Source organism: Tauraco erythrolophus, chromosome 13 (genome assembly GCF_009769465.1).
Source record: "Tauraco erythrolophus isolate bTauEry1 chromosome 13, bTauEry1.pri, whole genome shotgun sequence".
Taxonomy (NCBI): Eukaryota; Metazoa; Chordata; class Aves; order Musophagiformes; family Musophagidae; genus Tauraco; species Tauraco erythrolophus.
Window position 1 is genome coordinate 377,832 of NC_141477.1, and position 70,543 is coordinate 448,374.

The following is a 70,543-nucleotide window of genomic DNA, read 5'->3' on the forward strand; positions in this document are numbered from 1 at the left end:
TGCATTTGCTACATGTAGTAACTAGTTCCTCCTTCCATCCCCCTTGTGGAGCTATTGCTCTTCTTGATATATGAAGGGGTAGAGAGCCTGCGGTCCCAAACCAGCCCCTTTCCGATGTGCCCGTTGGAGCTGCTCCCCAGTGCTGACTCTGCCCCTGGGGAACCCATCACACCTTAGAGGCTCCCTCCAGCTTTCCCTTTTAAGTGGTGTAGCAGCAGCTGAGTCTTCACCAGCTTCCCAGAGAACCAAGTGGTTGGAGCCGACGGATCACTTGCTGTGTCAGCTGGAGCTGTGATGGCAGCGGCCTCCAGCCAAGTGAAGACTCAGGTTAACCCACCATGCCTCGCCTGCTGCTTCGGTCACACAGGTCACAGGTGATGGCATTTCTTGAGGAGTTTGACCATTACTCTTCCTTGGCCAAACTCATGTCAATCTACCAAGCAACCAACAGGACCACCTTCAACTGGACAGACAGCCGCATTGTTGAGTGGGAGAAATTTGCTGAGCTGGCTAAATACGAGCCGGAATCCCAGAAACCAACAGTGAAAGCGCTCCTGATCGTGGCGTACTCGGTCATTATCATCATGTCTCTCTTTGGGAACATGCTGGTGTGCCACGTGGTGCTGAAGAACAAGAGGATGCACTCAGCCACCAGCCTTTTCATCGTCAACCTGGCGGTGTCTGACATCATGATCACGCTGCTCAACACGCCTTTTACCCTGGTAAGTGTCCCGCTGTGCGGTCCCGTCAGCGGGGATGGAGCCTCTCATGGGAACGCTCTGCCTGGTGTCACACCCTCGTGGTGCCTGCTCTCCTAGGACTGAGGCAAGAACCCAGCACCACCGAGTCTAATAGGCAACTCTGCCAGGCAAATAACACACTGTTCAGCAACCTGCAGGCTCCCTTTGCTCCGTCAGACTCGGTATCTCCTGAAAGACTAAGATCTCCCCAAGTATGCCACCAAACCACAGCAAGAGCTTCTTGGGAATGCAGAATAAGTGCCTGGATGAATGTGTACTTTTACCGTACACCCAGGAGAGCACTAGAGAGTCACACTTAATGGGTCAAAACAATTTGAATTCCAGTCGTACTTGGGTGACTGGAAGAAAGCAGTCCAGCTTTTCAGAGCTGCCACTTGGGTGAAGTCTTCAGTGAAAGCTCTCCAGACCTGAAGGGGGGGTTTGTGTGACCGAAACTTGGTCCGCTTTTTCCAAATATAGTTGTCAGTATAATCACAAAGTTATTACCACTCTTCACAAGCAGTGTTTATTTGGATAGGCCAGGAGGGCTGTGACTGCACTGCTCCTTTGCCCTGTGGGGTTTGACCTTACAAACTCTTGTGTGAAGGTGTTTCAAAATCCAACGGAGCTAAGCTTCCTTGGGGTTTCAGGTGGAGCTGCCCAGCCAGCCATGCAAAAAGTGTGTGCTAGCTCAGGTGCAAACCGAAGGGTTTTGCCATGGATTTGTTTTCAGCTCCTTTGCTGACTGATGGCCTCTTGTTTTCCCCTCAGGTTCGGTTCGTGAACAGCACGTGGATCTTTGGGAAGGCCATGTGCCACGTCAGCCGCTTCGTGCAGTACTGCTCCCTCCACGTCTCCACGCTGACGCTGACAGCCATTGCCCTGGACCGGCACCAGGTCTGTCCGCTGTTCCCGCAGGGCTCTTCCCGAGCCCCTGCCAGTCTCGGTCGAGCCGTGGGCTCACGGTGGCTGCATCTCGGGAATTAAATCTGTATCCGGTGAGAAGGCTCTAGAGCTAAATTCGAAGCGGGAGGAAGGCTCAGCTTCACCGGTTCAGCTAGAACAGGAGACATTTCTTTATGTAATTCGTATAGAATAAGCAAACGTACCCATAAGTGAAGAGACTTGTGCAGATATCTTTTTTTTTTTTCCTACCTAATGTAACCCAGAGTTCAAGAAAATGGTCCTCACAGAACAAAATAGTTTATTTGAGAGCATTTCTGAGCAGACCGAAGAGGTCAAGGTCTCCTGTTTTCCAGGCCACTCTAATGAGCAGGACATTTTTCTAATCACGGCTGTCATTTTCTTAACAGCATTAGATCACGTCAGAAAATGCCCCTGCTGAGCGCGCCGGGGAAGGGGCTTTGCTTTCCGCCGCGGCCGGAGTCACAGTGCAGCCTGTGTTGCAGGTCATCCTGAACCCGCTGCGGCAGAGGATGTCGCTGACGAAGGGAGCGCTGAGCATCTCTGTCATCTGGCTGATGGCATCCTGCTTCTCCCTGCCCCACGCCATCTATCAAAAGCTTTTCCAGTACAACTACAGGTGAGTTCCTTCCCCTTCCCAGTGCACACTGGAGAGGTCTGGGAGCCTGCGGCGGCGGCTCAGCAGAAGGAGCTGCTGGAGGACTCTACCAGGGAGAAATACAGAACCAGCGCTTTGGGGCCGGGTTGCCTGTGCAGTCTTCTGCTCCTCTGTGGTACCAGCTGCTCCTGGCCCTCGTGTCCCCTCCAGCTGCGGCATTGCTGTCACCCCTCCTGGCTAGAGATGGTCCGCGGTGCTACAGAACTGGTGTTTCTGGTAGTGGGTCCCGCTGCTGGTGCCTGCGTTCCGCTGGAATGCCGGACTCGAGGCCAAGGTGATCATCGTGCAGTGAATGGTATTTTCAACCTGAGCGCGATGTCGCGGGGAGCAGCGTAAGGAGGCAGGAACGGGCAGCAGGAGAGGGATTTCTGTGGTAGATACTGGACTTCAGCATAAAGGACAAACCTCTTTCTTCCCACGGCGCAGCCACTTCCCCCCGCCAGCATGGCAGGGAGGGCGGTAACCGCCTGCACGGCCTTTTTATTACTGGTTTTATACAGGGGTTACACAAACAGGATCGTGATCTGGGGCTGCGTGGCTCTTCCCTACTTGTGCCCGCGATGGACTGAGCCGGGCGGCAGCTCCGTGGGGGACGTCGTATCTGCAACCGCTTGGGCTTTGTAAACAAAGTGCTGGGTTACTCCGTGCTCGTGTTGCTTCGCAGCTGTGTCCAGGGCATTACTGAACAAATTGCTTATGAATGAACGAACGCCGCTATCCGTTTCATGGCACCTGTCTCGTTTCATCCTTTGGCACAGCCGGAGGAAACCTGGCCTCGCGTTGGCACGAGGCAGCCCTGCGACAGAAGGACTTCCAGGACGGGCTATTCTCATCCCTGCTTTCCATTGAATAAAAACTGCAGTTGTGGCATTGCTGGTAGTAGCTGCCGAGGAGTCCCACCATGGAGCTGTTGGGCTTCTGGGGACAGGAGAACATGGGCTCCACCTCATCAAACCCCTCAGCGCCGACGGCTGCAGCCCACGTGCCATCCCGAGCTTGAGGCGTTCCCTAAACGGCCGATTCCCGGGGGGTGGTGGGGGACGACCGCCCCACTCCCACCCCATCGCTTCTGCTCTTCCCTGTGGCTTTGATCTCCAGCCGTGGCGGGTCTGACCCTGAGCTGCCATGTCGCCCTGGGCACCGTGCCTGCATCCTCTGCCAGATCTCCAGTTCCTTTGGCAGGTCCCCTTTGGCAGACAGGTGGGCACAGCTGCCCACAGGCAGGGTCTGGTCTCCCCAGTGCCAGCGGTGAGCCGGGTCCTGGGGAGGAAAAGGTCGGGAACGTGGTTAAGAAAAGGTGCTTTTTTTCCCTTCTGCGTCAGTTCCCTCTGGATCAGCATCTCCAGGGTTCTCCGCGGCCGTGCTCGGTGGAGCTCTGCTCCTGCGCCCTTCACCATCCCTCCGACAGCCGCGCCGGCCCCACTCGCAGACGTCCGTTTTTCGAGCGATCTTCTATTTGTGGCCCAAAAGCCACCTCCAGAGGTTGAACACAGGATATTAAAGATGCTAATCAATACTGCGATGAATAATGGAGCTTGATGGGGACTAGAGTCTGTGCTGCATACACGTGCGCAGTGGGCAGGGTTGGAGAGAGAAGGGCAAAATGGAGTAAGAGAAAGAAAAAGAGGAGGAAAAAAGGTAAGAAAAGGAGAAAAGATCCACCAGAAAGAAATGTGCGAGTGCTCCTTTCTCCTAATGTTTCATCACCTTCCTGTGGCCCGGGAAGATCAAGTCAGTCGCGCTTGGCCAGGCAACAGTGCGTGCAGCCCACGTGCACGAGGAGTGACACATCCCGGGCTGGACCCTGGGTGGGCACATGGAGGGAAACCTGGGCATAATGTGTCCTTCTCCCAGGTGCACAGAACTCGTGTGTGAGACTGGAGAAAAGCAGGAGTTCAGTGGGTCTCACCCACTGCCTTGTTCCTCCTGCACTGGGTTTTGGGGAAGAGGAGACCAGCACCGTCGTGCCCATGGGCACGGGAAAGGGGCTGATGTGCCCAGGTCAGTGCTGCTTTCACAGTAGCCCCTTTTGTAAGACCGGGCCATTAGGGGCGACTTCTGCCATGTAAGGGGACATGAGGGACTCGTTCAATTAAAATCAACTGCAGCTTCTGAAAGAAAACTCCAGTTTGTCTTTGTACGGATTTCCTTGATCAGACAGCACAGCCGTTTAAGGGAGAAGGAGGTAACGATCCGCAGTGGCCGGGCTCATCCTTGGTGAGACACACAGAGAACATCGTGAGACGACTCCGGGAAACAGAGGTTTGACTGAGCTTTGTTGTGTTGAGCTGAGCAATATCTGACCCTCCTCTGTCCGCACTACACATCCGAGGAGGTGGTTCTGGGTGGTGCAGAAGCCTCACTGCGTTTGCCAAACTAGCCCCATCCATTTGCACAGCAATGGCCATGCGCTAAATATGGATTTCTTTGTTTTCAAGGGAAGCCACTGTCCGGAGTTTGTGCCTCCCTGATTTTCCTGAGCCTGCAGAGCTGGTCTGGAAGTACCTGGACCTGTCCACCTTTCTCCTTCTTTACCTCCTGCCTCTGCTAATCATCACCGTCACCTACACGCGCCTGGCCAAGAAGCTGTGGCTCCGCAACGCCATTGGAGATGTCACCACCCAGCAGTATATCGCCCACCACAAGAACAAGAAGAAGAGCATCAAGATGCTGATGCTGGTGGTGGTGGTCTTTGCTGTCTGCTGGTTCCCTCTCAACTGCTACGTAGTGCTCATCTCCAGTCTGGGCATCAAGACGAAGAACTCCCTCTACTTCGCCCTGCACTGGTTCGCCATGAGCAGCACCTGCTACAACCCCTTCATCTACTGCTGGCTGAACGAGGGCTTCCGCTCGGAGCTCAAGTCCCTGCTCTGCATGTGCCAGAAGGTGCCTCGGACTCAGGACCACACGCTGCCGCCTGTGGTCACGTCCTGCCGCGAGGCATGGATGGAGCAGGCCAGGCACAGGAAGGGACCTGCCTCCCAGACTGTCTGCTCCACCATGACCATCCAGATGGCCAACACGGACCTGTGAGCCGAGGGGCTGAGGTGAGTTGGCGGATTCAGTGGACATCAAAGGGCATCTCCCCGCTTCTCCTCGGGAACTGACGTGGCTGCTCTGGTGTCACAGCAGCACCCCTGTTCCGGGTGCAGTGGGAGCGCAGCCCCTCGGCCACCTCTGTGCCAGCTGCAGCTGTCCCAGGAGCAGGTCTGCGTGCGGGGCACCCACAGCAGGGGGGGTTTGCTTTCGGGGCTGCCCATCCCGTTACTGGCAGAGGGAGTGGGACGCAGTTTCTGTCATTGCTGGTGCTGTCCTGAGTCGCTGCCCCGTCTCAGCGCTCGTCACCTGTGCCACGACACGGGGGCTTTGCAGAGCAACAGCCACGGAGCCGTTCTGACACGTGTTCGAAGGAAGGATCTGGACATCCAGGGTGACTGTCCATACGGGGTTCCACCAGATAATTTATGCCAAAGCCTCCCAGCAGAGGCAAGGGTTGGACCATAGCAGTTTCCTGGTCAGACGGTGCTGCTCCGTCCGCCCGGCTCTGTCCCACCCCGCCGCAGAGCCGGCTGCCGAAAACGAGCCCCGGCCGAGGGGAGCGGGAATGCGTGCTGGGCAGCGGCCTCGGACAGCACCCGGGAGGAGAAATTTAGTCCATTGAGAATTTCCTTTTGGTTTTAGTATAAATATATTAATTCAGGAAATAAACCTACGCTGGAACTAAACAAAAGGCCACAAAATATTTCGTCAGGGCTGTAGCATCCACTGACTGAAGAATGAAATCGTTCTGCGTAATTACTAATTGCTGTAAGAGAGTTTCGTTTAAACAACGGAATTGACTCAGACTGAGAGGGAAGGTTTTGTTTACAGTCCTGGGAAAAATACAGTTTAATTTAGCTACGCTTGGGAGGCAGGTGAAAAAAAGGATAGAGAACAAAGGAAAGATTTAGTACATGAGAGAGAGGGGGGAAAAATATCAAAAGACAGGGAAAAGAGACATCAAAGGCAGAGAGAAACCCAAATTGCTACATGATTTCGCAAGCAGCTGGAGCAGTGGCTGGGCACCGGGGAGCAGGAACTGGCAGGACCTCCTGGCCATCACACCATCCCTCTTAAAAACTGCACCAAGAGCAGCGGGGCTGAACTTCTCCCAGCTTCCCCGGCGGAGCGTGAGCAAGGGACTTCTCCCACTTGGAGAAGACAGACGAAAGACAGGAAAACATTTATTACTTACCCATCCAGACTTTGGGTTGAGACGTCCTAAGTTCTTTGCAGGAATAAAGCTGTGTGTGTTTTGAGCCCTGACAGTTCCTGGATGATCCTTCAAAACTCCGTGCTGGTGCCCGGTACGTGCTGCAGCGGTGGCAGAGGGGCTCTGGCACGGACCAGCCAGGGCAGTGACCCTGCGCTCCTCCGGCCTGAAATTCATAGGGAAGCACTGTGCTCGTACCAAAAAACCCCTGAACAAACTGCTTTGGATAAAAGTAGCTCCACCAAACGCCGGTGCACTTGGAATGGCCGTTGGCAGAAGCCGAGCTCTGCTGGGGAGCGCGGCAGGGCAGTGAGTGGCTCGCGCTGGCCGTGGTCGGGGCCAGGTCCGGTCCGTGGGGAAGGCTGCTGACGGCACCGACAGACAGCCTCTCCCTGAAAAGCATCCTGCTTCATGCCCTCCTGGGCTGGACCCCAAGGGAAAAGCCCCAAGTTGCTGGGAAGGGTGGCAGCATCTCTGGGCAGCCGTGGGCCATTGGAGTTTGTGGGCAAAAGCCAGTGGGAGCTGGTGGAGCCGCGAGAGGCTTTGGGTCCTACACCCTGGCTACCGCGCTGGTCCCAAGAGCCCCGGTGATGGTTTGCAGTAGCTTAAGGCAGTCCCACTGCCCGGGGTCAGGGATGCTCCTGGTCTGCCCTGGTGATCGCCTGGACTGAGCTTCTGCCCAGGGAGGAGGAGGGGGGGACCTGGGTCATTGGTGGGGACCAGGAGGTGCTCCAACCACCTTCCTGGGGGAGGACGAGAGAGACTGAAGAAAGGAAACTAAGGATTGCTTTTTATTCCCTATTTGTGCAGTGAGAAGGAACAGGAGAACGGAGGGGACATCCTTGCTTCCGGGCCACTTGGCCACATCCCTGCACCTCGGGCGTACGTTGCAACATCTGGATGAGGAGAAGACGGCTGAGCGTCACGAGCAGCAGCAGGCGTGGGTGAATGCACCATCCCTGAGGCACTGCACTTGGGAACTAACAGTGATTTGAACATGGAACTGAAGGCAGACTGCTGCTGGGTGCAGGACTGCCCTCGCACTGGACAGAGCCGCATCCGTTTTCAGTCGAAAAAAATCATTGTGAGTTCTTCAAAATGTTAAAGGCATCTCTAATTAACGAGTATCACCTCATTTAACTATTAAGTAAAGTTGTCATTTGCCCTTTTACTGTTCCTCAGTGCTCATCGACTTTGAGTGTTCTATGTATTCCACTTCATTAAAATATTATTTCTTTCCTGTGGAAAGGTGGATATCAGTATGGAGTTTTTGGTTTCCACTGTAGAAATGCAGCAGCCTGGTTCCACTCAAATACCTTCAAAAGTTTAGGAGATCTCTTCCCAAAGGTCGCAGAACCAACATCCTTCATCCTTTGGTTGCAGTGGCACAAGTTTTTAGCGTGAGCTGAGGAACTAAATGAGATTCCATTACAAGGTACAGTGGGCTATTGAGCTTCTCCGCCATGGTCTCGCAGGACCCCTCAGAAAACAGGGTTTAAACTCGCTGTTTGCCAGTAGGTAACAGGATTCATGGCAAGTAGTAAGTTACAAAAGGGTTCCCATCTGTTGGTGCTGTAGCAGCAGCCGCCACTGAACAGGGCAGCCGCAGAGCTTGGCTGTCTGATTCATCGGCGTGTTTGCTGTCCACAGTTATCCAGCTGATTCAGACAGATGCTCATGGAAAATACTGCTGGTGTCACCTGAAAACCATGCAGAGTTTAACAAAACCGCTCGCCTGACCTGTCGCCCTGGCTCAGCTTACTCCTTATTTGCTGTTTTATTGCCCCGGACAAAATTTTCCAGGGCTCTTTGAGTAACACTCGCAGAGCAAATGTTTTGCAAAGAGATGGAAAAGCACATCCTGCCCCCCCGCCCCCCAGCTCTCTGTAACAGCTCGGGGAGCTGTGGGTGACCCAGCACCCGAGGGGCAGCGCTGGCACAGACTGCCAGCCCCGTGCTTGGCACGTTGTTCTCAGTGTGCCTGTCTGGAGGCTCCGTATGACACTCACACCGTTTCTAAAGAGATATTTCTATGTTTTCTTCAGATGTACATACAATATCTTGGGCTTCTCTGAAATAACCATAGCAACGACACTGACACCGATATCCTCCATGGGAAATATTAAGCTGTGGCTCTTGCTGTGATTTGGGAATGAACTCTGCCTTGCTGTTGGCAAATTCTGGGGTGTGGGCCAAGCCGGGGATTAAATCCCATCCCCAGGGCTGTTCTGCAGTGCAAGACAGATAGACGGAAATTTTCAGTAGTTTCTTGAGCTGCTTGTCCAAGAATGCGGGTACAGACTGGCTGCTGGTTTCCCCAGAAACAGCCAAATTTCTGGGAAACAGCAAGCAAACCTTGGAGCTGTACCTGCCATACTCCCAGGAGAGCCGTGCTGGGGGACCCTGTCACGTCTAGTGGCTGTGGGTGAAGCAGGAGTCTCTTAACCTTGTGCTTAGTCCATCTTTTATATTTCTGAGGTTGTGGGTTTTTTTGTCCCCCTCCCTTCTTTTCTTTCTTTAATTGGCTTCATAATCTTTTTCTGGAGGAATCAAAGACCTCATTCCAATGAAGTGGGTGTCTCTCCATGCTCCCTTGATCTCCTGCTAATCCATGTAGTTAGTTCTTGCTGTGAGAAATAACCTGGCTGGTTCTCCTTCGACCTGTCAATCGCAGCATCTCTCCGTTGCTGAATTCTTCTCCCCTAAATGGGCACGATGTGAGAGCCGACTGCGCTGCGTCTCCGTAACGGCTCAGCCCTCCAGACTGGTAATTATCAGTGCCCGAAGGAGGCTCGGCGGCTCCACGCTTTGCCCGTTGCCTCGAGGCTCTCGTAGCGCTTGCGGGTGCCCCGGCTGACGCCGCAGCACCCTCTCAGCAGCGTCCAGGCAGATGATAAGATGCACAACGTGAGAAAAAAAGCTAAACTGAGCTGTGTTGCTCGACTTGGGCACGGCACAGCGACGAGGGGCAAGGGATGGCACCTCTGCGGGTGCAGAGCTCGCTGTGGTGGGCAGAGGCCTGACCTAGGCGAGCTCTGGAAAGGAGAATCCAACAAATTCTGCTTTTGCTGAAACAGCTCAAGGGCTGAGCCAACTCAGCAGGTAAATAGATACTTAAACACTCATTAATTTGTCTTCAGACACACCGCTGGCCTGTGGGAATGGCTTCCTGAGCGGCGCCGGGGGCAGCCCCGTGTCCAGGCGCAACAGCACCAGGGAGGGCTTCCAAACACGGGACCACTGCTCCTGCCGGGGGTTTTCCTCCCCGTTCCCAGCAGGGCTGTGCTGTGGGCTGCTGCTGCGCGTGTTGCTCACCGCCTGCCCCAGCCTGGGCGGCCCGCGGTGATGGGCAGGCAGCAGACACGGCACGGTCTGCTCCCCGCAGCCCCACGGCACGGGGTGGGAGAAGAGTCCCTGGGAAGCCCGTGCTGCCCGGAGAGCCCTCGTCCTGCCCTCGTGCCACGGACCGGGCCGTCACCCCGCACCACTGGGGGCTGCGCGCTGCGGTCCCCGACAGGCAGAGTCCCAGGAGGCAAAACCCCGAGGGTGGATTTGGAGGGCAGATATTAAAACACTGAGTTACCAGGAGTCTACTCCAGAGAAACCATTTGAGCTCACACAAATCAGTATGCAAAGATTCGAGAGACATGTCTGAGTGATTAACAACCCCGATTTATTAACGTTAGCTCATGCCAAATGCATCTAACTGCCTTCAGCACAGTTGCTGATGAAGACGATAACCGAGAACACAGTGCAGGGGATACCTGAATTCCAGAGACAAATCCCCTTATATAGCCCCATCACATAATGAACAAAGAAACCACAAAATGCCAACTAGATTAACAAAAAGCAAGCAGAAAAAAAAACCCACAATGAGTCAGAAAAATTAGCTCAGGAAGGAGAAACAGAATACAATTATCGTCAGTTAGCTCTTCAAGTGGAAAACAGTACGGAGGGGCTGCCCAAAGCACGCTGAAGGGAAAAACGGCAACGTCCTCAGCTAAATCCACACCAAGCCCTGGGAAGTGGTGATGTAGCTGGGTCAGTGTCAGAAACCACCCTCTTGCACTGGGATAGAGCTCAGCAGATGGGGGTCACTCCCGGACCAGGGAAAGAAGAGGGAGGAAAAAGCCCAAACCTCACCCAGGAAGCCCGGACACGAAGGGCGCACCCAGAATTAACACTTGGAAGATAACGAGCAGACACCCTCTGTCACGGGCAGCCAAGGAGAGTCTCCCTCAAGTCGGGGCAGATGCTCTACCCTCTCACCGGCTGCGGCGCGAACACGCCTGCCGCCCTCGAGCCATCGCCTCCCGCGCTGCAGCAGGGAGAAAAATGCCTCTGATCTCCGCAGCCTTTGGACGGAGCCCAAGCAGGAACACGGCGAGGGCCAGGGCAGGTTTATCGCACCAAGCGCACTGCAGCCAGCTCTCACATTAAAGATTCAAGGCTTTTCACAAAGCTGCCCTGTCCCACCCGTGCTCAGCAGTAATCCCAGCCAAATTCCAGCATATATTCCCAAACTGCTCCCCAATCTCGGTGTCCCAGTGCTCCCAGTGCACACACCTTTCCGACGGCTGCTCAGCTGGTCCCAATGAGCTTTCCATGTGCAGCAGCTGTGACAGGGACAACCCTTCCGTAGGGGGTTGCCAGACCTCTGGCCCTCTCCCCAGGCAGCAAAGCAAAAGCACCTCTTGCCTTGTGCCCCCCGCCCCAGTATTTTTTCTTTTGCTCTGGCAATAAGGGTTGCATTAATGGATTTGGCCCTTATAAGGAAGTTTCACTCTCCCGATGCTGGTGATAATGCCTCGTTCAGCAACGGTCAATCACATGAGGACACCACCCTCTGCAATGAGCCGTCAGTGAAGGGCAGCTGCCACTTATCAGAGGTGAGAGGGAAAAGGAATCGTAATAAAAAAAAACCCAAACAGGCTGAGTCCTGCAGAAACCATGTGTCTGATTCTACAACACAACGGTCTGTTCCTTGAAGAGACTTTTCCCTGACAGGGCTCCTAAAAATCTCCTTGGCAGACACAAACAGATGAATTGCTTTATACAATCAGATTGATGGACCATCTGATTTGTCTGCTGGAGACAAAGCCAATTGCTTTTATGGGACACCATAAGGAAAAAATACAGGGAGTGTTCCCATTAATGGAATTTCTGCTTATACCCTCTCCAAGTGCCATCTCTATCTAACATACCCGTACGCTCTCACTGTCTACGCAAGTCTCTCGTCCTCACTGCGTCCCGGCAGGTTGTTGAACCTCAGTGGTCTCTTGTCCCAAGGATTTCCCCTCTGCAGGGATCTTCGGTTGGTGTTTGTAGCTGAAAGTGGCAACAGCGATTTTCAAAACATCATTTTTCAGAGTTTGGTGCCGTTCTACCAGAACTGCAGCACTGCCCAGCCAGGTCTGCAGAAGTCCTTGCTGTGTCAAACCCTTGCTTGTGGCCACCTCGAGCACCACAACCGGAGTGATTCCCGGGCGGCCAGACTTCGGCTGCTGTCAGGAGATAGTTGATGACACATAATAAAAGTGATGGCAGGCAAGTTTTAGCGCAGCAGATTTTGTTCCTTTTTGTGAGACGGAGCTGATGTTTGCTCGCTGCCACAGCTTGTCTCAGCCAATTTCGAACGGGAATTAAGTGATCGGTTACTCAATGGCCTAAACCTTTTGCAGCTTCTTTCTCCTTCCACTGCTCATTTTGATCTTTTTCTGGTGATACATGTCCAACACTGCAGAATTCAGAATTGTAAGTTGTTCCTGCATCACCCAAAACTTCCACAATGAATTTACTACAAAGTTCAGTTAATGAGCAGTTGCAATAGAGTGGATGACTTTTTGCTATTTTGGGAGTTTTTATTTCCTTCTGAACTACGACACATTGCTCGGACCTTTCACATTGAGGTTAATAAACCAAGTCCCTCCTAAAGACTGGAAAGAATCAAGTTTTAGTTTTTACCATCACGGTATTTCTAGGACTCCCTTCACAGTACAGTGACTTTCCTGAATCTGTCTTTGCAGGTCAGTTATTTATCAGACTTTCTTCATTTTCTACCCTGTTCTTGAATTAAACGCACCAGTGACTTGCTTACGAATGGTGAACAATGCCAACAGTTCCCTGCATGGAGCTGGCAATGGCTACAGCTCCAGATGAATACCTTGACGCAATATCCCCTCTTTATGTTCACATTTCTATAGCAGGCTATAGGGTTTTTTCCCTTTATTAAATTTGAAGGTTAATTTTAAGAAACCTAAAGCTAAAGCTGACTTGAACACAAGGCTACCCTGTGTCCTATTTAAAAGAATTGTATTCAGTTGCATTACCTTACCTTCTGCACAGTGGAACAGACGTATGCTGCTGTCCTTCACAGCTTGCCAGGCATAACATAGAAATATTCATCCTCTAGGAGAACAGTAATGATTAACATAGCTAATAAAGACCATGGATATTCGGCAATATATTCAAACATCTCAGCTACAAATGGGAACACGCTGAAAATCAACCTTAAGCTTGTTTGATCCCCGGCATTCAAATGCCGCAGGCACCACCGTGGTCCTTCCAGCAGCTTCTACCGACCCACTGGTGCCTGTGAGAAAAACTTCTGGTGAGAAGGTGGAAGATTTCATCTTTAAACTGTACATTGCAAATAAAAAGTTTAGTGGCCTACATTTCTGGTGAACTCTGGGGTGCCCATTCTAATTTAAGGGTAGATTTTTGACTAATTTCTGATATGATTCACGGTGCGGATGGAGAAATGGAGGGATAGAACAGCAGTGCAGGTGCCAAACCCTGCGGGCGACAGCAAAGGGAGGCTGGTGGCCTCAGGAAGAAGGACTGGCTGTGTTTTGTGCTCTTCTTTTCCTCCAAACTCAAACATTATGAAATCCAGCCGGCACACGTGTTCCTGCCACAGGAAAGGTTATTTATCGCTGCATCCGCTGGGTCTCACCCGAGAACGACGGCAGAGGTTGCTCGAGAAGAGGGCAGACACCTCGGCTCTGGAACAGGCGTCAAAGGCAACGGCTCTCGGCTGGAGAGCAGCGCCCGCGGCACCGCGCGTCAGCCGTCGGGAGCGAGTGCGACGGCCAAGTGACAACGTGAGCCTCCGGCACCCACAACTCCCCCCATGCCGGCTTCTGCTCCCCCCCTTGCAGCCCCCCCAGCCCGGGCTTCCCACACGGATTTGCCTCTCCCGCAGCCAGCCCCTCGGCCTCTCCCCCGGCTCAGCGTGCCCAGCCGTCACCGCTGCTCCCCCGAGCTGGTGCCAGACCAGTATCAGCCTCAGCGGAGCAGCCTGAATCCATTTACCTTTTCTTTGTCAAATTTTTTGTTTTGCCTTTGCGCTTGTTGGGAAGGAAGGAGAGACTGGGGGTGAAGGTGGGAGGAACTGCAGTATTTTACGATTCGTTACTTTAAGCATTGCTGATATATCCTCTGCTCCCCCTCCCTATACAAAGTGGAGGATATGACCCTTTCCTCTGCTACATTTCATCCATATTTATATATACCTGTGTACACACTCAGTGGATGCCAGGCTGCCATCCTCCCTTTCAAACACCGTCTGTGGCAGGAGCACGTCTCCGTCGGTGCCCGAGGTAAGAGGGTGCACACTTTGGGGGACCCTCTCGGACATGACCAGGGTGAGACCTCGGTGAGGACACGAGAGCAGCTCTCAACCCGCCCTGCTCCCCGTGAAGATCCGCTAACGCACGGTCCTCACTGCGTGCCCCAGGTCCTGCGGCACCCGCCGAGCAGAATCGGGGCTGGTGCAGGGTCAGAGCCCACCGGCTCGGGGTCACGTCTGACTCCTCCGGCATTTGGAGGTGGCCGGGGCGTTTGCCCCGTGTGCTCCTTGCTCCTACCTGTTTTAAATTAACTGTAGGAGGTAAGAAATTACGAAGATTGGCCTTATTGTTACTGCATTTGATTGGAGTATTTGTTTGTAATCAAATAATTTCTTAAAACCAGCTCCAGAAGGATGTGAGGGGGAGTTTGAAGAGGTATTGAGTGGGTTGCAAAACCACTTTATTTTGTTAAAACTCTGTTCCCCAATGGGGCTGCACTGGAATCCAAAATCAGCCCATTATCCAGTCTATTGGCGCCCGTTAACATCGTAATTGCCACGCAGAAATAGGCTGGGCAGCCTCAAAAGGCCTCATTTACCACCAGGACTGAGGGAAGGAATACAGGAATTTCACTGGGATAATAATGGATTTTTGATGGATTGTAATAGTTATTGGCATCAGGCTGTGCCTGAAGACAAAGACTGTTTGTTTTTTATCCATAAGGCTTTATGATTGGAGCTGCAATGTTTTGCCTTAAAAATTAACTTCTGCTGCCAATAAAAAGAATTGGACTTCCATTTTGAATCTTTTTTTTTTTTTTTTTTTTGGTGGTGGCTCTTGTTGCTCCCAGTTTGGTTCCAGTCAAGAGGGTTTGCTCCCATCAGTGTTCTCCTAATCCCCCAAACACCCTGTCCGGCTCCCCAGCCCTCCATCCCTGCAGCCCGGGCAGTGCAATCTTTGGGGGGGGGGGGGTCCTCTTCTTCAAATTTGGAGGGAATCTAAGCTGGGGGCAGCTTTGCCAGCCCAGCGAAGCCGCAGGGTGATGTTTGCACTCACTGCGTGGGTGATGCGAAGCATCAAGGTGGCCCTGGCTCTGCCCCCTGCCACGGGGGTCTGTGTGGCTGGAGACGACCTCCCATGCTGGGCACCGGGCTGAGAGCAGGGACCAGCAGCAGGTGTGGGCATGGGGAGCACCAGCAGCACCTTCCTCTCCACAGTGTCCCACCCTCGGGTCCGAGCACAGCTGGTCACAGGCTTTTGAAGGGAACCTCTGGAGGAACGCAGCCTCCTCGCTGGTGAGCCTCCAGGTCCAGGTGCGGCTCGGTGCCAGCTGCCTGCCTAAATTCTGCCAAATTATTCATGCCCGGTAAGTAGATGTTAACGACTTGGCTTAAGTTACCTTCGGCTGACACAAGAATTTGACGGGACAGCTTCCCACCCACCTGAAACGCGCTCGGAACGTTTGCAAAAGATTCTTCTAACTTCACGTAACTAAACGCCATCGGGCACCCGCGTGCGCTGCGGCCGCGGCTCCGCCGGGCGGGACCTGCGCAGCGACGGCCCCTGCTCGCCACCGGTCTGGCTGCGGCGGCTGGCGGCTCTCCAGGCCCCCGCTCGGCGTCCGAACATCGCAGCTTCCGACGGGGAAGGCGGGAAAACCAAGCGCAGAAGCAGGAAAGCCGCGTTCGCCGGGGGGTGACCACGGTCTCGTCTCTGCCCTTCGCTGGCTTTGCTTCTCAGCCAGACTCCCCCGAGGAGCGAACACGGGGTTTCAGAAAAAAGGTCTCACTGCGAAAGCCCTCCCTGTGTGCCCCCAGCATCTGCACACGAGGGGAACCTTGGAAAGCTCTAACTGATCACAGAGCACGCAGTCACTGTGAATTCAGGGCTCATTAATTAGCCTGGTCCTGCTGCAGACTGCCGAGCAGGATCCCACCTGGAGCATTTAATTAGTGGGAATGTCTCCTCCAGCCTGGCCAGACCTCTCCATCAGCTCCTCTTGGCAACTCGGTGCTCACTGGGCAGGAGGATGTGCCCTCAGACGATATGGGTCCCCTATGAGAAGGATGCAAAGACCCCACTTGACCTGTAGTAGCCCCTCGGCAGGTCTCAGATAAAGTCTGCTCAGGGTTCCCTGGTCTGCGCAAGGACTTGGAGTCATTGGTCTCTACCTCTGCAGTTACTTCATCGGGGGATACAACTGACGTATCTCAACACCCTACAGGTTTCACCCAAATTCTCTGGAGCAAAACCCCATGGGTCAGGACCACTGGCTGCAAGCTGTGGCTGCTGGGAAAGGCCAGACACAAGTCTGTGTTCCTGCTCCAGAGACCCGCTCCAGAGAACGCCCAGCACATGTAGAATCATGGAATCACAGAATGGCCACGTGCCTCACATGGGCCAAACGGCACTTACTGGTGTCCTCCTCTGGAACTGGAGGCTCATCAAGCAGTTGCCCTGTGTGCTTTGAATGCCTTTGGAGCAGCTTTGCATCCCAGCTGGAGATGTTCCTCCCGGAGGCAGCTGAGGCGAGGACCGTGTGTACCCCAGTGTCTTGACATGCTGCCAGCCTCTGCAAACCACGGCTGCTGAGGCACCAGGAGCTGGAGAGGCAGGAGCCAGCCCTGCTCTGACCACCTCGGAGCGGTTTTCAAACCCACGCTTCTCTGCTCGCACAGGCACGTGCGTTCCTCTTGCCAGGCCTGGTCCGTGGATGTCTCCCTCTCATCGCAGTGCTGAGAACACGAACCCCAGGTACTCGAGGGGAACGTGGTTTATCATCGCTCCTCGTGCGTCAGCCAAAACCGAGGCGAGCCCAGAGAACGCAAGCGCTCCGAGGCAGCAGAGCAGGGCGTAGACCTCCTGTTCACAGGGAGCTCCTGGTTCGGGTGTGAGCGTCTGCTTTGCATGGGAGCGGTCACCCCGGGACATCTCCAGAAGAGCAGACCCTTGAGGCATGGCCAAACCCACCCACCTCGCACCTCCTGCAGCACGTCCGATCCCCCAACACCTGAGGACGAGAAGTTCTGGGTGGTCACAGCCCCCGAACCAGAAGTCCCTTGGACACAAGGCAAGGCACACTCGGAATTCCCATCCCAACAGCAGGCAAGAGGCGGCTCTCCCAGTGGAGACACCCCCAGCACTGCCCACCCAGCACAGCAGCCTCGGGCACGGTGCTGGGCATGGGCTGGGCACAGTGCTGAGCTCTCAGCCCCAGTCCCAGAGCCTCCCCGCCGCGGGAGGGCTGCGGTCCCTGAGCTTGCAGCATGCACCGTCCATCCCCAGTTTTACTTGGGGCTGGGAGCAGGTGGGGACACCGTGGATCACCGGCTCCCTGCAGAGCTCCTCCTGTTCTCAGTGCACCAGCAAATCCCTCCCTCCCCTAACGGGGGTGTGTTATTTCCAGCATCCGTGAGAACAGAGGCCCCGCGTGCCCACAGAGCTCCACGGAAAAGGCTTCTTCGGAAACGAGGGGCGCCGAGTGCCTGGGCTGGCGCTGTGGTTCTGCATGCGGCGAGGGACGAGGGGCCCCGATTTCAGAGGCTGCTCTGGCCGCGCCACTGGTCGCAGTCACGGCAGAGGCACCGCCAGCGTCGCCTGTGGGCAGCAGCACCAGCGCCCGTAACGCCTGCCAGAGTTTGGACAAGCGTAATAGCTTTAATTAGAAAAGAAAATCATATCCTTCATTCTAATAATTATTTTAAAGAGCAGACCAAGTGTAAGGGCATGAACAGACTTAACGAGCACTGTAATTACAGAGCTCAAAGAACGACTGTTCCTTCCTCAGCGAAGCTTCAGGAACAGGAGCTCCTCCGGCACCGTTACGGGGTCTCTGCCTCCTCCCTGTCCCCAGGCCACGCGATGAACCCCCCTGGGTTTCCACCCTTTTGGGCAAGATTAAACCCACTGGAAATAGCGGCTGCCCCTGCCCAGCAGTGCCCCTTGAAGCTGTTCCTGCCCCGTTCCCACACCAGCACCACGAGGATGATGGACTCAGCTGCGACAGCATCTTCTTTGAGAAGTGCTGCCGACCCCTGCCAGACGGACAGACCCCTCCACAGACCCCACGGTCAGCGCCCGCGGCCGGGGCCGCCCCACGCAGTGCCCTTTGCCCGGTGCCCGCAGGCGCGATGGGAGAGGAATCAAAACTCACCAAGCGGCATCACCGCTGGCTCTGAAATTTATTTATCTACAAACACACAGCATCCGAGAGCACCGCATCTGGGAGGAATGTGGGGCACACAGACACCCCTTCGTTAACAAAAAGGGCAGGAGCCTCAGCTACTGCTTTATTTGAATACAGACATCACCCGAAAACAACAGGAACAACTCTACTTCAGAATTACTATGGCAGTGACACAGAATTTACAAAAATATAAATAACCTATTCGTAACCTTAAGGAAAAATAACATCCACCATAAAAAAAATTTATTCCCCTAGGTAAACCATGGCTACAGAAACATGTTATTTTTTTAAAAAAAGCACCAGTCTGCATTATTAATCCAAACTACGTCGGGCAGTTCCCCCTAACACTTGCAGACTTTGTGAGAAGTGTGTCCAGATCATAAAAACCAAGTTTTCCTCAGTATTGCCTGCTTCTGAAAGAGCACATTGAAGGTACAATTCTTATAAGCACCCCGTTCATCAAGAAAAGCACCCAAGGATTTACTAATTGTTCATTGTAATGAACATTTTAATAGGATTTAAGAACATGCCTATTTTTAAGTCTATGCTTAAGAGCTTTCCGGAACAGGGCTGGACTTGAACTTATCATACAAATTCCTCTGCAAATCAGACTTCCAGACAAGAGTGGTGTCGAAAACAATCGCTTGTAAAAAAATAAACCTGCTGCACAAGAGTATTTCCATTGTTCAGCCCAAGCTAAAGTTTGCACAGATGCTGAATTATTTGATTTCTTTCAACTCTTTTTGAGCCGTGCCAGCTTGGCACGAACAGCTTCCTGATGCTGCAATGTGAGATGCAGCGCTACGGGAATTTCCTTCCCTTATGTTCCATGTATTGTGCTGAAAATACTACTAAAAAGTGAAAGTCAAGTATCAAGTCCATTGGTTCCCAGCTAAAGAAATTCACCGCCCCCGGACCGCCGCCGTTGCTGATGCCCAACCCGCAGCATTACGCCGTTTTTCAGGCTCTCGTGGTTCCCCGTCTCCCGGGGGCCTCAGCTGGGCTGGTGGAAATCCGGCCAAAAGGGTCCCTGGGGGGCGAGTTAAAGGCCACTTGTAGGAATTCTGGCCCGTGTAAACACAGCTGATTTTGTCACCGCAGCTGGAAGGAGGATGCCCACCGTGGGCACCGTGAGAGTGGGGAGCAGCCCTCGGGTGGGAGCTGGAGGGGCTCACCACTGAAAAGCCCCGTCCTGCAACGCTCTTGTGCGGGGTCAAGCCTCCCCGGAGCACCAACCACGGCGACTCGCACCGAGACTGTGTAAAAGGTTCCGGGTGAACCCAGAACAGTTAAAACACACTTAAAACACAGGTAAAACCACCCCTACCTCGTGCTGCCAGCTCCTGCCAGCCCAGCACTGCAGGCAGTGTGCCCAGCGGCACAGCTGGGGCGCAAGGGGCAGCACGTGGGAGAGCAGGAGCTGTGGCACGGCACAAACCCACCCTACATGCCGGGTATGGCACGGCACAAACCCACCCTACATGCCGGGTATGGCACAGCACAAACCCGCCCTATGCGCTGCCTCCTCAGCCTCGAGGCAGAGGTTGAGTTTTGACCATAAATAATATTGCTCAGACATCAAACGGCTGAAAAGTAATGGTTTACCTTAAAAACTATGAAGCATATGGGGTTGATTTCTTTAAAGAAGAGAGAAAAAAAATACTAAAACCCACCCATCCAGTGGGTCCAGAGCCCACCCACCCACCCACAGAACGGCTCAGCACGTGCCAGGGGCGCAGCTGTGGGGACCTGCAGCACATATGTGTGACCACGTCCTCGTTATTCACCGTTTTCACCTTAATGGCCCCCTGCCCACCGTGTGCTGCCGATGCTGCCGTGGGACACGTGCCCAGGGACGCGCAGGACGAGCCACCCAGACCGGCTGGGACTCGGAAGCCAGTGCTGGTGAGCTCAGCCGCGCGAACGCTCCTGCTCAGCCCGCTGTAGGTGAATTTATCTTCATTCCTGCTGGAAGTGACTAAGCGCGCCCACAGAGGGATTAAATATTTATTCACTTTTGTTACGTGGTCAATCCAAACGCTCTCTCCCTGCCACGATAAACCTCAAGTGAAAAGCCCTGTCCCCAGGCTGCGTTTGCTTTAGCAATACTTTTCCTGGCTGCTCCATAAGAGAGCAGGCATGTAACCCAAGCCTGACCCACCCCAGCCCAAAACGGGTACCAGGGCTGAGGCTTCTGCTTCTTGGGAGCAAAGAGCAATAAAACGACCTTGACTTTGGAAGAAAGAAACAGCGAGGGGAAGAGAAAGTGTCACATCCAGCTGAAACTGCCCATGCCTCCCGCTATCGCGCCACGTCCCGAGCACGCTCCAGTCTTAACAGCGTTTGACGGGAAGAAGAACAAAGAACAGCAGCTATTAATACCCGTGCCAGGGATTGCAGACCCGGGGAAAGGGCTGCCTGCCCGGCAGGCTGCTCGCTCTTTCCAAGTACTGTGCTCAGATAAAGGGGTAAAAGCGTGAGCGCGGCTGGGGGTGCCCGGGGGCCGCAGGGTAACAGTGCCACTCGCTGGCAGCCGCACGGCTGAGGGGGAGCAGGAAGTGTCGTGACCTGGGCAGGACTGGCATCCGCAGCTGGGTCCCCCTGACACCTCGGCCCCCTGAGCCCCGGCTGCCGGGCACCGCACCGGGTAACGCCGCTGAGGCCAGGCGGACACCGGTTCAGGAGGACAGATGGATGCTGGCAGCCACCAGCCCTGGGGCACAACACCCGCAGTCGGGGGCACTGGAGGCAGGCGGGATGGTGCGAGCTCTGACAAATCCTCCACAAAGAAATTAAAAGCAGAAGGGCGCTCCCCTCCCTAGCAGCTACTCCCAGAAATGAGAATATTAGGGAATATTCTCATATAGGGGAAAAAAAAAGAAGGAGGTTATTTTAAAACAAGGCAGCCCTGCCGTGCCCAGCACAGAGATGTTGCTGCTGACTGCCCCAGCCCCGCTCATGGCTGCGGCCCGGCGCTGGCAGCTGCGCAGGGCACCGCGGCAGAGCAGCCCCAGCTCTGCCACCACGTCACCGCAGGGCAGTTCGCAAAGCCTCAGCACCCGGAGGCGCAGTCGGCAGCGCCCGCGGGGCGGCAGGGCCGGGGCTGCGGCTGGAGCCCGGGGAGCACCGTCCCGTGCCCGCAGCAACAGCACTGCGCTGCCACGAGGACGTATGCCAGCCCGTCCCGGGGATCAGTCCGAGACTCCTGCAAGAAAACCACACCGCTTCCCAGGGACACCAAGGGAAGGTGCCAGGGTGGGGCAGCACAGGGAGACCAGAGGCCAGAGCCCGGTGCAGCGGCCACAGCCAGGTCCTCTGACGGGGACTGTCTCTGGTGCAGAGGGAGAGGAGTGAACAAAACCCCACGTGCGGGGGCTGGCAGGAGGCACGGCCGTGCCCCCAGCACTGCCCGCGGGGGATGCTCCCCCTCGCGTCCTTCTGCTCCATGATGCAAAGACCATCTCCACCTGCTCCACACCTGCACGTCAGAGAGATTATGTGACCACGGGGCTACCGGACCCTCTCCCATACCAGTACACCCAGTGCCTGGAGCCTCCTTTGTCCCTCCCGTCCCCTCTAGCGCTGGCGGCACGGGGCCTGGCTGAGCGCGAAGTGGTCGCAGAGCAGGAGCAACGCATCGAACCGCTGGAGCCGCTGCAGAGCCTGGGCCAGGAGCGGGATGGTGACGGCGTCTCCCGCGCAGGCGAAGTGAGTGACGAGCTGCTCAAACCCAGATATCCGTCCCAGCAGCTGGGGTGCGACCCCCAGCTCCAGCGCCACGTGGCTGAAGTTCTTCGCACCGTTCAGGGAAGGGTCCAACACGAAGGCAAGTGACTGCACCAGGGAACGAGGCAGCTCTGCTACCGGCAGACCTGGGGCAGCAACACAGCAAAGTGGGGTTAGAAACCAGCCCATCCAGCTGGGATGAGAATCAACAGAGCAGCCAGACCCAAGCCCCCGTCCCTGCCGAGCTGGCGAGATGTCACCCTGACGCTGCAGGTATCTCCTCCAACATCACTTTCAGAGCTCAGTGACACAGAGCTGGCTGAGTCCTGGGGAGGCTGGTAACTCGTGTGACAACTGGGTGTCCACCTGCCACCCACCCGCAGACCATCCGAGGCAGCACCACAGAAAATCTACCCTGGGAACCAGCACCAAAGACCACAAAGGTCCCATCAGTCCCTGTGACTGACACCTCCGAAGCGCGGTGGCCTCCCGGAGGAGCTCCCTTCCAACAACCTGCCACTCTCCACTGCCTCAGGACTTGATGAACAAAGATGAGGCTGGAAAGACTCACCCTTTGCCGAGCTGCTGATCTGAGTCACGAGGCTCTGGGCATCGTCCACCTGGCAAGACAAGACCTAAGGTTGGTGGCAGCCCAGCGAGAACAGCAGCACCCGTCACTGCTCCCCGGGCCATCACAGGGCTCAGAGGAACAGCGCTTCTCCCAGCACCACCATCCCACGGAGCCAGTGACCTCCTCGGGATGCTCCACGGCCTCCTGGCAAACTGCTTCCAGAGACGGTCACCTGGAGCTGCGCTGTTAGACGCGTTTCTCTGCCAGACTTTTCCTGAGCCTCAGTGACGTTAGTCACCGGGTTCACCGCGAGCTCAGGGCGGGAGGAGGAACCAGCCCCCCGCTGCCAGGTCCGCTGTCCGGAGCGCGGGAGGACAGGAACCACCGGGAGCACACCCGCTGACGACATGCTGATATGCTCAATAAGTTGACTCTGCTTTTTGGAGTGTTTGGAATGGCCCCAGCAGGTGATGTCCCAGTGGCTGATGGCCCGTGAGTGACACACCACCAAACATCTGGCAAACTGGTTTCTGTAAGGACCAGTTGGGCCCCAGTATTAACACCCCTCAGCCTATGCCCCCACCCCACCGGCAGGCGCAGCCCCTGCGCTGGAGCCCTGGGTGTCCGGCAGCAGGTCAGAGAAGCCACGAGGCTGGAGCAACTTACCGGCTGCTCCCCGCTTTCGGCAGTGGGATTCGGGAAGGCGGAGGGCAGGTGCTGGGCCCCCTCCAGTCCTGCGCCACCGCTCTCTGCTGGGATCCTCTGCGTCGCCCGGCTCGCCGTGTCCTCCGACCGCTCGCCGCCCACAAACTCTGCCTGGGTGGAGAACTTCTGGAGGTCCAGCTCGGTGCACTCCACTGGGGCGTGGGGCCACTTGTGCTGCATCTCGGAGGCACAGGAGGAGAGGGGGGCCATGGCCTCCGCCGTGCCTGGCTGGCCCTGCCTGGGGTCGGAGGGCGGCAGGACCCCGGCCAGGCAGTCACCACGGCCCGACGCCCGGATGAGGGGCTGGCTTTCCAGGAGGCTCCTGCCCAGCTGGGCTTTGGAGGTAGCGCCGACCACGACGGCCGGTGGCAAGTCCGTCTCTGGCTGGAGAGAGGGGAGCTGGAGACCTACAGCTTCCCCGTCCGAAATGAACTGCACCGCTTCCACGGGGCCTGAAACCAGAAACCGGCACGGCTCAGCGCAGCCGGGGCTCTGCCCGGCCCTTCCCGGGGCTCTGCCAGCCCCGTGGGACCCGTCGGCCCAGAGGCCAAACCCCTGTCCCCTGCACCGCCGCTGAGCAAAGCCGCTTTTGTGCCTTTCTGCAAAGTTTTGAGTGGGGTCGATCCCACCCCCCCGAGTCACGGGGAGCTCGGGAGCGGGCTGGGGGCTCGGCAGCTGCAGGGGCTGTGCACGAGCGGTTCGGGCACTGCTGGCGCAAGGTCTGCAAGTGTTTGTGAAGGGACGTCCCAAACCCCATGTCGGTGGGACTTGGACACCATCCAGCTCCGTCCATCCTGCCTGAGGGCACCTCAGTGGGTCCTGGGACTGCATGAGCCGGAGTCCAGCACCGCCCTCCCTCCCCCCGACGGGAGCAGGTACCTTCTGCCTGCCTGTAGCAGGGGCTCAGGTTCTTCACACCCAGGCAGCAGGGACCAGACATCTGCTCCTCGCACAGGAACCTGCCGGGTGCCGCTGCAGTCGGGAACATTGCTCGCTGGCCCGAGAAGTTCTGAGTCCTCAGGAAGACTTGGAGGAGAGAGGAGAACCAGTTTGAGCGAAGGCTTGGCTTGCTTCCCCAGCATGTCCTCAGCTGTGCGGTATGTCTGCTGGCGAGGGGCCGGGAGCCGGCAGCTCCCTGGCATGCTGCTGGATGCCAACATGCCCCAACTCCAGCCACCAAACCGACTGCCCTCTTCCCTCCCCAGCCCTATGGTCCTGTCTGCAGAAAGCCACTCAACCTCAGCCCACCCCTGAGAAACCCCAGGACAGGAGGGAGGATCGCCAGCTCCGACTGCAAACCGGCATTCTGCTCCTACTCATCGCAGCGCTGAGCGGGAGGGAGGCTCCTCCGTGTCTTTGCGCAGGCAAAGCACAGGAGAGTCCTGCCCACGCAAAGGGCACAGCGAGGTGTTCGTTCTGCCTGAGCAGAGGAACGTCCAGGTCACTGTGTGCTGCAAGAGCAGCAGGGCGGGGGGCAACGCTCCGCACAGCGGGAAGGGGGCTGCATGAACGGCACAGTGAGGAGGGGGCCACGGGCACGCATGAATGGCACAGGGAGGAGGAGAAGCACCGCAGGCATTGACTCACCTCGCTGGCACTGGCTCTTCCAAAACCGCTTGCAGTAGATGATGGAAAGCGCCAGAAGAACCAGCACGATGATGACCAGGGCACTGCTGGTCAGTGCAAGAAGGGCCGTGTCCTGCGGCGGTACGGTGGGGACGGCCACCTTCACCAGGTTGGTTCTGGATCGACCTGCAAACACACCAGCCACAGGACATTGGAGCCTGGGCCCAAAGCTTGGGCCACCCCTCCCTGCCCACCCCTCTTCACGTGCCATGACCGTGCCTCCTGGCAGCTCTGCGGGACAGCGGCTCGTGCCGCTGACGCCTTTGACACGGTCACGATGACAAAGCGCGGACCACGAATCTGCTCTGCCATGTCCCCACCACCTCCTCCACCCCGGAGGGTCTCTCCCTGCACTGGCGAGGGATGGCACGTACACTGAGGCTCGGAGGAGGGCGTCTGCTTGGTGCAGGGGATGCACTCCCAGTCCAGCCGCCCGCTGATCCGCACCTTGCGGTAAAACCTGCAACAGAGCAGAGGGTCTCAGCAGCACATGGCCCCGTGGCGAGCTCCCACCAGCATGGCTCTGGAGAGATGGGTGGTTTGCCCACCCCGTGGCAGCACGGGGAGAGCTGGCCCCTGCCTCATGCTCTGCCCTGGCAGCGGGTCTCTCTGTTGCTGGCTGAAGCCGTACCCGCAGCTACTTTTTCCAAGGAGCCACTTTGGCCGAGGAGGGACATCACTCGAGGTGCCTCTACCCCCCACCCCGTGTCTGCTGAAGCGGGCGACAGTGATCAATAGCCCCACACAGTCACAGAAACACCCCAGCCCACAACTGTGTCTGGGAAGAGGCTCATGACCCAGAGCCCCAACTCGTTCTGCTCCCAGGAGCCACGTTTCCCTCCCAGGAGCCGCAGGAGCCGCGCTGCTCGCCAGCCCTCGGGCGTTTCGCAGCCTGGTTGTATGCAGCAGCACTTCAGCATCTCCTGAACCCATCACCTGAGCCACGGCCTGTCCTCCTCTGTGGGGACCACCAATTGTGGTGGTCTGTGGCCACTCATCTTCCAGTGCTCAGCCACCCTGCTGCCCACAGGAACAACTCCGGCTAGAAGGAGTTTTCTTCCACTGCTCGTTCACGGGAGCCTTCAGGTTCCCGTCTTTGGAGCCACCGGATGGGGCTGATTTCCCTGTCATTAGCAGCCGGGGCTCCTCTTACACCCCATGTTCTGGGTGGCCTCAGATGAAGCTCCCTCCACGCCCCCCCCAACCCATTCCCAGGTGCGACCTCCACACTCGAGCCCGGATCCGGCCCCGCTCACCCCGGCAGACACTCCCCACAGACCGCGTTGGCCGTCGCCGTGCAGTTGGACTTCTGGACGCGGTTGATGAGGGTGCAGGACAGGCAGAGCTTGCAGCCATGATGCCCCCAGCTGTCCTTAAACTTCCTGGGAGGGCAGGGAACGCACTGCGCGTCCCCCCCGCCGCCGTCGCCGCAGTCCTGCAAGACACGAGGTCAGGTGTGTGGCTGCGGCGAGGAGCCGCTTCGGATCCCACAGCGGTAGAGGGGACCAGTGTCCCTTCTTCGGGGCAAAGGGTGGAGGGGTTCCTGCCTGTGCGAGGGGTCCTCAGAACCCAGCCAAGAGCAGGCGCCACTGGAACGGCTCCGATGGAAGCACACGGGGAAGCTGTTTGCTGCCCAGCTGGGGCGCTCCGGCCGTGTTTAGGGAGAGAACCCCGGGCAGCAATGCACCCCGGGAGGCACCCTGGCAGAGGAGACCCCATGGGAGCCCGGGTCGGAAGTGCCAGTCCCACCATTGAGGCTGGGCTGGGTCCCCACTGCAGCAGCATCCTGCTCACGCACATCCAGGCACAGCCTGGCTGGGCAGCGCTACGGACTGGGAGGAAATTTACATTTCCATGGGCAGAAAGGAAAGAGGGCAACCCGAGCAACAACCCAAAATCCCTTCCCACCTCCCGCTTCCATCGCCTCGCCCTCCTATCCAGGGTGAGGGAAACCGTTCATCATTCCTTCCCACCATGTCCCAGCTCTTCCCAACACGTCCGGATCTCAGATTATCCTTCCGAAGGAAGGATGGCAGAGGATTCACCTAGCACTGTAAAAGCCTCGGTGCTGGATGATTCCTGGTCCTTCCAGAGGAGCCGGTTTACCTTGGAAAGCTCCTGTCCGGGCATGCAGTTTCTGCAGGGGGTGCATTTCCCATGCTCATCCAGGTACTCGCTCTCCTGGCAGTCCATTGGAGCTGGAGAGGGGCCGGGCACCTGGGGAGGAGAGGAAGAGAAGGCAGAGAGGTCACAGCCAGCCCCAGCGCTTCTAGGATGAGCAGCGTGCCCTTGTCTGGGCAGGAGTTTCCACCCCGGCCAGGATGGCAGTCTGTGCTTCTTGTGCATCGCGGAGATGACTCTGGCAGGAGGAGGCTGCCGGCTCCCACCGCCCCGCATGGCCCCCACTGCTCCAGCAGCTCTGCCTGGTTTTGCTGCCACGGCGTAGCCTTCACGATGGAGCAAATGAAATTTCATTTCCAATGTTAAGGTAGACCCATGGATCACTGGGGTCCCCAGACTACTACCGGTAAAGAGCTCAGTCCCAGCGAAGTCCCAGCTTTGGGACCCGGGAGCTGCACTCTGGCCAGTGTGGCTGTGTTGGTCGGAAACGACCGGACACCGGTGGCCGGCCGTGTCCCTGGCAGAACTGGACACACACCTGTGTCCCTGTGGCACTGGCCCAGGGCTGTGGAGGCTGCCCAGGCTCTTGCTCCGCGCACGTTCCGGCTCAGCGCAGGCTCGCTTGCAGCCATCTCAGAGGACCAGCAGAACAAGCACCGATCTCCCTCAAAAACACCATCCAGAGCTTTCCCCAGGTGAATCAGTGGCTCAGCTGAAGTACCAGCAGAACCGCCCCAGCCCCAGCAGAGCCCCAGTTGGCACCTTCGGCGAGGATGGCTGACCGGGGAACGCGGGGCCCGAGTTGGACCGAACAGGCAACTCAGACTGAAGCTACAAAACTGAGCGATTGATTTAGAGTTTTGGGGCTGTCTGCTCACTTTTGCCTATTCCAGGTGGGTTCTGACTGTGATAACAGAAATGGAGTAAAATCTACCCCCACTAGACCAATCTTCATTTTGCTTTCCTCATAACCTCGTGCCGCAAATCGGGAGAGAAACTGTCCAACCACCCCTGGGAGCAAGACCTGTTAACTTCCCAACACCCACCAGGAACCGGGAGCACCTGAAAACGCCCTTTTGAAGGGGCACCACCCCGAACAGCCCAAACCGCCGGCATTGCACCCAGAGCTGTCCTGCTCTGCAGCCCCGGGAGGAGGCACGGCTCGGCCGGGACGCCTGGCCCCTGCAGGGGGGTCTCTCCAGCAGCAGAGCGGGGAGCGGACCGCAGGACCCCCCCGGCCCCCCCATTGCAGCCCCCTCCCCTCCCACCCGCACCGAACACCGCGTCCCACTGCGGCATTCCTCCGCAGGCTTTTGCGGCGCTCCTCTGCCTAATCCCCCACCACTCCCTTGCCGGCTGCCTTTTGGAAGCGGACACTTGGACGGGCTCCCCAGGCCCTGAACGACCAGGATTCATTCGGGATGAAGTCTGCCCCGGACGAGCATAGCAAGTGAGTCACCCTCGCCGCAGCCCCCGCGCGCAGCCAGGTCTCGTTAGCCGTCACAAGGAACGGCCGATGAGAGGCCAAGGCAGCTAAATTTATCTTGCAAACATCTCGGGAGGGGCACGATCACAGCCTATAAATAGCGTAAAGGTTACTGACACCGCCGAACAAATAAAGGAGATTTGTCACCATCTCAGAAGGTGGCGAGGAGGGCGCTCGGTGCCAGCGCCCCGGGAGGAGCACAGGGTTCAGGTCCAGCTACAGGCTGAATGTAGGAGGAGAAACAAAAAGGGGGGAGACAGGCCCCAGGCGGGTGACACACAATGGCTTCAGCGGGCTGGCACGCTAACGACCCAAACCCAGCCTTGGTGGGCTCCAAGCGTGCACCCCCCGCACCCCCCGGCGGGTGCCTCTGCCCAAGGCAGGGGGTCAAGGATGCTGACGCTCCGGTCCGGGCTCTGGAGCTTCATTTAGGCTTTTGCTCGTAACGAGAGCAGGAGACACGTGAAACAGAGTTGCAGGCAACAGAAAAGGAGCCCGGCCACCAGTCTGGAGAACAACGGGACCGATTTTCACCCGCTCTCCAAAGTGCCGCTGTAACACAAGAAAGAAGTACTGGTGGAAAAAAACCCACACCAAAACACCCCAAACCAGTCGTTTTGATGAAACCCTCCTGCAAACACAACGTGAGCACTTCCTCTCATATATTTACAGATTTCTCTGCCCATCAGAAGGGGCTGCAGCCAGGGATGCATCCCCCGCAGCCCACCTGCCCAGGACAGGCATCGCTTAAACGAGTTTCCCAATACAGAAAGTCACACCGGCAAAAGGAATCCCACACCAGTGCAAATCCACACACGACGACGTCCACCAGCACGGTGGTATCGCTCCGGGACGGCGGGGCAAACGGCACACCGCGACCATGCCAGCAGAACTGCTCAGCGCAGAGCAGGCCTGCCATTTCTCAAGCCACAATGTAATGATACATGGAACAAACGCTTTGTTGAGTATCTGGCATGAAATTCAAAGCTGTGGGGTTTTTGTACTTCTTACTGTAACAATACCAGAACCAAGACATTTAATTTGTAAGTGGAGCATACATCCAAACCGCACAGCACCGCCCTGTTACAGCGGCAATTTCTGATAGTCTAATAACTGACTAAAACTGCCCTAATTAGCTGAAAGCAGAAAACAAAAACAAACAACAAAACCCTCCTACCTCTTTGGAAACTACATGGGATCTCAAGGTGACAGCCAGAGCAACAGATTTTATTTGCTAAAGAGGAGCATAAACATGACACAGTATCAATACACTTAGAGGCTGGAGGGAAGCAAAACATACTGCCATTGTTTCGAGATGCACGAAATCTTCTCACTTAAAAACATCATAATTTGTTAAAGGACTCTTTTATTGTCCTAAAGAGACAACTTGTCTGAGCAAGGCCAGCAGAGCGTGCTCCCCGCTGCGTTATTACTCAACAGAGCAAAAACATGAGTTGCTGAATGAGTTTCACTGCATGAGATAAAAAGCGTTTCAGCAAAGCTACAGTGTGAGTTGCAGTTCATTCACCTCTGACAGTTCTGGAGCGCTCTCATTTTCCTTTTCCTGTGAAAATGTAATTTTCAAAAAAAATTAGACTATCTGGGAATCTAAAGTATTTCTTTTGTGTCCAACTAATGGATTCTGGTAGGAAAAAGAGGGTGAGGAAATCAGTAAGTGAAAGGGTACAAAAAAGTCATCAGTGAAAGCATTAGTGCTTCTGTTTCTCCATGTCTGACCATGGCCCAGCAGGTACCCCGGGGGGTGGCCAGGGCAGCAGGAGATGGACCGGGCTGGTCCCTGCCCCAGGAGCAGACCCCGTCCCCTCGAGCTGTGGGTCTCTGCTTGCCTGGGACAGGGGGGTGCCACGACCCACCTTCAGGGGCTCTGACACCCGCACACTGGCGGTGGCTGCTCCGCGTCACCGTGCGAGGCACGGGACGTAGTGGGAGGCTTCTGCTCTGCTGCAGGACAGACTGGCACAGCCAGGCAGTGACTGTGTGGCAGATGAGATACTTGTATATATTGGAACATAAAACTAGGGAGCTGAAACCCTAAATAAGAGCTGCAAATGAAAAGGGTGGGGAGGGAATGAAACATTATCTGGAAAATACTACTGCATGTCTTGCGTTTGGCAGTGTCTAGTCCCAGTTCCTTGCTCAGTCATTCCTCTGCTCCTGCTCGTTCACCCACACTCGTTTGGTCCAGACAGCATCTCACTACAAACCATGCTGGAGTAACTCTGTCACCCCCGAAGGATGCCCTGTAGATGAAGGACTGCGCAGAGAAGCAAAAATAGGGGAAAAAAGGCTGAATCTGACTCTTTCCAGGTGTCTTGGAAATCAGTAGGTTTTCCAATATATTTGGAAACTTTCCTCACAAGTTTGCCCGCTAATTGTTGATCTGGAGTGGCTGGAAAATTCTGTCTGCCTTAGGTGAAGGCAGCCCAGGCTCAGGCAGGAGGCAGCCCGGGCTGGTCTCGTCTCCCAAACCCCCAACACAGGGCAGAGCGGATTGCTCCTGGTTTTGCTGCTGTTCCCATCCAGCTTTGCAGAGTCCCACAAAGCACCCACCCAGACACAGACCTATCCCTGCCCAAATGAAGGGCTGCCCCGGCACCGCGCATCCCCGAGGAGCGCTGGTTCCCCTGGCGAAGCAGGAGCTGGGCCACAAACTGTGGTGGACAACTGAGGCTCGAGGAAGGAGAATCCAGGGTCCCGGGGGAACACGACATCCCTCCGGTAAGCGGATGACCTCAGTTCTAGGCCACCCTGGGCCGCAGCTACCAGGCCCTACTCCTATCTTCACCGTACAGAGGTTTGATAAATAATTATAGATTGGGACCGTAACTACTGATGTTTGTCGGGTTCTGGCTGTCCACCTCAGGCACCCGCTGTCCCTCATCACATATCTCAAGTAAAACTTTCAAAACTCCTATCAGTTTTCATAAATCCTTGGATTTCTATCTGGTTTTCACCCCACAGCTACTTCTCAGGAATTGTCACTATTTGCTTGCAATAACAGCTCGGTCCCTTCGGAAAGCCCCGTTTTTTCTTTCATTCTTGACTCTGTCGTAAACGAACGCGCACGTTACACGGAGGAGAGACGTGCCCACCCGCAGGGTGGCCGCTTCCACCGCAGGAACCCACCCGCGCCCACTGCTCATTCTGAGCCACCTCAGCGCGCCCCTAAAGCGGCTCCGCACCCTTCGCGCGGCTCCCGCACCGCCGGCCCCGGGCCGCGCTCGGTCGCGCCGCTCCGGCCGCCGCAGCCGCCAGCCTGGCGCGGGGCGCGGAGCGCACGAGGCGCCGGCGGGTCCGCGCGCCGCCGCGGCTGGATCGTCCCTCCGGTAACGCAGCGAGGCCGGGGCCGGGGAAGCGGAGCCCGGACGAAAGCCCCGGGCGGGCGGCGTGTGTGCCGCCCACGCGGTGCGGGTCCCCGCCGCGCCGCCCGCCCACCTGCCGCGCCGCCCGGCAAGCCCCGGCTCGCCCGCCGCCTCCCCCGGCCCGCCACGCGCGGAGCCCGGCCGCCGCCCGACCCACGCGGGGCGCGCTGCCGACAGCCGCCCGGCCCCGCCGGCGCCCCCCGCCGCCCGCCCGCGAGAAGGCGGGCAGCGCGCCGGGATATGCCCGGGCACGTCTCGGCGAGGGTCTTCCCAGCCCGCTACGGCACGACGGCCCCGCATCACCCCGCCCGACACCCCCCCGGGCCCGGCACCCCTCGGTCTCCACACTCCACCCGGTCGCCGCATCTCCCGGCTCCCGCATCCCTCGGCCCGGTACCCCCGGCGCTCGGAGGCGCCCGCCGGAGTCGGCTGCAGCCCACGTGGATCGCTGCCGCTGTCCTGCCGGGTGCGGGGTCCGCCGCAACTCCCGCCGGTCTCCCCGACCCCCGCAACATTCCCCGCCCGGCCGTGACACCGGCACCGGGGAGGGTCGGAACCGCCGCCGCGGGCGGGCAGGTGGGCGGGCAGGTGCGCGGACCCCGCGGCTTACCTGTGTCCCGGTGCCGGCAGGGCAGGGCGGAGCGAAGCGGAGCGGAGCGGCACCGGCAGGGCACGCGGCACCGGCAGCGCGCGCGGCACCCCGCGTGGAGCAGAGCGCGCCGCGTCCCGGGCACCGGGGAGCGCCCGCCGCCCCGCCCCGCCCCCGCCCCGCCGCCTCCCATTGGCGGGCGCCGCCACCTGGGCGGGGCCAGGCGGGGACCGGGCTGTGCGGGGGCCGCCACCTGGGCGGGGCCAGGCGGGGACCGGGCTGTGCGGGGGCGCCCCGGAGCGGCGCCCGGAGCGGCGGGCGGGCGGGGAGCCGGAGCCGGGGCCGCGCAGCGCCACACGGCGTCTGGGCAGAGCAATGACGGGGCGTCCCGGTGTTACCGGCCGCGGTGAAGGAAAAACCAGAAAAGCCGGGGCACTCGTGTCCCGGTGGGCTCCTCAGCCACCGGCGGCAGCGGGGCGGGTGCCGTGGGGCGGGGAAGGCAGCCGGGAGCCCCAGGCGAGGGCTTGGTTCCCGAAGAGCCGGATTCGTTTGGCATCTCAGCTACAGGCTCCTTAGGGACGCTGGAGGGGCCCCGGTCCAACCGCCCCCCTCCACCCGGGAGGGCGGATCCACTCGATAAAGGAAGAAATTCCCCGTTTTCTGCTGTGGCTGTGCCGCACCGCGTGCGGGGTGCGTAGGCAGGCAAACGCCCGGGCATCGCGTGACCGCCGTGGCCGAGGGTCTTCTCTCGATGCTCAGAATCAAACGTCTAGCAGTGCGTTTGGCGTGGCGTCGCGTGAGTCGTTGGGGTGGTCCAGGGGTGGTATCCTGGAAGTATCCCAGGATTATTGTGCAAGAGACTCACTCTGCCACAGCGTTTACCAAATTGCCATGTGGAATCTAACTATCGTGTGCAGGAGGAAGTTTTATTTTCCCAGTGGTACTGATCTTAGCACTCTCCCTTCGGTTTATTGTGCCTCCAAACTAGTTAGTTCCTAAGCTCTGATCTGCCAGGCCCGTTGCAAAATCTTGCTCTTTTCCCAGGCTTTGGGACATGGAGGGTTGGCAGAGTTAGTGCTGGTTATTCAGAGATGTGGGAATTAGCTCTTGGTAACAGTTGTTAAATGAGGATGTGTACCTGAACAGTGTTTGGTTTTAAACCTGTTGTTTTGGGGCATTCTCCCCATTTCTCTCTCTTTTTTTCGAGATTAAAGCAATCTCTCTCCAGCAAATGCTTTTGAGAAGTCCCACAAGTTCCCCACCATCATTGTGTAACAGCTTCTAAAGAAGCTCGACTATCAGATTGGAATAACTGGAAGGATTTTATCTGAAATTCAATCGAGCAGTCGACTTCCTCGCTGTTTTCTCACTAAGCCTTCTGATTTTTCACAGCTCGGTGCTGCAGCCAGGTGACTGATGCAATCTCCACAGGAAAAGGAGCTCAGGGGGATCGTTCCGCAGGGGGATGCCGGTGACTTCATCTTTCACGTGGGGCAGTCCGCCTCGCACGGGTCCGTGCCTGACGCAATGGCCGGCACCGTAACGCCGCAGCCCCTCTTGCATCATGCAGACGGCCGCGGGCGAGCGGCCGGCACCGGCGGAGGGGCTGCCTCGCAGCGGGGCCCTTCGGCAGGACGGTCAGGGACGGAAACGCCGGCTTTTGCGCTTCGGAAGGCTGGTCTGAGCTGTTTAACTGAGCCAAGTTGTGTCAGCAGGGGTCATCTGTAGGATTAGTTTCTGCTAAAATGCAGATTGAATCCCGGTGAAAGATTTGCAATAGAGCATCCGGCACACCGCGCCGGCTGGCTGAGGGGGGGTTCTTCGCAGAGCTGCCCCGAGCCCGTGCAGTGGTTTGCGGTGGTCCCACCGGTGGCTGACACACAGTGCTGCTGGGGCCAAGACTGAAGCAGGCAGCCCCACTCTCACCCCGGTTCCTTTCCGTGGGTGCTCCTGCCCCACTTTGTGGGCTCACAGGAGCCAGAGAAAAGTGCCAGTAGAGCTGGACATGCCGTTCCTGTGGTGGTGTTTCTCCCGAGTCGGCTCAGCACCTCTCAGCCGCACACACGAGCACCAGTTCTGCCCTGGGGATGGCCAAGAAAGCCCACAGTGGCCCGGGGAGGTGGCGGGGTGGCCCTTTTGGCAGCAGCACAGACTCAGACTGGCGTTAGGGACTTGCCAGACTGCACTAAGGAGTGACTGGCTGTGCGGTGTTTGCCCGATGTCCGATATTCCAGACACAGGGATCGCTGGGTCAGGGAAAGCGCTGTACATCCAACAGGTGTGGGTGTGTTTTGCAGGATAAGGCCTTTGAGATGTTCGCTTCAGCCTACAGAAACCTGTCCTGAGGTATTTGGTGTTGTGGCTGTGACAACATCTGACCTGATGTGCTCAGGGTCACGTTATCTCCACTACTAAGTTGTAACTACGTAGCATAATTAACAAGATTACTGTATTATGAGTTAGCAAACCCTTGAATTCCTCAGCAGGGAATCTGTTCCACAGCCCTTCTTACAGACTGGAGAATTCACAACACTAGAGGGCACCAAGTCCAGGCAATGATCGATCGTGGGGGCAAAGCAGACTGGAAACATCGCCCTGCACGCAGACACCGGCACACGCACACAAATACCCTCTGCTGAGCCCCGGGGATCGTCCCTCTAACACGGGATGTGGTGAAGAAGTCACACTTGCACAGTCATCTGGATACCTTCCACCTTCGCCTCCGTTTCAGGTCAGTGCTCTGCCCGTCCCTGCCTAAGGCGTCACAAAATCATGTTTTAACCGGGTGGGGAGGTTATAAAAGGCCACGGGAGCAGCGCAGAATTCCCCTCTGCAATTGCTCTGGTGCACCTGGCCTCCAGGTGAGACCTGCTGGAGGTGTTCCATGGAAGTGCCTGGTGCTCAGCTGGACACGATGCTCATCCAAAGTCTCATCCCTGCCAGGCTGACATTTCTCCAGTCTTAGTTCTTACATCATGGTCCAGGCCACCTCTTCAGAGTCTCCTTCATTGCTTACCTTGGGAGAGAAGCTTCTTTGGGCTGAGAAATTTCCTGTGACTGCATAAGATATAGCTGAGCAGTAGAGTTTTGAGGTGATTTGTCACTTATTTGTTCTTTGATTCAGCGCCCTTTCCACTTACCATGCTCAAAATAATAGGGTGTGTGTTCAGAGGAACTTACTCTCTTGCCTGGCCATGTGGCCTTCACTGCGCCTGTCCATCAACTCGGCGAGCATCGTTTGTTTCCAGGGCCATTACATAAATCGGGTTTTTCACATGATCACCCCATGCATGCTATGACTCTTCTGTACCTGTCAGTTAGGATTTGTTGCTGACTTATTTGTAAAGGTATTTAGAAGACATTTGGCTTCTCTAAAATACTGCCTTGTGGTGCTCCAGGGCTTGAGTCATGAGGCCAGGCAAGCCTTTCCCAAGGCAGGAACAAGCCTGGGACATTGGACACTGCTTGAGAGATACAACCCACAGAGAGGTTTTAAGATTCCACTTAAATCCAGGTTCAGCTGACCAAGACACTATAAGCCTGGAGATCTGTGCCTCCAAACCCACCTAGGCTGCCCTGTCTTGACAACGATTTAGCATCATCATACCACTCTCAGAGGCAGTGACACTCATCTTCTGGACATAGCCTGAGGGAAAGGGGATGGACAGTGGGATCGGCTTTTACATCAGCACCCCCTGGCTAAGTCGCTTTCCTGGGAAGTGGAGGAGGTAAATGCAATTCCCCTCTCAGCCTGAGAAGTCACAAACTCAGCTAAGAACACGTATCGCTGGCCAGAAGTTATCTGTCTGACAGCAGATGTGAGGGCAAAGCTAATGCAGTATCTCCGGAGGAGCCTCCCAGCCTCCCAAACTGGGGTTCAGGGACAAGTGGTGCCTTTGCATTAAATAATGTGGATCCCTTTTTTTCCCAGTGAATTTGTCCAGCCCATAAAAGCCAGGTAGGCTTTTACATCCTCAGCCTTCCCGGGCAGAGTATCCCAGCTCACCTGTGCGGGACACAGCCATCTCTCCTTTCAAACCTGCCAATGCCTGAAGTCCTTACATGGACCTATAGTACTCATCACAAACCTTTCCAGGGCATCGATGGTTAAAAATGTTCTCAATCTGCTCGTCTTCACATTTGAAAATAACAGCCTCTGAAACAAAGGTTGTCCCTCTCATTTGCTGGGTTTGCCAGCTCCCAGCCTGTCTCCCGCGGTGCCCCTCGCCTGTGTGCCGCTGTCTCAGGGCTGCTTCTCCGCAGCATCTCGTGAGGCTGAATCGCGGGGGTGTCTGTGCGCACTGGAAGGTGCGAGGATGCTGGTGGGCATGGCAGGACATGGAACATCACTCGCCAGAGCTTCGGGGAGGGCTGGGCCGGCTTCCATTTCAGCATTTCCCAAAGGGAATTGCTGGTGTTTCTTGCTGCCGGCAGAATTAGGAGCTCAGGGACTTGCCACGCGTTTGTGCAGCTGCCTGCAGCTGAAGACGAGCGAGTTCCTTGCAGAAGCTGCTGCCCGGCCTCGTGCCAGCAGGAGGGCACCGGCCGCTCGCCGGGAGCAGCAGAGCCGCAGCACCGCACAAGCGATGTCAGCTGATTACCTCCTGTTCCCAAGCTTAGTTTGTGAAGGTCACCCAGCCTCCGTCGGTCATTTCGCTTTGCTTTGCCTTAAATTCTCCTTTTCTTTCCTTCTGCTCTCCTGCCCAGTTTCACTCGTTTTCTCCAGTTTTTTGGAACCGCTCCTCTGCAGTGCGCAGACCTCAGGCAGGACCGGACCTCTCGGGAACGACAGGAGAGACTCGATTGTCTCAGGGGACTGAGTGTGTCTGTGCAAGAGCAACACGCAGGGAGCCCAGCGCTGGCCCAAGAGCAGTTGGTTGCAACTGAAAGTTCTCATGGAGAAAAGCACGACTGGTGTTCCTGAGGTGCTGGACCCAGGTGGTCGTTCTTAAAGGAAAAAGGATAGGAGTATCCAGAGAGATATTCCACGTTGTTTCACACGATGGAAGCCAGTAGCAAAACTGTTATTTACAACCACATAAGGGAACAGTCACACATCTGTGGGCACTAAAGCAGAACTGGTTTTGATGGAGTTACTTCAGCAGCCGAAGAGCCTCGGCATTATCCCCGTGCCGTCGGCAGCCTGCCGCGCTCCAGCCACGTCAGCGTGCTCTGTGCTCCCCTGCGCTGGCCGGGTTGGACGAGGCAGGAGGCGGGTGTCCATCAGATTTCCTGCCCTCTGTCACCACCTCTGCTGTGGAATGGGCTCCCCACAGTCTTCCTCAGCCTTCGTCTGGGGCACCACTGTTTTGCAGAGCACCAGCAGAGCTGCAGAGGGACCGGGAGGTCTTTGGCAGCAGGGAAGAGAACAAAAAGTAGCTCTAATTCGAGAGAAAAATGACAAGGAATGATTTTGGCTTTTTCACATTCCCAACTGGGAGGATAAGCTCTAAAAGGTAGAGATCTCCCAGCAGCGAGTCATGGCTCAGCTGCTGGGTCATGGGCCCGGGAGGAAGACCCCTGGATAAAAACGGGCTGTGAGAAGGACAGAGTGCTTCCTAATTTCAGAGGGGAAAACAGTGACCAACAGATGGATGGAACAACAGGCTGGATGCTTTGCTGTCTTTTGCAGAAGGAAACAGTTCCAGAAAGTTGGCTATCAGCTGGTTCAAGTGTTCTAGCTGTCTTCTTCCCCGAGCCGAGTCGTGCAGGGAGGAAAAGGCCCCAGGAGGGAAGGTCTTGCCCGTGAAAAGGAGGTTCACCAGCCAGAAGAAGGCTGGTCCTGCACTGGACACCTGAGGAAATACACCCACTGTTTTTCATTCCTCAGTTACACATCCTTCCAACACTTTAAGGAAAATCTGATGGGAACCAGAGTCTTTGGTCACTTAGCAGGAAAGAGGCAGTTTTACTTGCAGAGTGAAAACAGTTTTACATAATCCCTAATGCTTTTCAGGGCATCCAGTTTTGGCAACTTGTTCTTCCAGCATGATTAAAAGTAAGAGCAGAACAGATAGAAATTGTTGGCACACATCTTCGCCCTGCAGCATTTAGAGGACGTTACAGTGTATTTCAGGAGCTTTCCTTTGGCAGGACCGGTAGAAAGTTACTGACAATCCTTCTGGCAGCCACAGGATGTTGTCAGAGAACAAGCAAGCGTGGTGTTGTTTTTACGTACTCCTAATAATTGCATATTTGAGAAAAGTAGGAGTTATGTGCTTAAAATTCATTGGTTGTTGCTCCCCGGTAAACAAACAAACAAACAAAATATATATTTTCGGATATTGTATTGTTTGTTCTTTACTGACTCACCATCTCAGCTAAGGGCAAGCTGGTGTGGCTCCCAGACCGAGGAATGGTGGCACCACTGCTGGACAGCCCCCAACCAGCCCTCCGCCCAGCCTGAGCGGTCAGGGTGCATCCGGCGTGTTTCAGCGTTCCTGCGACTGGGCCAAGTTCCATGCCTTTCCCTCCTGGAAGAAGATGCCATGAGGATACTGCTATAAGAGGGCTGGAGCACCTTTCCTATGAGGACAGACTGAAAGAGTTGGGGCTGTTCAGCCTGGAGAAGAGGAGGCTCCGGGGTGACCTTATAGCGGTCTTCCAGTACCTCAAGGGGGCCTACAAGAAAGATGGGGAGAGGCTGTTCAGGAGGGCCAGTTGTGATAGGACAAGGGGTAATGGTTTTAAAATAGAGGGAGGTAGATTCAGGTTGGATATTAGGAAAAAATTTTTTACCATGAGAGTTGTAGAACACTGGAACAGGTTGCCCAGAGGGGTGGTGGATGCTCCATCCCTGGAGACGTTCAAGGCCAGGTTGGACGAGGCCCTGAGCAACCTGATCTAGTTGGAGATATCCCTGTTCCTTGCAGGGGGGTTGGACTAGATGACCTTTGAAGGTCCCTTCCAGCCCTAACCATTCTATGATTCTATGATTTCCCCCTTTGCCCTGGCTCAGTTTTACAGGAAAATCAAGTAGATAATAAAAGCTACAACCCCCCCACTGTGGACAAACCGAGCATGTTTCTTCCTCTACTCTAACTTCCTGACCTACCACTTTTCAGGGTTCCTTTGTTCACCGTTTCTGCTGCCACAAACCCAGGGCCGGCCAGCGCTGGGCCCCTCCGTCCCGGCACTGCCTCCTGCACTGGCAGCACAAACGCTCCCACTGCTCTCTGAACGCTCATCGATGGTTATCCTGTGTCGCCGGGCTCCTGCACGGCACCCAGGAGAACAGATGTTCTTCCAAACCCCTGCCTTGAAGATCTCTCAGGCCAAATTCCAATGGCAGAACAAAAACGGCGAAGAGCACAGGGAGCCCGAGCCAGGCACCGGGGCGGGATTGCGTAAAGCTGTTGATGTGAAAATCTGACACGCGGTGAGGTGAGGCTGAAAGCACTGGCACAGACTGTTGGCTCAAGGACAAGGTGGCGTGGACCTGACAAAAAGGACCACTTGCAGATTCCAGAGCTAAGCAAAGCTTTGCAGGGAAAGACAAGGACTCGATTTAACGGGGGCAGGGAAAGACTCCAGAAAGGGAATTACTGAAGAATAGAAGAATGAGCCTCCAGTGCAGTACCCTGATTCTGACAATAGCCAGATGTTGGGACAGGAAGGAGAACAAAAACAGATCACAAACATCTATTTTGCAAACCTTGATGGGCTTCTCTTCCTTAAACTCTCTAGTTTGCTCCCAAACCCATGGACAAATGTAGCATCTACAGAATCTTTTGGTGAGGAATTTCATGGCTCATCTACCCGCTGCGTACGGAAGCACCTCCTTTTATTTGTTCTGAACTGGAAACCCAGAGCTTCTTTGACAACCTCCAGTTTATGTGTTACAGGGGAAAGCGAGCAACCCATCCCTGGGCACGCTGACCAAGCCGAGGAGCAGGAAAGGAGGTTACTTCTTCAGGTACATTGCAGCCCAGCCCCATTTGGTTCCCATTTATTCTTCTTGCTTGTGTGACTGGTGCTGCTAGATTGCAGCTGCAAAACCCACACTGTTTTTATATACCTCTTCCATTCTGCTCACAGTAAAGAGAAGAGCTTAAGCTTTCTGCAAGGAAGGATTTCACTTGTTGCCACTGAGTCCGCCTGATTTTGCAGACATGTGTAACTCCTCCCATTTCAATAGCACGCAGTCCATTTGCAGCTGAACAGAAGTCACCCTTAAGCGTGTCTATACATCAGGTGCCAAAGCTGGCAGTCCAGAATAAATAATTAAACAGAAACCCAGCAATGGCAGTAGCAACCTGCTGCCTAAAGTACGTTTGTAGGCATTAATGCAAACCAACTGTTCTTAACCACCTGGCAATAACCATGGCTGTCACACAGCTACAGTGTTATTGTACAACTAAATAACATTTCAGCCTTTGACAAATGAATATTGCGAAGAACTGTTTCAGAAGGGCAGTCACAGCATGAAGTCAGCTTACATCAGTGCAATTTTTTAACGTACCAGGATCTCTGGGCAACCTTTTGCTCTCACTTGCACCCACAGCCCCACTCTATGTCAATTGATCACAATCTTTGCATTGATTTTTCAAACTTACTTTCAAATCCATGGGAGAGCTTCCTCCGTACAAAAGGTCTGGTGGTGCTCAGGGGCTGCAGGCACTACTTATTACTGTTTTCCACTAAAACCTGGGCCCTGACCTTGCATCTTGATGTTGACCCGTGGAAGCTAAGAAAAGCAGATTCATTTCTCTTTTTTTTCAATCACTAAAAAATTTATGGTCAGAAAAGGCAAATTCTTTTGTCAAATAAAAGTGTAATTAGTACTTGCTAATATACCTGACTCCTCAGGATAAATTCAGACTTTTTAATAAAACGTCGGCAAACTGGTGCTGGCCCCTCCTTGGGCAGAGCAGAGGACACGGGAGGGGGAGTCGCTGCGCGTCCCGCACTGCCGGGTGCGTTCCGCCGCGCTGCTCGGCTTTCCCTGGAGCACGAACAGTGGGAAGCAAGGTGTGCACAGGCGACAGGAGCTGCCCAGCTGCCAGGGTTAGAGGTCTGTTACGTGCGTTAAAAAGCAGATCCAGCTCCTCTCCACCTTAAACATCCAGCTGTTCTTCTCACAGGCACTGGAAGGAGGACTTAGTTTTCAGCTTTATCTCACACACAGAACCCCCAGACCAGACTGTCTTTTAAGCAGAACTGAGCACTCCCAGCTCCTTAGAAACCCGCTGGCAGCTGAGAGCATTCAGTAAGTGATATTTTTGCTGAAAAGCATTGTTTTGTTAGCATCAAAACACTGCTGGGAATCATACTGATTTAGGAGGAGTTTTGATCAGCTTTCTGAGGTGCTCTCTTGCAGTGAAGGATGGATTCAGATTAAAACACTGGCTTTTTGCTTTTCTTTCTAAAAGAGGTATTTCAGCACAGTATCATGTCAGAAAATCACTGGAGAGATTTTAGTTTCTGATTCAGAATGGACTTTTTGCTCCCTGCAAAGCAGCTTATGCCATCACTCCAAAGCTTGGGACCAAAACCTTCCACATCACATGGAATATGAATTTGCGTTCACTTGTAATGGAATAAGGCAGTGAAGGTTCAGCTTTCCTGTTGTGAAACACCTACTTGGGGTTGGCTGGTCTGTTTGTTTTGCCACTCAGTGCATTGCATCTTGGCTGCTGCAGCTCCAGTAACATAACACATCTGCAGTCGTTCCTCAAAACCCCCTGAACCCCCATGGTGGGTTCCATGCAAGCGTGTACCTCTGTAAAATCATTCAAAAAGATCATATTTTATCTGATTTATGGCTCTTTCTCACTTAAAAATGCACATCCCTGCAAAATCATGCCATTTATATCGATCTGTAGTATTTTGCACACAGATGAAGTGCTGCAACAAGCAGGGAAGCAGCTGGACTGCTCCTGTGAAGGCACAAAGGGGCAGGAGACAGTTGAAAAAAAAGGATTCAGGAAAAGTGAGTGATGGTCCTGCCACTCTGAGATGTCACCCTGAGGAAGGGTTGGTGGCCAACACCACACCAGATGGGTGATGCAGATAAACAGCCATTAGGAGCCACAGAGGACGACAGACCTTGCTTCATTTGGACTTTGAGCAGGACTGGAGCAAGGTTTCCAGAAATGAGACAGAACTTCAAAATGCCCACAGTCGCCAGAGAGTTGTAAGCAAGGACAGCTTCTTATTTACTGGGCCCAACTCCTGTGTCCCATCGAACAAGCAACAACTTGACCTACAGGACACTTTCCAAGTTGGATGCCATGTGCAGGAGAGAAAGCCTGTAGTTATCTACTGTCCATCTCCGTATTTATAGCCTTCCTTCATAGCTGTGTTATTGTTTGGTGGCCTTTTGTCTTTTTTTTGGCAGTGACAATGAGTTTTCTGCTGTAATATAAACGCGAAGCCGTGTCCATGAGCATATTCCAGGTCATTTTCACAGTACAGTGGTCACAAACACTGGGCAGGCCGCCCTCCAGGACTTCTCCGCCAGCCTGCTGCGGGGCAGGCAGCTCCAGCACTGCCACACACGCTGGTTACGTGGGTCTGCAAAAACAGAAAGCTACTTAAAGATGGGCCTAGGCCATAATTTCTACTGATATACTTCACGGAGGAAGTGCTCACAACATGAATCTTCTCTGAAGGTCGGGTGGAGACATTTGCACCCGGACATAGAGCACTCAGAGCTTCAAATATTTCTTGCCCCAGGCTATTGGAGCTCCCGGGAAAGTTGCTTAAGAATCCAGGCAATGTCACTCTTCAATTTGGTTCTTCCTAGGCTCATTTTCTTTTGGAAGGTAGAAGCAGACTAGATGATCTCCTTTTCCTCCTGCCTCCAGCCTCTTCTCTGGCTGACTTCAATTTGAGCACTTTTGACACAGCTCTTATTTTGCTCACTTAACTGCTGACTTCAGCTTTTCCAAATTTGCCATTTTCTCCAAAGGATGAAACGTGTCCATGAACAAGCACAACCTCAAAGACTCCTCAGAGCAGGAGGAGTTGGCCAAGCCCAGCTGAGCAGAGCCCACGGGCAGTGTGAGCAGAGCTAGGCACTTCTGACAAGGTGTGCAGAGCAGACTGACCACAATAGGTGGATCTATCGCTCCGTTTGTTACAGTTGGCTTTGCCCTTGACTCTGTTGATCATTTCGAGGCAAATATCAAGCAAAGCCATGGTGAAAACAAGCTGCCGCAGATGTATGGCTTCAGTTCCTGATTAAACTTTTCTTTTGTAGCTGCTCGTTCACATGCAACACTCTTGGCTCCACGGTGAACCTAGAGGAAGGTAATAAATTCAGCTTTGCTCTCCTGATGGGTAACTCTCCCTTCCAGCCTGAGAAGAGATCACTCATCGTGTCCCTGCTGGCAGCAGGCAGGGCAGGGGGCCAGGCTGCCCACCACCCCAGCGCAGAGCCGGCGGCTCTCTCGGCCGCTGGTGACCATCCCCTCCTTCTGACTCAGCTTCAGCTCGAGGTTTTCCAGCTTGGTTTGACCTTCGGCAACAAGCGAGTCATGACAGGGAGTCGCTACGGGACGCCTGCGCGGGTGGCGGATGCACCGCTTCGCCCAGCAACGGCCTCTGTGTCAAAGCAGCGGGCAGGACGAGGCGGCCCTCATTAGCGCGCTCGTCTAACGAGAGGCGCTTCTGGCCTCGATATCTCGCCTTCCGACTCCAGGAAGAACACAGCTCCGCGGCGGCTCCGAGGACACACGCGGAGCCGCCTTCCGTGCTGGGTTGGAGCTTTGCACATTTCCAGACGTGTGGCGAGGAGGAAAGCGGAGCGAGCCCGGGGCCAGGCGGCGCCCGCGGAGCCGCACACCGCAGCCCGGGCACACGCGCCACGCGGGAGGGAACGCGGTGCCAGCGCCTGCTTGGCAGCTGCTGGAGAACAAGACCTGAAGCAGGCTCTGGATAAACGCCCCTGGGAAACAGAGGGGAAAGGAAGAGATTGTGAGGAACTGGTTCTGACTATGAAGCACCTTTTGCTGTAATTTTTGGCTTGCTGAGCAGGGGACCTCCAAAGTGCTCATGCTTTGGACTCTGTTTTATTGCACGGATATTTTTGTGGACTTATCTCCTCCCTCTCGTGGTTCTGGGCACAGTTTCCCTCCCAGCGGAACCCTCTCAGCATTCCTGAGAACTGCAGCTATTTTCTACGCCGGGAAACAGCACTGGAGGAGCTAGCTAGCCAGACGAGAAATAAGGCCGTTATTTTTGGAGGATAATACATGTTGGAATTTATTCCACATCTAAGTGTACACTATCATCACAAAACTGACCATTCACAAAACTGCTTACCCTATTTTTCCAGAAATGTTCTTGAGTCCAAATCTTGCTGAGGTATTTTGTCTTTTAAAAACCCCAAATAATGACTCCCATGTTTACAGTAATAACTTTTCTCATTGCAAGTTAGCAAAATAATACAAGCAATTATGAATTCTGAAAAAAATATATTTTCAAATAAAATTTGGCAAAATACGTTGCTCACCAGCCCGGGCTGCAGCTCCAAGGATGCCGTTGCATCTTCCACAGCCAGGAGGAAATGGCCCGCCTTTTGTAGACAGGGTCTCACCCTTAGTTAATTAGTTAATTACATTCAGTTTCAATTCATGCCAGCTGGGTAATAATAATAGGATGCCATAATTCCCCCTTTTTGTTTTACAATTTTTTGTTTTTAGAGGAAAGTAAAGGCTTTACAGTGAGCAGAGACCCAGTCCATTCATTCCGACTCCAGCAAACTTCCCTCCCGTGAATATCACATCGGGGCTTGCGGCTTTCCCTTCTTCACCGAAGGGCTCTCGCTCCGGCCCTGCCTCCGGCGAGGGCGTCGCGGCCCTCAGGGTCTCTCAGACGTATCACGTCGGGGTCACCAGATGTCGCTCACCAGCCTGGGCTGCAGCTCCAAGGATGCCGTTGCATCTTCCGCAGCCAGGAGGAAATGGCCCGCCTCTCGTAGGCAGGGTCTCAACCTTAGTTAATTAGCTAATTACTCAATTCATGCCAGCTGGGTAATAATAATAGGATGCCATAAAAATATACTGCAAACTATTACAGAATCATAGAATGGCTCAATTACTTGACAAATATGGCACAATACTGCAAACTGTTCTAAGGTAAACACTACCTAAAACATTTGCATTTTTTTTAAAAAAAGATTTTTTGCTCAAAACAAAGTGTGGAAAAGCAGCATCTGTTTTCTAGAAGAAGTATGTTAGTGGTTCTTTTTATTGTGATGTAACAACTGAAAATCAGCAGAGAAGGTGGCAGAGGAGGACATTTCTGCTCGTCATCCATCTTCCCCCGCTACAGGATACATCTAAAACTGATTTCACCTGGCGAGGTTTTTCTCTGTGCCATTATAATCTCTCCTTTCACTCCAGCCCTCATACCTGCACTTCCCCAGAGTAATCTGTGCCCCACAACGACAGCAGAAATGCTCCTGACCACACGCAGCGTACGGGGGAGCGCTGCTTTAACGGGGTCGTCGCAGGATCCTGCAGTTATCCCGGAACCTGCGGCTTCCCGTGCCGCGGGTGCCAGGGCGGTGTGCGTAACGCTGTCTTTAAGGCCTTGGCAATCCTGCTGTCCGCGAAGGACGGTGTGTCCATCTTGTGTTATACACTGTCTGCAGTCGAATTTACGTCGCCCAGGGAAAGCAGAGCGACAAAACCCCCAAAACACGAGAAGACTGCTCAGCAGAGGGCAAAAATGCATATGTGCGAGATGAAACCGATGCATACAGACTTATTAATGGAAAGGTGGAGAGCACCTCTGAGCAGCGAGTCCTTTCAGGTCTATCCCAGCTGTTATCCCAGCTAGTCAGGACTCCCACCGCACGCGAGACCTTATCCTAGATGATTTGATAGTTCGTGTCCTGTTCCAGCTGGCTTCTGTGGACAGCAGGGAAGGCTGGATTCAAACATAAGATTCTTCTGCAAATTAAGAAAAGCAGCAAAGCAAGATTTCCTTCCTAGAAGCCCTTAAGCACAAGTATCCCTCATTCCTTCCACCCTGTCCTGCCTGCCACGCCAGGGACTACGAGTTGAAAGCAAAGTAGGTTTTATTAAGGGGCACAAGGACCCAAATCAATCTGTGTACAACTGGTAACCAATCTCCACCCCTCCGTAGAGGGACTGCGACTCCCCAGCTGTCAGCATCATATGCCATGAATAAATGTCTCTCTAATCTCACTTCAGATGTCACTCTTTCTCCCTCCCCCTATTCTACTTCTGATTTTCTTGTCGGAAAAACACCTTTGCTCAAGCGACGTGCCTGGCCGGGCCCGGGTGCCTGGAGGAGGCACTGCTCCCCGTGCTCTGCACAAGCCCCCTTGCACCGACACCCGCCGCCCGGGCAGTGCCCAGTGCCCACTGACCAGCCCCCTCAAGAGCGAGGTGCTGCGAATACAGCCCTGGCACCATCCGCCAGCACGGCGAGAGCAGTGGTGCTGTGCCACCCTTACGTTACCAAAAGGGTCCCCTGGGCGGGCGGCTGCCAGGCGGGCAGAGGAAGGTCTGCTGCTCTTCCTCTGCATCCCTGCTCTGTGGCTGAGCAACAGACAGTGATAGAAAGTGTGTTCCCTTAAATCCTCCTGCCAAAATGCTCTGGCAACACAACATCTGCAGAACAGTGGCAGTTATACACGGAAAGTAAAAGGGATTTCTGACTGCATTTACTCAGCCAATCAAAAGAAAAATCAATCCTGCTTATGATAATCCTTTTGAAGACAAACGCTGCTGTGTGTTTCCAGTTCCCCCTATTTGTCTCTCCCATCTCCTCAGTGATGTGCACATTTATATGGCCCTGTCAGTTGCGTCTGTGTTTGTGTGCTAAACTCCTCAGTTTTCCTCCCAATATTTTCTTTATAGACAAAAAACCTCTGCAATCCAAAGCTTTTGGCAATTGTTCTGAAAATAAGAAACTGCACTTACTAACTCTGATTCTATAAAGAAATGTATATATAAAGAATGGGCCAAATTTTAGCTTTCTTAATCTCGACAAGGCTCTCTGTTAAGCATAAGTGATGTTTCCTTTCACAGGAGGCTCAGCTGGGTTTTTCTTTCCTTGCCACGTGGCAATAACTGTGGAAGGTACAAAGCGATCACCTTCACATTTTTCCTTTCTCAAATCCCATCCAATATGTAGATATTACTGGCCATAGTCATACAAAAAAATATACCACAGAACGAAGGATTACTGACATTAAAATATGTTAAATGAACAAAACAGGGGATCTGAGATACTTGTGGAATGTATTTAATGAGACGACCCTTTTTGGTCACATCTAGTGCTCCAAACTGGCAAGTTTGAGATGGGTGATGTCAGCGTGCCTTTTACAGAGAAGTCTGAATGGTCCCAGTGGTGGGTTTTACAACAGATGCTTTAAGCCCCTGTTTCTCACTGGGTATTCAGATCACTTTCCTTCATATTCAGCCCATTTTCCTTTCACCCACCCTTCCACTTGCATGTTTTAATCTCCAGTTTGTAGCCAAAATAAATTAAATTGACAAATAGAACTTGACCCAAGTATTCAGTTAGTGGCACGTTTCCTTGACAAGGAAGAGAAAGTGAAAATGCAGAACAAATTACACAGATAAGTATCAGAAAAGTCAAAGTTAATCAGATCTCAGCATGTTCACATGAGAGATTGGCACAGAATGGACTCTCGTTGGACTGAAACATCATACTTTTGTACAAGTTTCTATCCCTTTTTCACCTTTTTCTATTCCTTATATCATTTAATGACCATGATTGCTCTTGGGATTTTTTTTTTAAATATTTTCCAATTGAAAATACCAGTGTTAGTGCTTAATCAGGTATCACTCAGTTCAAAATAACACATTTCTACAGTTCATCACCTAAGTCTTTAAAAGCACGTCAGTTTTGGAACCACAGTCTAGATGAGAATAGACTGAAACATCAAACAAGCATAAGCCAGTATTGAGCATTGAGACAAACTTCAAACAGGAGTAGCTCTCCTTCACTTTTGCTCTGTACTTTGTCCGCGGTCACACAGAAGCAAAAGGAGAATTCAGTGAAAAACAAGTCAAATACGGAACTGAGCACAAAACCAAACAACAGATACTGCACTGCCTGCGGCAACAGACGCTACCAAAAGCACAGTTTAGAGAGGGGCGTAAAATCCACTGCTTCAAGCTTCAAACCGACTTTTTTTATGTATTACTGGAATATTTCATGTCTGCTTCCTGTACAGCTTCTTTCACATTTTTATCCCCCAGTGCTGGATATAATCACAGGTGCAACAAGTCGGAGTGAAAGTATCAGCAGAATTAGCGGTGGGACGAGGCAGCGGTTGTCCCTGCCCCATTAGCACTAACGGGCACAGTACTGGTGCTGTGCCAGGTGGTGGGATGAGGGGGTGCCACTGCGCAGCGTCTCACATCACAACCGCATCCATCTCCAGCCTTTCTTTCCCATTCCCTTCCTCTACTGTTAGTATAGGATCCCAGTCCTTTAATCAAACTGGAAAATGGCAACATATGGTCTAGCGTGTGGTTTATATGGGTTTCAATACGCTAAACTTTCCCTATCTTTCAGAACAGCCACCAACATGAAAGCTGGAAGCCACAATCCCAGCTGTGGCAGCACATCTGCTGCCATCCACCCGGTGCAGCAAACACACACGCAGTTTGGGATGGTCACATTTTCTTGCTGCGAGCCAGAGCTGCACGAAGTGCAGAAGACAAACAATTCACGCAGCTGCTGAAGCTCCAAATGTCTGTCTGGTGTCACTGCAGGACATAAATTCATTAAGTGAGAGAAAGTGGCTGCAGAAAATGAATTATCATGAAAATTACTGGCTTTCTTCTTTTTGCACTTCATGTGCAATCAACAGTGTGAAGTTTGCGTGGTGACTGATTTTGGTTCTTTGTTCTTTAAAAGAGAAAATGTTTCACAGCGACAGCTCTCCAGGTTTATCAGAAATATTCTTTTTATGAGTTCAGAGGAGGAAACTGCGCCTGAACTCCATGACCAGCTGCACCTGCGAAATGCCACGGAAGCAAACAAAGCCAGGCTTCAGCGGAGCTCATCCGTGGCGCCCACAGCTGAGGGATCACTGTGTAACCTGGATGACAGCCAAGGGGAACTTAGCGAGCACGAAGATGGTCTGATAACACCACAGATAATATAATGATAACAAAATTAGAAAGCAGCCCCATCAAACGTAACAGGACATCCCAGGAGTGCACCATTGCTGTACAGGCAGAGACTCTGAATCACAAAGTCTGGGTGAGTTTTAACCTCCTCGAGCCTCAGAATCAAAGGGACGTCACCTGCCTCCGTCACGTGCCTTCACGCAGAACAAAGGCACTATTTGTCCAGGGTAAAGCCAGCGATGCTCTCCCGTGGCCAAGGCACTGGGGCATGCTGCTGGGCTTTGTTGAAAAGCCGTTGGGAGAGGATGTGGAACCTGAATTCTAACTAGACCGGGTTACGGTGTATCCTGCTCGGTAACTGAAGCAATTGGTGGATCCCTCGGTGCCCAGAAGATACCAGCAGCTTCTTCAGAACAGCACTCAGTTGCCAGCTCCCATTCCTCCCAGTGCAGATGCCAACTGCCTTGAAAGAAAGCTGACAGACTGGTGGAGGCGAGCAGCTGAAGAAGGCGGCAGTAGCACGGACTGGAAGTGCTGCTTCCTCCCCGCTGGCGGGGCCGCTGCGCAAACGGCCGCGGGAACCGCTGCTCTGGTGCCAACAGTCTGTGCACGGAAAACTGGCGTCCACGTTGATTCAGGTGCTGGGCGGGTGACGAGAGCAGCAGAATTCAGACATGTCCTGAAGTTCCTTAAGAACTGTGAACATCCCTGCCACATCACGGGAGGTGTGTGCGTCGGAAACACGCTCAGCCACGTGCCAGCTGCAGTCTGGTACGAAGGAAAGACTGAAAAGTCTTGCACGCTACTCCCTCTTTATTATAAAAAAATAAGAAGATATGGAAGAAGATTAAGATGCTTGAAATGACACCTCTAACGTCTTCCAAGTAATGCACAATATATTTAACTGCTTTCGGTGAGGGTTAATACTGTATTTTACATTTTGCATAAATGTGTAGATTAAGAATCTCTTCTTTGATCAATAAACATTTAAAGCATTGCTTGTTGCAAAAGATCTTTTATGTGATGTTAGATCCTTTAAGAACAGAGACATATGTCTTCAGAAAGCACCATCAGTTTGGCACTTCAGATGGTACCTCTTGCTGAATCTTTTGAGTCACCAATAGAAAATAAAATCTGTTCCCTCGCTTTCTGTGTTACTTTTCACCTAAAGTCAAGCTGAACTGGAACTTTGCCAAATTGTAATGGTTAAATACTGTTTTTCCCTGTATGTCTGGCCCAAATGAGAAATATAAGCACTAAAACACAGCAAGGAAGCCTGTCTGCATGTATCTGTGACCCAGCTGGAACAGGAAGTGCTAAAACACAGCAAGAAATTATTTTCACACAACTTCCCACACACATGGTGTGACACCAAAATTACTTGGAGATGCCTATGACTGTCTCAAAAAAAAACACCTTTGGGAAGGTCATCCACCAATAGCTCTCATCATGCCCTTTTTTCCCCAGTGAATTAATGGGTTTAGACATGTACATAGAAACTCGAAGGATTAGTTTAGGGCCGACTGAAGAATACAGCCTTCAAAATGTTGCTGTTTCTGGAGAGAACTAGTAGGACCACCTCATCTCAGCTGGGTCAGCGAGCAAGGACCGCTGTGTTGTACGCAGGAGCTAACCTAATATATTCCATGCATTTCAGGAGAGCGGTGGACATGTCTAAGAACCGTACTCTGACCTGCACCCAGCCAGCTGATCATTACCGACTGCAGCTGTTTGCAGCCAGGCTCCGTGACAACACAGAGCCCGATAAGCTTGACCAGCTGAAAACAGGTTATGACCCACACTGACGGGCTTCCCCACCAATCCCTTACATAAGGAAAAGCCATGAGCACCTCTCTCAGTTGTGTGTCTCTTCATTTCACCAGTGGTCCAAGCTCCAGGTCCTGCTGTAGTCCTGCTCTCCTGGTTGTTGGCCATGCCTTGCCCGCTGGCCAGCTGCACCCACCATTTCCCCAGTCTCTGACTCTGCCTCATCCTGACCTCAGGGTTTGGCTTCGCCCTTGGCCTCTGCTTGATTTTCCACACCCTCATATGCAACACATGGCACACTTAGAGAGTCCAAAACGAGACGTTGCGCTGTGCTTGACGTTAATGACCTTTTCTACCATTTCAGTTGAACATGATGTGGCGTCCTCCAAGAGAGGACTGGAAGCAGATGGGTTAATTTGCAAACAGGTGCAGGCAACGGAGAGCAACATGATAGCAACAGAAAGGTCTTGGGAATTCTCAGACGAGAGAGAAGTATAGATATTGCCCTCCACCTACTTCTCACTTCACACTCTGGAAGATTTAAACCGTCTCTCTCCAAGTGGTCATGAGCTGGGCAAGTCAAAGAGGCATCAGAGACGCGTTTCCCTCTGAATCAGAGGAACCTCTGGCAGCCGGTCGGCCAGCCATGCAGTGGGAGCCAAGGAAATGCCGTGCTGCCCGGAGCGAGTGGCCTCCTCCCCTCCTCTGGTCACAGAGGGGCTCCTGGAGTTCCCTGATTAGAGAGGGACGTGTCAAAAGGAGCCTAACAGAAGCGTGTGAAACGAGACACCCAGTGAAGGCCCGAGAAGCAGAGTGTCGCATTCATCCCATCACAGGATGAATTAGCACCTACACTAATTGTTCTTGTGGCAGCCACTGATATAGGCAGCAACATGGGACTGGTACAAAAGCTCAAAGCAAAAACCGGAGCACGGGGAGCTACTTGCTGCCATCAAACCCCCCAAACTGACTACCTGGGAACGTTGTCCCTGCACATGCACTAAGGCAGCAAACCAAACCACACGGACCTCCGGCCGGCACGCTTCGGGCACGTGCTGCTGTCGCACGCGGGTCAGGAAGGACGTTTAGGACAATATTGTGCAGTGCTGCAAGAAGACTTGACTTTTTTCCTGTGCAAAGGGTTACACAGCATCCAAGGATCTGTCTCGGGGAGGGAATGATTCCCTGAAGAGGCCGCGACTGCCACAGAGCTGTCTGTCGTGAACAAAAGTCCACACAGCACGAAGCGTTCTACAGGTAGCACCAGCTCAACCGCGTTAATTACTGCTTCCAGAATCACTGGGGGTATTCCTGGAGCAGACTGGGCATGTGACTGCCACTATTTGTTACCAAACGCTGCCGAAGCTTGTTGCATTAGACGTGCATCCTGGCCGCTGACCCGCTGAAATACTCACGCAGTGAATCAGGTCTCGGTTACAAAACCGTTTCTGCGTTTTTCAGCGTGCGTGTCTGTCCTTGTAGGATATTCTCGAAGGGCAGCAGAGCATATTGCAAGCTTTACCACAAATATGTTCCAGAGCAGAGGGGGCCGAGGGAGCCGTGAGAGAGGAGGTGCTCCCGGCGCTTTTCAAAAAGCACGCTGAAGTGTGCATCTTTACTGAGGGCAGTAAGAGACCAGCGACTTGGGAGATTATCCTACAGAAGATACTTTCTGTTGGCCAAACCTTGCGCATTAACGTTGCTGATCCTGTACTGAAGTGCTGGATATCAGTGGTTCCAAGAGGCTGAGCATAATGGTGTTTTTCAATAACCAGAGATGATCAAAGCCGGAGGGTAAGTCGTAGGTGTTCAGGGAATGCCACAGTCAAAGCTAACGACAGACTGAACTCTGGATGCCATTCCACACCCTGTGCCAGGGTCTGGCTTGTGCCAGCCAGACTGTTTCACTGATCAAAAAGACTAAGGTTGTACTTCTACCTTTGACCCAGAGGGTCCTGTGGGGCTCAGATTCAGTCCTGTCCGCCCTGAGACACTGAGTACCCAAAGCTTCCAGTGGTCATAAAGAAAAAAACAACTTGGTCTAAAAGTCAGTGCTGAGCAGACTCTGAGAGGGAGAGGTCACATTCCAGAGAAAAGGGAAACCAGCACTGTGTACGGCACTAGTGTCTCAACAAGACTGGAGACCCCCTTCCTCGTGGCTCCCTCCTCCACCCTGAGCAAGGCTCCGTCAGGCTTGTTTCACAAAACACCACTGGGTCAGAGAAGTTACTTGTCTAGAAAGTCTTGTTGAGAAAACTTCTTTTTCTTAAGGACAATCACTCCATACCATAAGGGTTGATCCAAGCACTTCACAATGAACAAAAAGCACAAAAAATGTTATGGGGGACATTTCACACACCTATCCATACGCATTGAACTCAAAAGAGCCTGTATGGCGATGCTGCAAAGCTGAGAGAAAAAAAGAGAGATTCCTCTTCTCGGTTTGGCACCTCTACAGCCTTCAGGTCTGTCTCTCGCCCTCTATGCTGACTGCCTGGGGTGCTCCAGCCAACTGGGAACCCACCCTGGACCCTTGAAGTAGATCAGGTTTTAAGCCCTACATGAGGACACTGAAGAGCTGGATAATGAGCTGAAGTTTGTTTACACCATTTAAACACCTAGGGGGAAAAAAAAGTGGCTTTTGCCTTGCTGAGATAATTTTTTATTTGGATGATAAAGCAGGAATGTCTTGGCTTCTTGGCCTGGATTAGTTCTGGATCACTCTTCTGTGTCACTCTTCTTTATCACTTCTTTCTCCAGAAATCAATCAGTCTTGAATACAGAAATAACTGAGTTTCATAATTAAATCTCATCCTATTAAAGGCAATCATTTAACTGTGATTTGTGAGAGACAATAACACTTTGAAATAAAAAGTTCTATCAGTGTGAAAATTGTGCATCCTGTACTTCATACAGTTATTACAATATTTAACAGTTATTTCTAGTAATAACCAATAATCATGGGAATTTCTCTTGCAGGTGCAAAGCATAGAAATGATGTGCTGATTTCCATTTGCTCGTTAAAACTGCACAAATAAAAAATATTGTACCCATATTTCTCCTTGCTATGCATGGATTAACACTGATTCAGCCATTAATACCTAAAACATCCCTGTCTAGCATTAATGTAGATAAGTAACCCTACCTTGATTTTAGTTCTGTTTTCTTGATGTTATATAGGTAGAGAAAAACCTACAGAGTCACAGTAATAAACTTAGTATAAAACTTTAAAGAGGGAAAAAAACCCAAACCCGAAGGTTATTTTCAATGATCTTTCTTGTTACCCAGTATTATGAATTGTTTTGTACAGAGAAAGGAATTAGTTAAATGTTTTGCAGAAAGAGGAAATACTGAGTTTCTTCAAGAAACAAGGGGAGCACATAGAGATAACCGTGTGAAACTTGGATCTCAGTTGGGTTGTCACACACTCCACGTTGCCAACACCTAGAATTTCATCATTAATCATGCAATGTTCAGAATTTATAGCTTCAGCTCCTGGTGCCAGATGACTACATTCAAACATCAGTCTCATTGTTTTGCTGTTCTGAAAGTGGAATTTTAAAGCAAAGTCCTCCCAGTTGCACAGGATAACAAAAAATTGGTCTGAAAGTTCAAAAACAGTGACCTTTTTTTTTTTTTTCTTCTCCACAGTGCTCTTTCCAGAAACCTGAATAATGCATCATCTTGAAGCACTGTCTCCTGGTATGTGAGAGTCTCACCTATGTTCTGATAGACCAGATAACAGCATTGCTGTTTACTTTCCCTGAAAGAACACACCAGCAGCCACTGACTGTCAACAGTGTCTCTTTTTAACCTCCTTTCCTACGTGAATAAGGCTTATCTCATTATATTGCCTTTCAGCTGTTACACAGCCCTTACAGCTGTTTGTTAGTAGCCTCCTTGTCACCTTGGAGCCACTCCTGGCTTCGCTCAGATATGGCTCAACAGCAAAGGTCTTACAGAAACCAAGTCACTACAAGCTTTGCACAATCAGTGGTGTCGGAGACAGAAGAGAGAGATCCCAAGTAACAGCCTCACGAAAGGAAAAGCTGCAGGGTGAGCTCAGGCACGATCTATTCTGCTGTTCGTGTGCTGCTGCCAGGGTGGCATTAGGAGAACGGGAGGGAGTCAAGGGGATGGAGTAGCAGAAATGGATTAGAGAACGTGGGTGGACTCTGCAACAGAAGATGCCAAGATGCTGCTGGAAGAGATGAAGAGGGATGTGGAATGAACACGGGCAAAGAAATCAGGTGGCAGTGCTCAAAAGACAGCTTGTTTTCAAAGGATGTTGCGTCTTGGTCCACGTGGCCAGTGCTTGAAGCCTTACGGAATTGTTTCTGTTGAGAGGTGAAAATGATGATATGAGTCAGATCTTTTTTCAGTTCATTCCTTCCTATTTACAGGTGTCAAAAGTTCTTCTCAGTAAACATGGTAAAGGTCAGCAATAGCTAGAAGTTTCCATGCTAACAGTTTCCAAGCACACTTTTCTAGCCAGTTCCGTGCCCTGAAGTGCTGGTTTTGTTCTCTTCTTGCATCAAACTTCCACTGAATTCTCAGGCTTTCCAATAGCCTTCTGCCTTGAACACGAAGCCAGACAAAGCTGCAATGCCCCACAAGCCCTGGTAGCCGGTTTCCAGGAAGACATCTTGTTTCACCACAGTAATTTCTTGTTTAGGACTTGCAAAGTAGCATTTCATCTTGGGCAACAGCTTTCTACCTACTGCGTTCAGCTCTGTGGTTCCCAACAGCAGAAGGACATGGAGCTGTTGGAGCAGGTACAGAGGAGACCACAAAGATGATCTGAGGACTGGAGCACCTCTGCTGTGGAGACAGGCTGAGAGAGCTGGGGCTGTCCAGCCTGGAGAAGAGAAGGCTCCGGGGACATCTTACTGCAGCCTTCCAGTACCTAAAGGGGACCGACAAGAAAGCTGGAGAGGGGCTTTGGACAAGGGTACGTAGTGACAGGACACGGGGCAATGGATTTAAACTGAAAGAGAGATTTAGATTAGATCTAAGGGAGAAACCCTTCCCTCTGAGGGTGGTGAGGCACTGGCACAGGTTGCCCAGAGAAGCTGTGGCTGCCCTCTCCCTGGAAGTGTTCAAGACCAGGTTGGATGAGGCTTTGAACAACCAGGTATAGTGGAAAATGTCCCTGCCCATGGCAGGGGGGTTGGAACTGGATGATCTTTAAGGTCCCTTCCAACCCAAACCATCCTGTGACTCTATGATTGTTTATGCTGTTGTTACAGAAAGGTGCATAGTGATGGCTGCCATTTATCAGGACAACAGGTAGCCACCTCTTCCATTAGCTTTATCAGCACTTGTTTCCCAACATCCCAGGCATGTTTGTTAACCATCATTAGTACCTTTTGAGATAACAGCTCTTTCTCCATATGGAAGCAGACTTAAATTGTGATTTGCACCACTCTTAAGGAGGCATGTGAAGGAGGATTTATTGTTCAGTGGAAGACACCTATCATACTATGACACGACTGGAGAAACACTAAAGTGAAAAAAAAGACTTATTTTCCAAAAATGGATCCTTGTCATGCTCTGTAGCTGAAGTATGTTGGAACATGCACACAAGTCATAGATAACAGATCACAGTTTACAACAAAATAAAGCTGAAATGTAAAACCAGTAGAGATTGAAACCAGAAGCGTACGAGCACACAATACTGATGGAAGAGTAAAAGGTAAGAGAAGGTCATGTTACAATCACCAAGGAAAGAAAAAGTCCAGATCTGAAGAGCTGGAAGGAAGAGGACTTGCTGACCGATTTGCTTCTCGAGTTTCTAAGCAAACTCCAACACATGACAAGGTAATCAAGGAGGTGGAATGTAAAATAGCTTTTTTTTCTACAGCTGAAGCCTTCGTATTGATCTCATCTAGCAGAACCTCTAAAGATGAAACAAATAACCGATGCTGCCAGGCTGGCCTTGCCTTCCAGCGGCACTGCTGCACACAAACGCGCTCTGGGTTTGTGCCGGGGGCTTGACTGCTGCGCTGCAGAGCCAGCAGCAGGGCTGGGAAAAAGGATAAAGCTTTGCCAGGCTTTTGTGGAGCGGGAGTGATGGCTGCCTGCTGTTCTGCAGTGCCCTCCTCTGACTAATCTGGAACCGGTTCAGCTCTGTGGGGAGGTGGAGAAAGTTCTGAAAGGAAGAAGGTGAGAAGATTTATGCCACTCCTCCTTAATTCATGCAGTCTGTGCTGAATTCTACAAGTCATCAGTGAAATTCTGCTTGAGGTAAGAGGGGAGTTTTTGGAGAACTGGAAGATTCACGCTGAGACTCACCAGTGGAGCGCTTAGGTGGGCCAAACCGAAGCTCTGCTTTGTTTCTCCAGTGGCGTGCCAGGACACATGTCGGCACACTAGACAGAAGAGGCAGAAACACAAGACACATCAGGAAGTCAGGGCTGTGTGTCTGCAGTATTTACCACGCTAAGGCATGACAGTCTGACTGGCAAATGTGACAGATTTATGGGTTGGGCAGGAATCCTAAACCTTTGGGAAGGAAAACAAAGAAAGAAAACTAAAGCAAAACCAGAAAATAGTGTGAATCCTTGATCACCACGGAGGGGAAGTTCAGAAGTGTGGGCTAGCCAGGGAGCTGCATGCGAACAATGACAGCCAGATGCCTGCATCATGAAAAAGGCACCTTAGCCTCTTCGGATGGCATCCTTCTGTGCTAGAAAGATGAAAGGCATCTGTGCAGAGAGGAACTGCTGAGAGAGAGTGAGAGTGCCTGACGAGCTTGGAAGAATGAGGGTGTGCTAACTGAACAGAGAGTAAGGAATTGTTCCAGCACGGCAACGGGATGGGCAGGAAGAAACTGGTGACCAAGGTGCTGGAACAAGAGATATCCCATCCTTTTCCCATACAAGCAGAAAAACCCATCCTTTGCTTGCAGAACGAGTTCCAAATCTGCGCATCAATGCGCAGCACAGGTGTCATTACTGCGTGCTCTGCCCCTCGTGTTGCTTCCTCACCTACGACCACGGCAAGAAAACCCCAGGCAGCTTTTTGGGGTGTGAGGAGGGGGTTCCCTGCCTGAGGGGGATGGGTCGAGCCTAAAGCACGTGAGGCAGTGTTAGTCATTTGGCCAAAGCTCTCGTGCACGGGCAGCTTTGCCACGGCATCATCCGGGTGGGGAGGAGGCATGAAGAAGGGAGCACCAGGAAGACACTGGGCGGATGTAACGAGCTTGAGCAATTACGCCCCCCCCCGAGGTGTCTCGATTTGCTGAGAGTGGAATGAACAGTCCTGAAATTTTACTTTTTTTTTTTTTTTTTGCAGTTCTTTAGTATAATTTCCTCTAGTCTTTCCACATATTGACATACTGCTGTGCTCCTCTTCAGCAGTCCTAGAGTCTGCACTTAGAATTTGTGGTGAAAGACAGTCCATCATATGCAAGAATATTTGTGAGTTAGTGCTATTAAAACCAATGCAAGAGACTTAATGGCCCTTTAATCCTCACTTCTTTCCTGAACTCTCCACTACCATAATATGTTTTCCCCTTGATGGAGCAGTATTTATGCTCCATATTTCATGCATAAAATGCATTCAGTTGCCAATTCAGAAGAAAAGTAAGAAGGCAACATTACCTATGCAAATGCTTTAGCTAAATGCTTTCCTCATTGTTCCCAAAAGTAAGAAAAAAAAAAAAGAGGCGGCATGTAGCCATAATGCCCATCTACAGAATTTCTAATCTTTAGTTTTAGTCACGCTTATTAGGTGAACATGCACTGCTTATGTTACTCTGCTGGATGTGGATTTTCTCCTTACTGCAACAGTTTGTGCGTGTCACCCCCAGTGAGATGTTCAAATTAAGCGCAGCATTTCCAGAAAGATGCTCCAGCATACGCCCTAAGTGGGAAACTCACAAAGAAATCATTTGCTGTCAAGCTGAATGGAATAACTTTTCTGTTGAACTATAGAATTTGCAAAGTTTATTAGAAAAATGGTGTAAAATTAGAATTACTGAAGGATTGCTAAAAGTGTTCCTAACAGTGGAAACTGTTGTGGTTTTTTTTTTCAGACTTATTTTTCCTGGCTGCTACCACCTCTTTCATCTCTCGAGAAGATGCTTAGAGGTGCCCGCTGTAGTTTAACAGGTAAAAGAGAAGGGATCTGCAGTGGGAGCTGGAGAACGAGCTTTATGCTGTGACTTCTTCCCACCCCCCCGCTGCCCCGTCGTTACATTATTTTGCTTTTAACGTTTGGCCAAAGAAAATTCACTAATCTGTTGGGCTAGGAGGGGCATCTTCCACATAGCCCTGTTCCCCAGGCAGGGTCAGCTGTATTTCTGTCATGCTCAAAGGTATTTTGACCTGTTTTTAAAGACTATTGTGGCAACTGAATGTTTGTTCTCCACACACGCAGATAAATGAATGTATCTATTTAGACACTTTAACCAGGCAGCATCCCGTTCACACCTCTGTGCACACACCTTTGAAAGCTGTCTGCTCTTTGCACAGCTACATTTGACTGGTGAGGTCATTTTAAAAGTTGGTAATATAAGTAGATTTGGCCACTTTGCAATTTGATCCTCTGTACTAAACAGCTGTTGTTCCACTAAGGTGGTGGCCTCACAGCGTCCGTGTCGTCTAGGCTCAGGATCGATATGGTGTGAGTTGCTGTGATATCTGCCTGGGATCCCCCTCAGCAAACTGAGGCTCAGACACCAAGGGGGAGACTCGTGAAATCTCTCGGGTGTTGCACCATTTGGCAGCTGGTGCTTGAAAGCGCGGCAGCTCCCTGCAGTGAGAGGTGGCCTCTCGAGTTGTGCAACACTCCTCAAGGCTTTGTGGAACTGTGCACCTGGGCTCCGTTCCACTCTGTTTCATTTCTCATGTCTGATGAAAGATCCATCAGTGCAGCTGGTGGCGGTGAAACGAGCTTTGGTAGTCCCTCCTCTCTTAGACATTTCCCGGGAGCAACAAGCTGAAACGGTGCCTGCTCCCAGGCTCTTCTGCTGTTTTAGTTTAAACGACCAGCACTCTGTGACCTGTCCTGGAAGACTAGGAAAAGACACTGATTTTTCGCACAGCTGTGCTGCCTGCAGACAGCCCTGTCCCGCTGCTCAGCCCCACTCACGAGCTAGAAGTTTCCACCCCCACAGCTCTGTTGGCAGATGGGATCGTGCGAGCACTCTCTTCTAGACACAACATGTTAGGCTAGAGTGGTGCTCCAGTGGTGAAACGGGGAGAGCAGAGACCTTCACGTCCTGGATGGTGATGAAGCAGCTTCAGCTAACACAGCAAGGTCAAGAGAGTGCCTATAAATGGTTGCTGTCCTCATTTACAAATAAACATTGCTTTCATTCCTGGACTGTGTACAAATACTGCAGAAACAAAACAGCCTTTCAAAGCAGAATCTAGAGCACTTTGTGATACAGACTTCATCAGGTCAGCACTGTTTGTCTAGAAGGTCCCCCCGATAGGCTTGTCGCATGGGAGCTGTGCAGGATGTTCCAAGTGGTGCTGTTCATTTCAGGCAGATACAGCAGAACTGTTTGTAGTAATGGGCACTATGATGTGCTCTGCTGTATAGGTCTGATTCGCACCAGAAAATGCAACACAGCACACAAAACATAGCAATAATGTTTGGCCTTTAGGAAGGTCTGTGCCATGGCTATAAATTTAACAAGCAAGCTGTTCGTATCTGTACCTTATATGCTGGGTAACCTAAACTCCATTGTGATGCAGAAATTTAGCAGATCATGTAGCAGAAACATCTTGAATCCTAAAATTACACCCCTGAAATCTTAACTGTTCTATCAGTGTATCAGCTTCATATCTCTTCAGCATAACACCCATAAACTCGTTCCTAACATAGAAAGTGATCTGTCTTCATATGTAGTGTTAGAGCAAGGACAAGAATAATGTTATTCAGAGGCAATTACTTATGTACAGGATTCGTAAGTGAAACGGTCAGCGTACCCTAGTGAGAAGCATCGTTAAAACTCAGCCACGGCAGCATTAGATTTGTTGGTGCTGACACTCCCTGACCAGTTTGGACTCAGAAAGTTTATTCCATCTTTGAATTAAATTCCAAATGAAGAAACACAAATTTTTAGTTGCAGATTTCTTGAGTGATCCACTGAGCAAAGAAAAGAGTGACTAACCAGGAAATTATCCTGCAAGAGTTGTGAATGATGGAGGAAAAGATTCTGTTGAGACCAAGCAGTATCAGTGGGCAGCATGGAACTTATGTCATCTCTAGTGAAAGATAATGGATCTAAATACTTTGCTTTCCTCTGCCCATGACACTTCTTTTTCTAGGTTTTAAATCAGATCAATTTTTTAATCAGTGATGGGATCAGTGTCCAGGAGAATGGGGGGTGTCAATTTTGCCAACTCTGCCCCAGTCACCTGGTTACAACACGGAGCGATTTACACAGTGACACCTCAGCTGACTCTCTGTGGATTTGCTCATACACACTGTGCTGAGATGAAGTCAACAGTTCCATGGAAGATGTGCTGAGGTCAACAGACCCTTCCCTGGCTTCCTGCAAAGCTGACCAGGACAGAAAATCGTAACATCTTATTTCCCTTCAAGGAAGCAAGTGGTACTCTGAGCCCACAGTGGGAGCAGATCTGTAGCTTAAGAATGGACATAAGTAACAGCACTGCTTCGAAGGTGAGAGTAGAACTAGAAAAAATGAAAAGAGGAAAAGAAACTTTGTTCTTTCATCATGCCACAGCAGTAATTCCAGTGCTGCTGTATTAGTTTGTATGGACGCCTGTGGCAGACCTGTCTCCAAAAACTACACTACTACTACAGCTACACTACTCAGTCAGGTTGTCTTCCAGTGTCCCTAGTTATCTGCATCACTAGTTTTATAACGGATTTGAAGTTTAAAAAATTATCAGTTAAGAAAGAAATCAAACAGAATGGACTCTGAATTGTATGGTCAGTGAAACAGGCATCGAGACAGTAAGCATTTAAAAGGCATCTATCAAACTTCCCAGGCAGAGGTTCATCCCATCCCATCCCATCCCATCCCATCCCATCCCATCCCAAAAGCTGAAGTAAAAAACAACATATCTAAATGATAATAATGATAATAATAAACCTTGATAGACCTGGGACAGATCCTTCTAGCATCAATACAGTCGAACAGGGTGTGCTGTGGCAAACTTTGCTGCACTGGGCACTGGCCAAGTCGCTTTATTTGAATGACCTTTGGTTGCAAAACCATGCCTGCTATGTAAAAAGCAAATAAATAAATAAATAAAAGTTTGCAGTGGTTAGTTGATCAAAGCTATTGTTTGTCACCATGTCCTCAGCAGAAAGCAATGTTACAGCCTACAGACTGGATAGATGTGTTTGTATGAGGTCTGATGGGAACTGATAATTCTGTAGCCCAAGAAGCTGAGGAGGAAGAAATAGATGGATATCAGGTTTTTGCATTTGGGTACTTTTTCCCCAGCCGTTCTCTGTGGTGTTTTTGAGGTTTGACTTTCACATGGCCCGTATGAGAATTTCTCAGTCAGTGTTAAACAATAATGTCTTGTATAAGAAGCCAGATTAGAAATGAAATTAAATGGTGTCACAACTCTGTCTTGTGCCATTGTTCCAACATGTTTATCTTAGAAGTAGATTTAGTAAATAAAATTTAAACTGGAGCAGGTGTGGAGAAAGAATATTAGGGTGTCAGGGGAAAAAGAGCCTTATCTACAGACACCAGAGTTACACTCGAAGTGCAGGCTGCCCTATGGGCCAGAGGTGTTTGAGTTATCTTCAAACTCGATAGCTTGAGGGCTAAAAGAAAGAGAAGTCTTTATACATAAATGTCCCCTGATCCTCTTCCAGTAGGAATCAAAAAGAGGAGGAAAACCAACTCAATAACTTTTTACAGTGGTGTTTGATGAATTTCTGAATGGGGTTATATGATATGGTGATAAAAATTACGAAGAGCTGCACCTAATGACGTGCGATATCTCTTGTGTCCTCTCTTCCTGGGCATTTGTGCTACCAGTCTGTGCTTTTATTCTAGACTGGAAAGCCTTGAAGCAAAGACTACGCGATGACGTATTTTTGTCTTTTAGTATGGGAGAGCAGAGGAAAAGGATGGGTAGGCAGACCTTGCACAGATGGAGTTGTGTGTTTGTGTGTGTATGGGAGAGACACAGCCTGTTCTGATGGAAGGAGAGGCTCTCGCTAGCTGACAACAGGGAATGCTGGCTCCAGTACAAGTAACTTAGGGATCAGCAGCTGATCCCTGATGAGGTCAGAGAGTCAAAGCCCAAATAATCTGACCCAAAAGAAGGAAACAGTGGAGCTCCAAAGTCAGCAACACAGTGCCTGTCGCATTTGCACCCACAAATACAATCTTATAAAAGCCAAGACAAAGACTAGAAGAGAGACACGCAAATGCAATGCAAGTCATGTAAGAGAAGAATGCAAAGAGAAGGTAACTGCTCCTTTCCTCCCACACCACCTCACCCCATCCCCCAGATACACACATTTTTGTCAGGTTTTCAGTTCATTTTTCAGGCAATTATTGCTTCCCACACAAGAATGAATAGAAGCTGGCGGATTTATTGCATGGGTGGCCAAAGCTGGAAGTGGATGGAGTTGGGTAGATTAGCCCTGGGACACCAGCACATCTGTTAAAGGATAACTTTGTGAGTGCTGCAGTGCCAGGAGTGGGACACTTGGTATGACAGTGCTGGACCTGTGGGAATCGTGTTGTGTCTCTGTGTGTGTAACAGGCAAGTGTTAAAGAATGCTTTGATACTAAGCTGCAGCTCTTGTCTTCATGCCAAGTGCAGTGTAGAGCCGTGTAATCTGAGCTGGAAAAGAATCGGCTTTCATCGTAGTTTTTGCCTGAAGCAAATGAAACTCATATCTCAGAGATATATTGCTAGAGAGAATCCTGGAAAGAACAGCCTGTACCGTTTTTTATGCCTAGTGGAGGCATAATGAAATTCAGGGGCTGAAAACTCAAGTTAGGAAAATGCAATTCAGGAACATGACATGGATGTTGAATAGCGGGTGGACAGCCACTGGAACAGGCTATCGAGAGAGAAGTCGTTACTTTTTCAGCACTTCAGATAAGTAGATCAGGACTGGGAGCTTTTGTAAAAGATGTTGTCTAGTTCCAGGAGCAGTTATCGAGCTTGATGAAAGTTTATTTGCACAGCAAGGCAGACTATATTCTAATATCTTTCACTGCAGGTATTACTGGGTAAAATTTCTGCAGCTTGTGTTTCAGAGATAAGTGAGATGCTCGCAGCGGCCTCTTTTAGCCTTGAAGAATACAGGAAGGGTATGGGAGAGGCAAAACACAAAGGTCTGCCTTTTTGTGCCATGACTGTTCCCTTACAACAGGCAGATTTTCGCCACCATTGTAGGGCATTATTAGAGAATTTGCTAACGGACTTGCCGTAGCTAGTATGGCTTCATGAATAAATAAGGCCAGTTAGCATATCCCCATGAAACATTCACAATACATTTTGGTTCCTGTAAAAGAGCACTAATGACTGTGTTAATCATGTAGTGTAGAAGCAGCTTACAGTGACATATGTGTAGAAAATTACGATGGCTAGATATTGAAATATTCCTTCCCACAATGTTTTTTGTAAAAGTTCCATCAGTTTGATGACATTTACCTTGTGGTTTACTGTTTACTAAGGAGATTGAGTATGGTGACTCTCTGAGGAGCCTCAGAGGACCATGATGACCCAGGTGACTCAAATGTCTTTCTTGGTGTATTAGAAGAAAAGAAACTGCACAACAAAACCTCTCCTTTCTGTGGCCAGGCATGGTTGGTCAATCAACCACACACACAGGTCATTAGTACATAGATAGAAATTGGGGATTACAAACCTCACAGTCTTAAGCTAATAGCCTGGGGAAGAACAGAAGTTGCTCTTACCTTGTATATTAATCTGTACCTGCATGTTTTGGAGCCGGTGGAAATGGCATATTAGTCATTCTTAAAAACAGCTTGATACAAGCAGACCAAAAGTCTTTCCCAGTATTTCCCTGTCTAGATCACTGCAATCATGTTCATCTATTTTTCGATCCATTTTTCAGTGACTTTTAAGAACTGCCTTTATGCATTTCCTACTTTGTCATGTTTGGAGTGTGGGCTGGCTAATGTTGCACCTAGGCAGAGAGAGAAGCAGAGTTACAGAGTTTGGAAATACAAAGAACCCATGAAATCATCCATTCATCCATCTGCCTGTCCATAGGTAACATTGTGATGTTCGCTTCTGAAAGGCTGCTGGATGGATTTTTCAACCACTTTCAATGAGAGATCACTCCAGTGACTTAAAAACACATTGCTATGAAGAGTTTCCAGATATTCAGTCTTGACAGTCTTCTCTACAAGAAAAGAAATCCACTGTGCAAGTTCAATGCACGGTGGCTAGAAACAAGTCTGATCTGCCTGCATTCTTAGCCTGAGAGACCCCCAGAATAATTGTGAAGAAGAGTCAGAGAATGATGAACATCTTCTTTTTCAAGATTTTTTAGTGGGCTCAAGATTCCTGATTTCATCCCAGTTCACAGCATTTCAGTGGTAATTTAGGAAAGGTTGAAAACTGCTGGATTTTCATACAGTAGGCTTTCTCTGACAGTGTCAGAACATTTCCTTGAAGCCATGTGTCTAGTCTGCGTGGATGGAGAGCAGAGGAAGTTTGTTTACATTTAGACTTGTTCCAGCCATGAAATTAGTAGAATAAATAAAGATAGAAGTAGAAAGATTAGAGAGATTTTAATTTGGTACAGGCATCATTAATGGTTTATTTGCTTTTTGGTCTTGGAACTTGTGTCATCTCTTAATAAATAAAAATGCTTCAGAGCAGCTGCAAAGAACAACGAGGAGAGGAAGACAGAGCCAAAAGCAGTAGAAACGAAGTATCCTGGGACAGGCACTGAAGTTGAGAGCAATGGGCCATGTCAGCACGCTGTTGTGTTTGAGTGATGTAGATGGAAAGCTGCAGATGATGCGGGAAGTCAGTCAGCCACGAGGAGTACCGGGAGGATTTCTGTCACTGTTCAGTGTGTCATTACCCGAGTAAAACTGAATTAAATGGTGCCAGGCAGTTGGTAACAACATGGTCGTCCTGAAAATGAGTGAGGAAGCACTTCCCTGTCCGTGACAGAGGTTAGGACAGAGTGAATTAGGCACGTGCTCTAAATACGTGTGTAGTTTCCATGGCCTTCCCGGAGGCTGACAAACGTTTTTGTTTGCAGAAGTCCAGATTAAACTGGGGCTACTCCTACGCATCCCTTTCTGAACTCAGGCTCTCAGCCCTTACTGTTTCCAGGGGAAGATCAGCATCATTTTCACCAAGGGCATAGTGTTGAAATCTCTTCATGTTAGCCTGTGACCATTTTAGCGTATCTGAAGCCAGCACAGCACCTGCTGGTTTTATTTATCAAGAACAAAGACTGAATTAAACAGAAAGTGTTGTCTTTCACAAAACTTGGTGATATTTATTTGCAGATTGCATCATAACACAGAAAAAAGCATCGTAAAACTGCCAAGAATCCAGTCATTACCTGTCATCCTTGGAGGATTTGCTAAGTACACACTGAGGTTTTGGGGCTCCTTGTCTTGCTCTTCTGGACCACCCTACGTGTCTTTACTCTCTGGCCACATTGTTCCCTTTGCACTTTCTTTGGCCTTGACTCAGAACAAATGAATATTTGCAGCTTCCATTGTTAGGACAGAGAAGACAATTCTTAGAGGCCTTCACTGCCTACAGAATACACAAATATTCCTCTTTCCTGCCTCTTTCCGCCTGTGTTTCCCACAATTCGGATACAGCTTAAGCACAGCATTAGTGCATCACTGTTTCAAAAAATGTTTTAGGTTCTCGGCTTTCTAAAATATGTCAGTGAACCATCTGAAAATTTTCCTCACTCACATCTGTGCTTACATGTCTTTCCTAAATAGTGGTGCTGTTCTGAAGACGGCATTTTACTAAGGAAAGAATAAAAATGGCTTATCAGGATACTTAGTGTTTGCTAGTGCCTGCAGCAGGTTAGAACATCGACTCACAGCTGCTTTATTTCAGTTTTATGCCAATGTGACTCCGGTGTGGAGGGGAGAGGAGGAAGGCTTTTCCTGCCCTTGCACCTGAGCCACCCCCTCACCTCCGCGGAGACCCCAGGCTCTCCGTGTCTCAGTTACCTCCCCTGCAAAGGGATGTGTTTCCTCAAATCGTTCAAAGGATGTTTAGCTAGTTCAAGTTTGAGTGTCATTCTGGTTGGAAAACCCCTGTGTAAGCATTGATGACATTCCTAACTGTTTTCAGCTTTGCTCTATCTAAACTCACATGACTCTTGTTTTCTTTTCCTGTGTTCATTTCTGCATTTATTGAACATATTCATCAAGCTTCATTTAGAAAGTCTGATGTAATTACAACTGTGATTGTGAGAAGTGATACCTTCCTGATTCATTTTATTATCCTTTGCACACATTGGAAAGAAATGCCAACCCAGTTCTGGCTTTAGAACAAGGTCTGCTTTTATTTTCAGTCAAACTAACATTCTCTTCCTTTTAATGTTATCTTTTCCAACTGCCAAGAAGAAATCAGCAAAAGCTAGTCGTCGTCTTTACATCCTCTAAGGAATTTCAGTAAACTCTCCTACAATACCTTGGCGTGGTGCTGCTGGTGGTGGTGGTTTTATTTCAAAAATCAAAATCTTTTCGTGCTTGACTGTATGAAGGATTCTCTGCGTGCAGCTTTGAGTGCTTATGAAAACACAGTCAGGTAGGAATAGATGATTGGGAATCAGCTCAGTACCTTGGGAAGTGCAATTACGTGGCATAATTATGACACTTTCATTCATGTGTTTAGGAGTCATTGAGTAAATATTATCCCTGATTTACACTTAGACCAAACAACTTGACTGATCCAGAGTGTGGAGGAACTGGATTAAAAGTTTTAACTCTGGTGAGTGCTTGGAAAATAATTAGAGGATATGCCAGGACCTTGCAGTTCCCTGGCATTTTGATTTGCAACTCACATGAAGACTTGCCCAATACTTGGTGAGCAGCATCAAAAGAAGTCACGCCTCAATCTTTGAGATCTTTGCCAGAAAAATCCAAACAAAAGAATTCTCTTCTCTTCAGTGCTTGAGAGCTGTCTGCCAGACAGATGATGTTCTTTCCATTTTTCATGGATATCCTAGAACAGTCCCAAGCTGATGATTCGGCGTGTGTAAGGTCTGAAGTTTATTTAGGCAGCTGGACGACTCCGCAGGCTTCAGTGAGTATCCAGATCCTTTCCAAGGGAGCAGTTTGCCATCGGTACTTCTCCAGTCAGATCAGTGTTATTTTTTTTGATTGATTAATGCTTGCAATCCAAAAAAAGGATAGATGATCGTTGTGTAACAGAGTTCATTAACTTAAAAGCACGAGTTGGATGAAGCAATGCTATACAGAGTAACTCTTTCCCAATAATCTAAATGACTTACAAGCTCAAATTCCCTTTCATCATAGAACTCCTCTATGAACATTTTCTTATGCATATGCTTGATCTCCATCCATGGAAGGCAGTACAGCTGACACAACCAGTCCAGGGGAACTCACCACGGCAACAGCCATGGATCCATCATTCCAGAGGTTCAAGGAGGAGGTTGTTATTTAAATCTCTTTGTTCTGCGCTTTGCCTGAGATAATCTGTGGCAGCCTTTCCAGCCTTCAGTTTTCCAAATCGACAAAAATCTTGGAGTCTGGTTGATGAATGGGTGCTGTTATCCCTTGTTGCTACTAAGACATTAGCTCCTGTTTCACTCAGACATTTTGATGTTTTTTGATAGCAGCATCGTTTTCTTGCTTGCAGGGAGAATATACAGTAGTGATGATTTCTCTTCATATTGTAGCCTTTTTTCCTCTCTTATTTATATACTAGCTGCTTTCCGATATGAGCACAGTTTCTTGGGTGTAGATGGCTGAGTTACTGTTTTGGAATTATGTGCAATCCCCTTTGCTTTGCATGCTTTGACATAAAATTATGACAGATTTGCCTGAGAAAGAGAAGACAACATCCTCAAATGGCCAGTTGAGGTCTGAGAATTGCTGGGGTAACAAAGTATCTTTAGGAATATACAAAGAGCTTCAATACTCACTAATAATTGTGGTATTCTACCTTCAAAATTGTGAGTTTGGGTATATGATTGAACATCTGTTAACAATATGAATAATTTCAGAAGTATCTAGAAATTATGACATCTGTATAATATCAGGCTTGCGTCTCACGAGCAGATTCCTCTAGTTACACATGAGCCACGTGGAGGTAGGTCATCAGTACAGACACAGAGAGCAGAACTGCAAATGGGAAGAAAGTGCTAGTGTTCATTATTTACCCGTAAAACTCCCCAAACAGTGACCAGGGTTCTCAGTGGAACCAATTTTCATTATCTTCTGGGTCATACGCTCAGAGCAGGACCTGCCGGGCTTCTTTATATTTCTGCAGAAAAGATTTTAGTATTTCTCCTTCAGTCTGACAAAAAGTGTAACAAAACACTTGAAGCAAGTGTGTAGGTCGTGCTAAAGCAAGTGTGCACATCGTGCTGGCCACCTGACCTTCTGAAATGCCTGACTTTTAAAGAGTCATAGCTATTAAAATACCTCCAGAACCAACCAAAAACCCTGAACACAGATTTATAGGAAAGGAAGCAATTGCTCTGCCTTTTTTGGAAATGCATTCTTGTACCGCACGTGCCTGAGGGTCTGAGCAGACCGGGGTGGTCCAGGAGTGACATTTCTCCATGGCTTTGCCAATGAACATCTATCTTGATTTGTTCCTCCACCCTGAATCCAATCACAGATTTCTAGAAATCCTGCATTTTTATCTGAAGAATCTTTGAACTTCCATCTTCCAAAACACCCTTAATAATAATAATTTGTGATACTAACACTGGGTAGCTGGGTATATGAAGTTGTGAAGGAATCTCCCATCTGTTTGAGTCCTAAGTCAGCATGTAATGGGCCCATGTCCCCAAAAGTGTTCTGACACTGTCCTACTTATGTTCACTGAGCTGGAAAGTCTTGAGTTTGTTTTGCATCTGTCTGTGTAAACACAGGTGACATCATCTGATAGACAAATTCACTAATGATTCAGATAGCTAGAAGCCAAGTCATTTGAACTTTTCTACTAGCTTCCATCCAAAAACCACAACAT

General features: G+C 51.5%; 2 protein-coding genes across 2 annotated transcripts; one reads left to right on the forward strand and one right to left on the reverse strand.

The window, feature by feature from the left end:
* Positions 1-338: 338 nt before the first annotated feature.
* Positions 339-5,355, forward strand: LOC104384127 (G protein-coupled receptor 83). Its single transcript, XM_009992457.2, has 4 exons — positions 339-722; positions 1,512-1,637; positions 2,150-2,283; positions 4,761-5,355. The coding sequence occupies exons 1-4, from the start codon at positions 339-341 to the stop codon at positions 5,353-5,355; spliced, it is 1,239 nt and encodes a 412-aa protein (XP_009990759.1).
* A 16,552-nt stretch (positions 5,356-21,907) lies between these two features.
* EDA2R (ectodysplasin A2 receptor) lies at positions 21,908-27,152 on the reverse strand. The gene is made up of 8 exons (XM_086619781.1): positions 27,066-27,152; positions 26,216-26,394; positions 25,334-25,419; positions 24,921-25,085; positions 24,213-24,359; positions 23,295-23,785; positions 22,629-22,677; positions 21,908-22,203 (listed from the first exon to the last, which is right to left on the reverse strand). Exons 1-8 carry the CDS (start codon positions 27,150-27,152, stop codon positions 21,908-21,910), a joined length of 1,500 nt encoding a protein of 499 aa, XP_086475907.1.
* Between the last annotated feature and the right edge of the window lie 43,391 nt (positions 27,153-70,543).

Excerpts from the sequence above, each read along its gene's own strand:
- LOC104384127 (XM_009992457.2), top strand. The coding sequence starts at position 339 with ATGCCTCGCCTGCTGCTTCGGTCACACAGGTCACAGGTGATGGCATTT. Across the intron at positions 723-1,511 it reads TCAACACGCCTTTTACCCTG|GTTCGGTTCGTGAACAGCAC; the intron begins GTAAGTGTCCCG and ends TTTTCCCCTCAG. Across the intron at positions 2,284-4,760 it reads CTTTTCCAGTACAACTACAG|GGAAGCCACTGTCCGGAGTT; the intron begins GTGAGTTCCTTC and ends TTTGTTTTCAAG.
- EDA2R (XM_086619781.1), bottom strand. The coding sequence starts at position 27,152 with ATGGACTGCCAGGAGAGCGAGTACCTGGATGAGCATGGGAAATGCACC. Across the intron at positions 26,395-27,065 it reads CCGGACAGGAGCTTTCCAAG|GACTGCGGCGACGGCGGCGG; the intron begins GTAAACCGGCTC and ends CGTGTCTTGCAG. Across the intron at positions 23,786-24,212 it reads CTGCTACAGGCAGGCAGAAG|GCCCCGTGGAAGCGGTGCAG; the intron begins GTACCTGCTCCC and ends TTCTGGTTTCAG.